Here is a 60,948-nt window from a genome sequence, read left to right as displayed (position 1 = left end):
TGGAAAGCAGGAAGTGAACAAATGTAAGAGTTAGTGATTGTAAAAGTACCAGATGGAGGGGTAGGATTTAATAAGCTTTGCGTCTTCCTACTCCTTTTGGACATGTGGAACTGGGAACTGATTATGGGATGCACTCAATTGGAATCTGATGCATGTTCAAATGAAATAAAACCATTACCATTACCATTACCAGCGTCATCCAATGGTAATTGATATGTATTTATTCATCCTGAAAAGGAAACCATTATTTACATTCCTCTTTGATATTTTATATACATAAAGAACTGTCAGGAAACTCCTTTTATGTATACTTTGGCCATCATAGCACACTGAACAAAAAAGGTGAAGGGTATCTCACCAGCAAGCAGACTGTGCTATTTTTATCCCTCACTTACATGAAAGCACGTCCAAAAAAAGCTATGTACAAACAGAAGTCAGTATACACAAAAAATGTATAATACAACAAAAAAATCCTTCAGCATAGTAAACACCACCAGAGTGGAGTGCCCCCCCCCTTCCTGATCCCTTTGCCATGTTTCAGATAAAACAAGGACATCACAGCAACAGTAAGTCGTGTGATGGTCTGGGGCCGTTTTTTCAGATTCAGGAACGATTCAGGAATGACAATGATCCAAAACGCCAGCAAGTCAAGCTGCGAATGGCTGAAGAAAAACCAAATGAAGACTTTGTTGTGACCTAGTCAAAGTCCTGAGCTGAATCCTACTGATGCTGGCATGACCTTTGTGCTGGAAAAGCCTCCAATGACTTTTCATGTATCATTAGATCTTTTCTCCCATGATGCCTTTCATTAAAAAAAATGACTAATATTTGTTGATCTGAAACATCTCAGGGTGGCAAACGTGCAAAAATCAGGACAGAGGGGGGGGGGGTTAACCACTTTTCCCCACTGGTGTATTTGGTTGGGGATTTGTGTCTTACAAGGAAGTGCTAGCGTGTAACAAAAGGATGCACATCACACCAGGCATGCAGGGGAACTTCCTGTCGCTCCCTCGTGAATGCCAAATATCAACTTAAGTGTACATACGTCCTCGCCACGACCGCACGGTGGAAAGATGGCTTGCGACGGCAACCCACGGAACAACACAAATAAATCCAGAGAACAGAGAGAACACAGAGAACCATGTGACCATGACCACGTGATGAGGATGCTGCTGGAGTGGCCAATGCCGACGTGACAAACCAAAGGCGATGCACTGATAGCACTAATCCAAAGTAAAAGGTTAGTAGTATATTGTCCTCGTAGTGTATGAACATGACATCAAAGTCCAAATATACATTTTGAAGAGATAGAAAATGTGCAATGTTGCCTTCAATTCAGCAACAGGATGATTATGTGTCATGGATGTATTTACAAACGTTGCACCAGTGGCTTTTTGGATTGTTACTTCATCCATGTAAAAATGGTACTTTAAGCATTTCCAAAGGTCTGTTGGACATGTATTAGGTAGTAGGTAGTAGTACAGATGCGTTATGACAACACCGGAGATGCCCGCTACTGGCAGTGGCAAAAAACAAAACGCAGCCAGAACACCTCCCTGATGCGACCCCGACTAACACACGCAGGCATTGAAAGCTCACACATGTAAAACAATACTTTGTTTTATATTTTGATAGTTGTTTAGAACCCGCAAAGCATGCTGGGTAAGTGTGAGCTTCCCAGCATGGTTCTAAACAAATATGAAATGGTGTTCTTTTCCCATACCTGCACAGCGAGTGTGCTGCCTTTCCTTGAATGTTAGTTTTGGTTGCACTGTGAGCGAGGCAAGCATCGGGTTGATAAGGATAAGGTCCTTTTTGGTCTGTGGTGTGTGTGTTTAAAAAACGAAAAACTCCTCAAGCAGGTTGAAATGTGCATCCAACTTAGCTTCTTGTGTGCAACAAGTGAGACGCTTTTCCCAATAACCTGCAACATTATGGGGGTGATTACGGGGTGGAACTGGAGGGTCCCCGGTGGGTACATCATCCCAGCAGCAGCCCCGACAGGGCGTTCAAGTCCCTCATGTACGGGTTCTCGCTGAGGATGCGGTCAATTTGCTGCTTCTGGTCGGGGAAGATGTCACACAGCTGCCTCCGCAGCGCCGACGTCTCCCCCGGCGAACGCTGGGGGGGTGGCGAGGGGGAGGGGGACGCGGTACGGCGGCCCGGGTGGGGCCACTGCACGGCGGGCTGGGGCATCAGGGAAGGCGGCGGCTGGGGAGCCGCTGCGGGGGTCCACGGGGCGGAGTGCAGGGCCTGCACGTACAGCGGCTGCTGCTGCTGCGAGGACGGACGCAGGTCTGGCGGTCTCAGTGGGGGAGGGGCGAAGGGAAGTTGTCTAAAAGGAAACGGTGAGGGATCATGATTAATTATCAATTGACTTTAAAGGCCATCCTCATGTCAAAGATTTATTATATTATGACTTGATTTAAAAAAAAAAGACCGTTCATTCATTTTCATCTTATCTCCAGCTTACATTGAAAGGCATACTTCCTGCGTCAGATGTGACTCCACATTGAAACATTTACAATAGAAAAAAGCTCGTGGGTATGGAGACGGTCCTACCAGGAACTGCTGCTTAATGGCCACGTTTACTCAGCCGTCACGGTCCAGCTCTGGATGAATTCCTGGGGTTGGTGAAATATGATCCTATATTCTACCTACTTGTGATGAAGGCTGTTTGCTGGAACACTGGACTGTGTAACGGCACGCCACGGCTAATGTGCTCCAAAGCAGCAAGCTAGTGCTCACGGCGGTTATTGCATGGCTAATTCCAGCGAGGCACGTGCCAGTAAAACATATATCAATATTAGTGGATGTTATTGTTGTGAAAATATGTCTTTCACAATAGACGCTGGCTCTGCTTGTGTGCGTCTGTTGCCGGTGTCACCCTTCTAGACCTGATTTGCTTGCACTCACTCGTCTTTCTGGCCTATCAGTTTCAGTCAGTAAATACACAATGTGTATATAAATAGTATTTTTGGACTATAAGTTGCTCTGGAATATAAGTCGCACAAGGCCAAAAATGCATAATTAGGTAGAATAAAACATCCATAAGTCACACTGGAGTTTAAGTTGCATTTTATGTGGGTATTTATTATTATATTATTATTATTATTATGTGGGTATATATTTATGTATTTATTTGACCAACTACTTGACCAAAACAGACATTACGTCATCTTTGAAGGAGAGTTCTAACATTAATAAAAGAATAGAACAGGCTGAATCGGTGTAAGATATGCTAACACAATGCTTATTCGTTCATTCATTTTCTACCGCTGATCCTCACCAGGGTCGCGGGGGTGCTGGAGCCTATCCCAGCTGTCTTTGGGCGAGAGGCGGGGTACACCCTGGACTGGTGGCCAGCCAATCACAGGGCACATATAGACAAACAACCATTCACACTCACATTCATACCTATGGACAATTTGGAGTGGCTAATTAACCTAGCATGTTTTTGGAATGTGGGAGGAAACCGGAGTACCCGGAGAAAACCCACGCATGCACGGGGAGAACATGCAAACTCCACACAGAGATGGCCGAGGGTGGAATTGAACCCTGGTCTCCGAGCTGTGAGGTCTGCGCGCTAACCACTCGACCACCGTGCCGCCCCCAATGCTTATTCAGCTACACCAAAAATAAACATGAAGAGAAAAGGTGTCCAGTGTTCAAGTACAGTAACTTATGCCAGTCCCTAACGAGTTCCTCACTTACTCCAAACCTTCTCTCTGCTGCTCGATTACCGTTTGCAGCTGCAAATTTCATTACTGGCAGCTTGTAGTCTGCAGAATATGATTTTCTTTTGGGGGGCATTTGTGTTCTGTCGTTGTCTTTGCTGTTTAAATATTGAATTAAGGAGTAGGAGATATCGCTGCAAAAGTCTAGGCAAAAAGTGCGACTTATAGTCGGGAAAATACGGTGATTCATTCACGATGATGGGGATTCATTCCAGGGCTCCTTTTTGTGGTGTCTGTGTCACATACTGACTATTCTGTACCTGTTTCTACGAAGGAAGAGGTCCAGATGAGGTCCGTTTCTGCCCAAAGGATCATCAGGGATCATGAAGTGGTCCTCCACAAACGTGAACTGAAGTAACCTGTCAGCAAAGGACAAGCGACTTGGCAAACAGGCCAGAGACGGCACCAGGCCGACACGTGTGCATCCCGTGTCCATTACAACATGTGTCGGGCGACGTTATGCGAATGACTCATCAATCAATCACCTCTCCAGAATGATCTTGCGCCAGGTCTCAGAAGAGTTGACAAAGTCTCTCAGATTGTCGTTGGTTACGATGATGCCCTCCGTTTTTTCCGCTAAATGAAGCAGGAATCTAAGAGAAACGGCAAGGATTAAACATGTAGGATTTGCTTTCTTCAACTTTGAACCCTGCGGCTTATACAGCTGCTTTATGACCACGTCCTCATCATCTGCTGTACATTAGAACTACTAATCGTTTATACGGGGCCATTTGGGAGTCACAAGCTGTAAGGAAACATTACTCACCGTGTCATCTTAAACTCATCACACAGCAACTGAACACTAAAAAGGTATACCTAAGAAATATACAAGATAAGTACCAATGTGGGTCTAAAACAGAGGTAGGGAACCTATGGCTCGGGAGCCAGGTAGGGCTCTTTTGATGACTGTATCTGGCTCTCAAGCATTTCTTACCACAATAAAAAATTATTTTTGCTAACGTTTTAAAGTAAACCATCACTGAAATGACTGTTAAAAATAATATTCAAAATTAACAACTTTCTTATGCATTTTAATTCGTCCATCTATTTTCTACTGCAATACGGCCGACCATATCCATCTTTCTTGATGATATTTTCCAGGTCAAACACCAAAACTGGATTATTACTGGGTAATGCGGTAGTCTACCTCGGTCATTGAGATGTCAACATGTAAATATAAACTTTACTCCTTTAGTCAAATAGTCACCTAGCTAAAGCTGCAGAACCAAGCCTTCTGGCAAAGATGGCCAAAAGAATGAAATACATGTACGGAGTATGGTGCAAAACCATGCAGCAGCAGAAGTTGTATTAATGGCAACAAGTATTAGATTTATTATTGGACACTGCGCTGCTCACGAAAGTGTGCTGGCCACACCCCCTTGGCGTGGGGTAGTGTGCCTCCTGGTCTACGTAATTAGAGCCCATTATATCTAAAACTGTTGGTCTTACATAAAAATGCACACATTTTATTGCATTCAATGTTTAAAAAAATGTATATGGCTCTCACAGATACACATTTTAAAATATCTGGCCTTCATGGCTCTCTTAGCCAAAAAGGTTCCCGACCCCTGGTCTAAAATGTAACTTCATCCTATAATGCATTTCGTTAATGGCCAATGGCTCCCTCTGGTGGCGAGGCAGCCGTAATTATTCCAAATGACAGTAATTTAATTTCTACTATGCTACACTCTTCTGCACTCTGTGTATGCCAGTGGCCCCGTCTCCACCCACAGTTCATGCTGTTGTTTTATGGAAGAAACAGAGTGAACTCTCTTGTTTGGAGGGGAGAGACAAGGAAAAGGAATGACACATGCCAGCATATTAAGGCCAGCAAAAGTTCATTTCATGTATTGTTTTCATTGTCTCAGGCCTGGAACCCGAGACATTTTTCTTCTAAACAAGAACTCTTTGAGATCTTTAGACATCGTTCCGCGGCGCAGTGTCGAACACGTGTCCATGTTGGCCAGTCGGCTATTGATTGGCAGACACAGGCGTGGAAGGCATTGTGTTTGTGTGTCATAGGTGAGCACCTGTCATCGTGTGACGCTATCCTTTGGCCACACACCTCTCTGGAGGGGGTGAAGGAGAGCAACCGCAGGTCTTCTAGCTGATTTAAAAAATGTTGTTCTGCAGGAAAAGCCATGAAAGGAAACGATTGAAGAGACTACACGATGCAGCTAATGCACACACATTGCTGTACGTACCCGTCGTCAACGGGTCTCTCTTCTGGCGCCACTGAGGAACAAATACAGTGATCTCCCTGTGGCCCCGCCTCCAAAATGTCTCCACTGCAAGGGCTATTCCTCGACAGGAGAAGAACCGATGCAGGCCGTGACTGAAGAGAAAGATGATGAGAACAAGGAAGAAGATTGGAAATAGCTTCATAGTCCGATTGAAAAAAAAAAATCTAAAATAACTGATGATACATTAATTTATTGTGAATGCGTGTTCTGAACTCACGCCATCGCCACATTGCTGCCATCTATGATGATGTGGCGCAGCTCCGGCCGTCCTGGTTCGTTGGGGAGCTTTAGAGTGTACGGCGTTGTTAATGACTGGTGGAAACGAGCCAAGCCGGTCACCGGGGGGGCCTGGGGATTGGTTGCGGGAGGGTTCCTGGCCGCACTGCCATGGAAGCCCACGTGGCCGATGGTCTGATAGGGCGAAGGCCGGCTTGTCGTTAGAGCCGCCTGAAGAGACAGAGGGACATCCAATCAGCGTGCATGCGCTTTCCACCAAAACAAGCACCACCTACATTTGGAGTGGACGACACAGACGTGGTGCTGGCTGTCAGCCACTGGGGGGCGCTGCGCAGGGCTGTCACACTCTCAACTTTCATTGATCCGCCCAAAGTCCGAGTCCCGCTTCTTGACACGTGATCCCTCTGGGAAATGCTGCCCCCTCCCCGTGCCAAGTAGTCTGTTCTGGATCCGGTCTGGGTGTCAGCGTGTGCCACTGTCACCTTGGATGTCCGAGCATCCGCCGTTTTGACATTGATGATCGGGACGTCCTCATCATCATCAATGGTTATGACCTCATAGTTCCCGGCTCCTCCTTGGGCACTGGAGCTCCTTTTGATGGTGATGGCCTGTGAAACAATGCAATGCAAATATTAAGAGACAGCACAGTGTTTCCTATCTGTTAGGTGCCACCTACTGTACCTCCCACATGGTACTGTGTTTCTTACTCGCTAACCAAATACACGCAGTCACCAAGGCGGACCTATTCGAGATGCCGACATGCAGGGCACTCCACAAGCATTAGGCGAGGAGCGAGCGTGGAGCCCAGCCTTTTGGACTTGCGATAGAGCTAGGAAGAGAGAGCCATGTTGTTTGGGGACACCTCGCCTTCCCGGCCAACGTAAACCTGTTGTACCCAAAATGCGAGCACAGGGCCAATTGTGGACTGTTTTTTTCTCTCGTCTGTCACTTTGAGCAGCAAAAATGAGGAAACAGTTGTCCCTCACCACAATGCTGTTTGAATATGAATTTCTCAAAATGCATTCATAAATGAAGTTTGCGGTTGACTACAGCCCATTAGCACATTGAAGCAAGCTTTACTTTTTGCCTAAATCAGCCATTTTCAAAATGAACTCAAATCCAAACATAAGGCATTAAAAGGTTTCAATTTGAATTGTGATTTATCAAGGGGCCCTTGGAATGTTCTAAGGGTGGCCCTTGTAGTTAATCCAGGTGATCGGTATTGGCTGGTTGCACTCATGTATGATTGGAATCTGAATCTAAGTACGGAAAGATTCCATTTATACAGAAGGACAACTACTTTGGTGAAATTCACAACCAATTAAGTGTGATAAAGGAGGTGTTACTCTAATGATCAGGCTGAAATGTTGATTAATAAATGAACAGAGATTTGTCTTTAAATATAAAAATATACTTAATAAATGAACAGAGATTTGTCTTTAAATATAAAAATATACACAAGGCCAGAGAGAAGACTCAAAGCTGATCATTTAGTGTCCACAGCTCTTGGTTTTGTTCCAGTTACACGACCATCCAGCCCATATGCAGGAAGCATAAGCCACATTCCCTTTTGGAACTTCCACCATGGCTAACCAGCCTTGGAGGAGACATGGAGACATGGCTTAAAGGATGTTACCTGTTGGGTGCTGGTCTCACTTCCACTGCACTGCCTCCGGTGGCCCAGGCCATTGCTTCTTGCTCCATACTGGTTCGGCTTAATGTTCTCTTTGGACCTCCCTGGCTCCCGTTCCTTCTCGACAGAGCGAGAGGATAGCGTGGAGGAAGCCGATGGAAGGTCTGAGGAGTGCACATTGTTCGCTTTACTGTCTTTTGTTCCTCTTTTTATTCCTCCCTCGCAATTCTTTGTTTCTGCGACAATTTTCTCTAGTATGAGGAAGGTGTCTTCCGTCTGTCCCGTCTCCTTGATGACTCGCTCCACGACGTCCTGCTGGTAACCCATGGTTCTAAAGAAAACACGCCGTCAATATGAAATCAAACAACAAACGTGTTGTGATGCTCACCTGAAGAAATTGACTAAGCAGCGCAGGTTGGTTTCCGGGCTGACCACCTCATTGTCGTCCGTGATAGCCTCACTGGGCTCCAGTATGATGGGGCCAGCAACTGTGTTTGCTTTAGCTGAAGAAGAGGAATACAACGTCGATGAAGCAGACGGGGTTTTGGATCGGCAGCTGCCGGCGTGGCCATCTCTGTCCCTGTGTCGCTCCCTGTCCCTTGACCTCTCTGGGGACTCGTCCCTGCGCTCCAGAGAGTACTGTCTCTTTGTGTCCCGAGGTTCGCTTTCAGAAAAGCGGCGCTTGTGTGAGGGCCTGCTGCCATTCAGGAGGACTAGCTCAGGACCCAAACCGATGCCTCCTCCTGCTGCTGTTGTTGTTGCCGATGCCGCTTTTCCGGCACCCTCCCCAAAAGCCTTTGTCCCTCTGTCCTCAAAGCTGGTGTCTAGGATGCGAATGGACAGCTCCGTCACAGGGGTGCTACTCTGTGAACGGTCTTGGTCGATCTCCACAACGCAAGGATGCAGGTTCTGGTTGAGCTGAGCCTGAGAGACACAACACAATCAGGCCAAGATGGAATGTTCCAGAACGTGGCAGGCAAGAACAGGCAGCCGAAACAAAAACAATCGTGTAAAAAAAACACACCAGAGAGGGTGTACTTGTGCTGGTCGGACTGTGAGCCAATCCCAGTAGCTCTTCTTTCAGGGCACTGGGCAGCAGAAGAAGCTCCATGGTGTATTTATCATCCCTTTCCTCCACAAAGGACTTGAATGCTCGTTTCACCGCTTGCTCTCGGTCACTGAGTAAACTTCGTTTCTCCTGTAAGACAAAATGGCAGATATTTGGAAATGAACAGTTAAAAAAGTGTTTCAGCCCTAATTGTGGCATACCCCGAATAACATGTCTCCGGTTCTTCTTGCTTTCTATTATCAAATGTTCATGTTTGAGAAATGTTACTGTGGAGGAGCGATTACAACGGAGCTGGCTGCACTGTGTGTTTTAAAAAATAGACCTTTTCCAGACGAACAACCCTGCTAAACGCACCTGGAAAAGTGCAACAAATTGCTGAACTCGGCTCTGCGCCATGACGACGGGCTCAGCGCGGCCCAACAACCGCAGGCGCCCCGGCTCAGGAACCAAAACCTCAGCGCTGGTGTCCCGTACAAGTCTGTCTAGGAAGAGGCCCCGGGCTCCAGCAAAGATACAGTGCATGTCCACTGGGTACCGCTCGTCTTTCTTCAGTTCGGGGTCACAAAGTCCCCGGACATACTCCTATACAAAATGAAGGAAGAAAAAAAACAGTCCATTTCAGCCGTTTAAATGACCCTGCAGTTAGAAATCATACACGACTGGAACATTCCAGTCCAGGGAGGAGCCCACCTCTCACTAAAAGAAATAAACCTAAGAGAACGAGGGTGCAAGTAATTGAAACGGCCGTAAAAATCTCTATTTTGACACTTGTCTCAGTCACGGTGCAACCAAATATAACATAACTTATGGCCCACTCAACGTAACTGCACAACACCATCTATGGGGGTATTAAAATACTTTGTGGGTTACACATTTGAATAAAATAGTTTTGCATTTGTATAATGGTGTGTAAACGTCTATTGTGATACCTGCATAGTTTGTGTGGTACCGTTACATTGTGTGTTGTTGTGTTATTTTGGTCGCACCGCGAGCGAGGCAGGCATTTGGGGTGGATAAGCTCTTGTAGTGTAAATATCAAGCTGATTCACTGCATATGAAAGAACACCTCCAATAGAAAGTAAACGTTGCCTCCAACTACTTTCTGTACAACTCCGGCTTTACCGATGCCGGGCAAACAAGGTGGCTTTTATACCAATAAACCGCCTATTTCTGGAGGTAAGAACAAAATGGCTGGTGTTCATACACATAATTGTCACACAATTTTTTCAAGCTATAACTGAATAAACTTGACACGCCACTCTCTCTCTCACACACACACACACACACACACACACACACTCACACACACACAAATTCAGGGAATCTCCTGGCGCTGGAAGTTGAATGAATCAGCTGCCAGTTAGTCCGGTGACTTCCTTACAGGTTTCTTGTGTCACATGTCTGAATTGTAAGGTTCGTTGAATCGATGCACCAACAAATACTGATGTCGTACCGAGGATTTGAAATGACTCAACAATGACTCAGCGGGACAGAAAGACAGGTTTCGGTGTAGAAAGAGAAGCTGATGTCACGTATTTGGGCATGTGTCAAAGTGAAACCATCACTAACATTAGTAGATACGTGTTTGAAGGAACGAGTTTCCGGTGGAATTCCAGCAGACAGACACACGCCATTATTATTATTATTTGAGTTCACTTTATGTTTGAAGCCAAACACTTGATAACATATGTTCAATGGAGACCATAGTAAAATGCAGACAAGAACGAAGAGCAGATAAGCATTACGATTGTCACGACTGGGATGTGCACAACAACATTAACGGAGTTCAGGCAGCACTATGCTGTCACATTTGTACCCTCAGAAACAAAGTACACAGTGAACATAGTACAGTCATCCCTTGTAATGTTAAGGTTCCATTATCGCTCCCTCGCTATTTAACATTTTTTTCTGAAATTAATCGATACACGATCACTGTTTCATGGTAGCCTATGGTCTATTAGTAGTCCAAACATATTGGAATACAAGTACAATACAGTGTAGTGGTATTCGGGTCACTCTGAGACAGTAATGACACAAAACATTGACACATTACAATAACAAGACATCCAAAGTGAGTGAAGGAGAGCTATTGTAGGTATTTCCTTCCTGCAGCTGCAGACTCTATGAATAAACTGCTCCAAAAATCCTGTACAATAACTGTGCAATAAACCATGCAATAACTGTGACATACTGTAAAGCTGTGACTTGGTCAACATGTAATGTATATACGGTAGTTGTTTTTAGCCTACATGCTGTCTTTGTGGGAATAATAAAGGCATATCTTATCTTTTATAAAGTCATGATATCATCTCGCTGGCTTGTTAGCTCACTAGCTAGTGGTGTCCCTGCAGCATTAGTGTTGCGCAATGTGTTAATGTGTAAACAATTGATAACATTGTAATGGTGACTATAAGTGTGTTATTTGTACAGGGTTCTAATGATGTTTAAAATGTATTTAAAGAGCAAAGATACATTTAGCATTTTTATGTAGTGTAACTCATAAACACCTCTTTTTCCTTCTCATAAAGAGGAACACATTTTTACAAAATGACATTTTTGCCAAACACAGACCTCCAACAAGTAACGGCTTACAACATCAATAAAAATAGAAAATGTATCAACAACCAATGTATAAACCTAATCAACCATTCTTTTGGGATTTCAAAACCTCTCTTTCTGATATTGTTTTCGTTCAGATTTTTTTGAAAGGAAGTCCAGAATGTGTTTTTTTCTGCAGTCTTCTTTCTGTCCTGGGCTTGTGGTGTTGCAGAGGGTTGTGGCAATGTGCGGACTCAACATCTGCTGGAATGACACATGATGGAGTACAACTATTAACTCATTGTACTTACAATAGTACGAGTAATGATGCTGTAATGGTAAAAAAAAATAGATGGGAATTCCAAAAGTTTGATAAACTTTGATCATCTGTAGTGCTGTCCACATATGGCCATGTTGTTTTTTTGTTTCTTTAGGGTTTTTCCTCATTAACATGTACATGGATTAACATTTAACTCACTGACTGTCGATACTGTACGGTGAATACAAGTATACATGTACAAAATACATGTGATTAGACAGCAAATATAAAACGCTAGCGTCACAGTGCAATCCATTTCAGTGATGTAGCTCCCAATAGCTGCACGAGCTACCTCATAAATACAACGTACAATTAACACGCTAATGTAGTCCCTACCTAATCATTCATAAAATAAAAAAAACAGATTGCAGTGTCTTTCAATATCGGCGTTCAACCAGCAATTGAAACATTAGAATAATTATGATTGGTTACTTACATCTTTCATTCTCCGCTCTGCCGTCTTGTCAGTGGGAGTGGTCCAGCTGAGAAAATGTCTACTACCCTTAATTTCAAGTGTGGTTCCTGACCAGACTTGGTTTCAAGGACTACAACCCCTTAGTCTTTAACCCTCGATTTAAAGGGATAGTTTGGATTTGTTTGACATGCAGTTGTATGGCTGCAACACCCACATTGTCATCTGCTGTGGAACACATACGTGAACAAGATGGCCGCGACGCTCGCGGCAGATGCATCTTCACATAGGCAACAGTGCGCATTAATACGAATATTCTTCAGGAAAGTAACCCCAGCCACTAACTGGAACTACTTTTCTCATTACTGAAAATCCAACCAGAAGTGGGCTCACAGGACCAAGTGTGGGGTACGTCACTATTGATGGACTACACCGCTGATAGAAATGTCATACAACTTCCTGCGAAAAAATACAAACTATCCCTTTAACAAGAATTGGGACACCACTTGAGTCTCGTGAATGTGCAAAGCCAAGGGGTGAAGGGGTAAGGTAAGTGGTAAGGTGTGGAATTGGGATTCGGCCTTACCGTTCTATAAAGAAAGGTTAGTTCAGCCCAAATGTTCGAGCATGTTATGATGGTTTTGACATTCCTAAAAATTCAGCATGAGTTTGTGTGTCACGAGGAGCAGCTAGCTCCTTGGTGAGCAGGATATGGTGAGCTTTGCTTCTTCCTACTCCTTTTTGGACTTGTGTACATGTGGTCCATTCAATACAGGAATACTATTACTTTACTGCGCTTCGAACTTTGGGTGTATGGAGAGTTATTTATGCTGTTATGTGCATTGTTTTAAGCTACAAAATATAAAAACACAATTTAAAAACAGCGTACGGGTGAGGGGGGTTCATGGGGGCCCTGACATTGGTGCTACGCCCCTGTGCTGTTGTTTGGCACTGGCTGCTCGTCAGGGAAACTACACATCACAAGTTCAATATTCCACATGCTCGCTGCAGTTGTACACGTCCACTCAGAAACACCTGTTCGTGCCTCACGACTGGCGGTTTACACCTCGGTCACGGTGGCACGTCCAAGTACTTGGAGCCGCAGAGCTCTGAAATGTACCTCACCTTTGCTTTGGAAACGTCGTCAGGATTTCCTCGGAGCTGTAGCCATATCTGGCGCGCAGCTGTGCTGCCGTGTGCTTGTCCCGTGTGGTCCAACAGCCCGATAATAGTGAACGTCACTTTGAAAACACGCTCCACTCGAGGCCGGGCGAATTTCAGCTCGTCTTCTTTATTCTCCAGGACGGTAAACTCATCGACGGTCTGCGTGTCTTGTTGCTGCCTCGCGGCCGACGAGGGGAGCCTGTTGTTCGGCTGCTCCACGCACGCGAGCTCGGTGACTCGCTTCATACCGAGAAGGGGCCGCGTTGTTGACATTAGCGTCTCTCGGTGTTAGCGTCGCCTCGGCCGAGCAGGTCTCAATATTCCAAGCCGCCGGCGATGTTAGGACCCTTTGGTATCTTCATGGCCTCTTTAGTAAGCAACACGGGGCGGTAGAGCGAGGTTTATAACGTCTGATATAAAGAACACCACAGCCAGGTTAGCTAAGAAGTCGGAAGCAGCCGATGACGTATGCGGAAAGTCCCACTTATGACGTCATCAACGGCCGACAAGCCAGTGTGTACTCCACTGTTTATCTGCTAAAGACTTGTGGCTTTGCGCAAGCAAACTGCACTCTGACCTTTATTCTTACGACATAGAAAAACCTTAAGCGTCTATCTGGTGTAGACGAAGACGGATGTTTTTATTCCACTGTACATGTTTGAAAGCCCCCACTTCCTGAGGCAGTTAGAAGCCAACAATAGCTGTTAATTAGGTCAATTTAATATATTTGTGCAGGCGTCGCTGAATGAATTGTGCTGTAAAACTACTCATATCTACTTGCACAAAACATGGAAATATGGTGGGTCATTTGTGCTTAAATACAATTTTTTGTTCTTATTATTCTAATACTATTTTAAAATGCATTTATCTACAAAATAAGTTCAAAAAATATTGCACTTTTTTTGAATGCAAGTAGCCACACACAAACAAAATATTAAGTATGTTATGTGTGCTAAAACAAAGATATTGTCATTCTTCCATTAATTTGAAATGCCAGTGTCTTCTTTAACAAAATTGATAACCCCGAGTCTACAAAGGAAATGTTTGAAACATTTAATTTTGATGATAGCACTCATCTACATTCCCAGGAAAATTTCTCATGGAAAATTAACATTTCACGTTTAAATATTATTCACCAAATCAAGTTCAATTGAGACCTAGTGATTTCTTTTAAAGGCTATTCAAAACCATATTATTTTTTATTTGTTCTCAGTGAGTCATTTATTTTCAAAATATTAAATATTTTCATGTGTTAAATATTTCCTTTCAAAATAAGACAACAAAAAGCTGCAATTCCTCTTGATTTCAAGGTTGTAGCAGCCGCAGCCTCTAGATGGCGCTGTAAGCTTCAGCATGTCAGCACTGCACTCGGATGACAGGAATACCTGCCTCAAGATATCAGTATATATATTTGACACTGTTTCACTTCAGACACACACGGAATAGGTTTTGTTGTTACAATTCCGTTGAATTATCTAAAAGAGAGACAAAGACTAACTGATCTTAACTGACTTTTATCAACATAGATCAGTATTTTATAAAATGCTAAAATGCCTAAACACACATGTGGAGCAGCCGCTGTTTTAAGGTGATGTTTTCAGGATGTAAAACCATAAGGAAACAGCGACTGTGCCGTGGGTCCGAGGGGAAACGTGCCTGCGGGGGAGAACATTTATGAGCACTTAAAGCAGGAATACGCTGATTCTCTTTACGAGTCCACTAGATAGCCATCACCCTGGTTGCTCCACTGTAATATACGTAAGTGTATATTATAGTATCATGTAAGTGTCTTAGAAGAGGCGCATCTTTGTGTTGAACAAACATATTCAACACACCAACAGACACAAACAGTACAGGGTAGAACCATCAAGATGGAACTCAAACAGACCTCTGATTTGTTTGGGTTTGAATATTTAAAAATATATCAACAATAAAAAAAAAAGACAAAATAGAGAGAGAGAGAGTGGAACTTGCCACTGGTAACGCCTAGCAATAATGTACACCAAATGACTGTAGTTAATGAAGAAGGAATCTACCTAACCATTAATTAGTTCTTCATGACTTCCTCAGGAAGTAAATGTACTGTACGTGCCTTAGTTCCTCAGTACAACTACTCTACTCCTTCCTCGGTTAACCTTCCCCAGATCCCGTTTGTGGAGTCTTCAACTCTCACCTCCGGCAGAGCTTGGCCTGCGTCCCGTGGGAGGACCGGGATATTGAGTCCGAATGGGCCATGTTCTGGGCCTCCATTGCTGAGGCAGCCTATCGAAGCTGCGGCTGCAAGGTGGTCAGTGCCAGTGGGGGCGGCAGGCCCCGAACCCGATGGTGGACACCAGAGGTCAGGCCTGCCGTCAAGCTGAAGAAGGAGTTCTATCGATCATGCATGGCTTGTGGGACTCCTGAAGCAGCTGACAGGTACCATCAGACCAGGCGGCACGCGGCTTTGGGGGTGGTCAAGGCAAAAACCTGGGTGTGGGAGGAATTGGGTGAAATCCGGTCCACACCGTTTATAGTGGATTCAGGGGCCTGCTGATCTGGACTGAGGATGTAGTAGGATGGTGAAAGGAATACTTTGAGGTCCTTCTCAATCGCACTGAAATACTTTCCATACAGGAAGCAGAGTCAGAGTAGTTTTTAGATAGATAGATAGATGATAGATAGAGAGATAGATAGATAGATAGATAGATAGATAGATAGATAGATAGATAGATGATAGATAGAGAGATAGATAGATAGATAATTGATAGATAGAGAGATAGATAGATAGATAGATAGATAGATAGATTTATTGTTATTGCACAATAACACAGCAGTGAAATTGCCAATGAAATGTCGTTGCCTGGCTCCCGTATAATAATAAATAATAAATAATAAATAATAAATAATAAATAATAAATAATAAATAATAAATAATAAATAATAAATAATAAATAATAAATAATAAATAATAAATAATAAATAATAAAAAAATAAATAAAAAATAAAAAATAAAAAATAAAAAATAAAAAATAAAAAATAAAAAATAAAAAATAAAAAATAAATAATAAATAAAATAAAAAATAAAAAATAAAAAATAAAAAATAAAAAATAAAAAATAAATAATAAATAATAAATAATAAAAAAATAAATAAAAAATAAATAAAAAATGAATAATAAATAATAAATAATAAATAATAAATAATAAATAATAAATAAAAAAAAATAAAAATAAAAAATAAAAAATAAAAAATAAAAAATAAATAATAAATAATAAATAATAAATAATAAATAATAAATAATAAATAATAAATAATAAATAATAAATAATAAATAATAAATAATAAATAACATCAATGATCAAAATCACAACAAGATTTTTCCAATTTCATCATAAAGGAATGCAATAATAACAATTACATGAAAAACACATTTCCGTAATTACGGGATTTACGTCCCACAGCCCAATTGGCTTTTTTTTTAAAGCTTGATCGTTGAACCAATTCTCATTCTATTAAAAATCGTCTGTTTTTGCAAAAGCATAAGTATGCTAACAATAAAAAGACATGATATATGTAACATGGTACGTGTATATGTATACATAGATATAATAAATGCAACATTACTCATATGTAAACATATATCATTGTGTCTTCCTATATTATGACCAGAACAGGATGCCGGACGCGTTCCCAAGGGAAATCACGCTCCCGCCAGAAACCAAGCCAACAGTACGGCGACCGGTCCAAGGTGTGCCCCGCCTCTCCCCCAAGGCTCCAGTGAGACCAAGCGGCGTAGAAAATGAATGCTAACAGCTAACTACCAGTTGTGATTATGATGACGTTCTGCCTTCACTCTTCACTGCTGTCTGCTTCCACTGATTCGTTTACGTTATTCAACTCCTGGATTACACGGGAGGAACATAGAAGGTAACATGCGCAAATACACACGCTAATACGCCACCACACCCGCCTACTTAACAAAAGTATTTATGTACACATCAGCCAAAGCCTCCCACCCCTCTTTTCTCCATCTCTTCCCTCATCCCTCCTTCTCTTGCAGGTCAAGGCAGATAGTGAAGAGATAAATATCAGCGGCAATAAAAGGCCTGCATCATGAATAATGAAACAGCAGTAATCTCCTACCAATGATTTATACATCTACAGCCTCACGTGGCTGCAGACGCACAACGCCAGCGTGGGGGGGGGGGGGGTCACGCAGTCAACACTCTTAAATTGAGACGAATGGCGAGGCAGAGTGCACAAGTGGCCGCGGACACACACACACACACACACACACACTTATATACACACAAACAAGACACCATCCCACGCGTGACAAAAAGGAACCCGAGAAGGTGGACGCTGAAAATATGGAAGACGTGTACAGACGCGCATCCACTTTACACGCGCGCCGGCTCGGAGATTGGAGACATGTCAGTTAAGGGAGGCAGGAATTTACCCGCTTTTATTTTGTCAAGAGTCGAACTCACTTTGGCTGATGGAGAGAAGGAAGAGGTGGAGATAAATATAGCTGACCGGGGCACATTTCCTCCTGCTGCTTCGTGTTCTATCCGTGACTTGAGACGAGAGGTCACATTAGCTGTCCAAAAAGAGTGTCGGGCGTCCCTGGGAGCTAAAGCTGCAATGCATTCACACTTTTTGCTCTTTCTATGGAATCGATCACAATTCATCACAGTTAAATCAGAGGAACGGAGAATTAAAATGAAGATCCTATTTCTCTTAGACGTAGCTGAGCTTAGCGACAATATGACATGTGGATGAGGTTGCAGTGGAGTCCTCCGCTCGTCTCATTCCCTTACTTTGAAATTTCAGATCAACATTTGCAAAACAAGTGTTCAATCGGGACACAATCCAGGTTTAAGCTCCAAAGCAGCTGCTAACCTCTAATCCATCACTGACAAACACGAAGCTAGTGCTTCCGTAGCCAAACTAACTTTGGTGTCTTACGGCACCTATATGGTGCATTCAAGGGCTACAGAGTTTCACAGCACCCCCATACTGTCATAAAACACGGCAGCCCCTCCCCCTCAAAGGTTGGCTATCTGTAAAGAAAATGCAGAATTCTGTCACCTCCAGCAGACCAGGTACCAGACCAGGTCAAGAGATCCGGATACCCTTGGGACGGTCAAGGTCGTTCGGTCTAGCTCATGCCCCTGTTAGGGGACAGGAATGTTTGCCTCAACATATTTTCCAATCGAGCAAAAATGCCACAAAATGTTGTGAGAAAGACTACCAAGCATGCCTTGCGGCAGGGAATATATGTGTGCTTTTTGCACGCAGATATGCAGGTTACTTAATAAATGGCAGCTACAGTTTAAATGTTAAAGTTTTAGAGTTTGGAAATGACTGGGAAGCCGAATTAAGGTGCTTGGCGGGCCACAGTTTGCCCACCCCTGTTCTAAGTCGGGAAACGAGATGCTTTGATACGTGCCGCTGCATTGTTTACTTGATCCCTGCTTAGTCACTGGCACACCATTGGCACGCAGAATTGCGCACCACTGTGGCGGCAAAATGCGTGCCAGCGTAAATGAGGCTTGTTAATAGGCCCCAAGACAGCACGATTTATTCATTCATATATTTTTGAAAAACCGCCACAGGGTCAAGAGATGAAATTGGAGTCACGATGTGTTCAGGTACGACTGTAGTGGGTAGTTTTGCTTTTTGCAACTTGCAGTAGACAACAGCTTGTGTGACATTTAAGTGACTTGAAACTTGGACGTTGTGTATATGTCACATGTTTCATGCTAAATTCACTGTAGTCCTTGTTGACATTTATTCTTGGCCACAAATCACGATGGACGGTATCTGAGGGTCCTTGTCTGAGAAGACAAGGACACATGATATAATCCTCTTTAATGGCACGGAAAGGAAATGACTATGTTTCATTAAACCGGAAAAATATATGGCTTTCAAGGGTCCCTGACATGATGCATCATGTTATATATTGTATGGAATTATGTTTTTTTAAAGCATACGGTAAATGAGTAAAAATACATTTATTGACATGGCTATGCTCTATTTTCTCTCTGATATATATGACATAATGACAAGTCAATGTACGACTTTATTCTCGTAATACAACACATTTTTTCTGGGAAATTTATTGTTGTAAATTTACGACTTTATTCTCAATATAGTACGGCTTTTTCTCTGAAATTTATGACTTTATTCTCGTAAATGTACAGCTTTATTCTTGTCATGTTATTACTTTATTCTTGTATATTTACAACTTTATTCTAACTTCATCAGCTAAATGTACAATTTTATTCTCATAAATGTAGGACTTTCGTCTCGTAATATTACGACTTTATTCTTCTTCGAAATTTCCGACTTTATTCTTGTGAATTCATGACTTTAGTGTAGTGATATTGTCACTTTTTTCTCTTAAATTTACAAATGTAGTCTCGTAATATTATGACTTTATTCTGGTAAATTTATGACTTTTGTCTGGTTTGCTTCCTTCCTGTCGCTGGACCAAAATAGAGAGCGATGCTCTTTTCCCTCTGATACATACGACACGTACATTTACGACTTTATTCTTGGAATATTATAAATATTTTTGTCATAAATTTACAAGACTAAGGTTGGAAATGTATATCTTTATTGGTGTGATAGTACCATACCATTTATTCCCATGAATTACAACTTTAGTGTCGTAATATTACAACTTTATTCTAAAAGTATGACTTTATTCTCACAAATTTACTACTCTAGTCTTGTAATATTTCCACAAACAAAAAATTGTACCCCAAAAATGTGACTTTATTCTGAATATCTCAGATGTTTTTTTCCCTCAATGTGGCTCTTTAAGATGTGTAGAACATTACAGTTGGCCTTTAGTTTGCTTGCTTTTTATTCCCTGCTTCATTCCTTCCACCACTTGGCCTCCAACCCTTCATCTCCCATCTTCATGCCCACATGCAGCCACCATCTGCAATATGCAATATTAACATGCAACAATCTGCTTTTATGTCTGGATTGCTCCTCTCCTGAGTCACGTTTCCTTCTGTTCTTCTCCGTCCAGCAGGCATCTGTAGCTTTCTTCTCTTGTGCTCTCGCTGTGTGTGTGTGTGTGTGTGTGTGTGTGTGTGTGGTGTGTGTGTGTGTGTGTGTGTTTTGTCACCTGTCCTCCCCTTCATCTGAACATACAGTAAACGTCCTTTCCATCCTCTTGATTTTCAATCTCCAGCAAAGCACTCCTTTTTGGCTCTTCCCCCTCCGTCTTCTTCATGTTTTTTTTTTTTTTTTTTCCCTCTCTCCCACTGCGCGATCCGCTGCAGACATGCCTGTTTGGTGCTACAACCTATTTAGGGTCCTGCTGCCCGAGCTGCAAGGTAATTGGAACTGAAGTCACGGTCAGCACAGACAACATGGCAGACGGAGCAAGGAACAAGAATACTGAAAAGAAAACAGAGTCAGGGGAGAAGATGACACATCCAAGTCCTTATTATTATTATTATTATTATTATTATTATTATTATTATTATTATTATTATTATTATTATTCATCTACTGATTTCTACTGATACTGGCATGGAGTGGAGCTGGAGTGCATGATGGGTAAATGAGCCTCGTCTACTGTTCCTAAACCTCATAACGTGTCCTCATAAACCTTCCCAGGAGTGTTAACCCTAACCCTAACCAAAATGACCCAAGATCACAGCCACGATCATGGAAGAGGTCAAACATGTTTTAGTCAATGACAACAAAAAATGTCATTTTTGAATGAAACTTTTGCTTCTGAGAGAAACAAAATCCAACCCTACATGTGTGAAAAAGTGTTTGGCCCCACCCCATGCCCCACCCCCACCCCCATGCCCTGTTAAAACATAACTAGACTGCGATTAATTGAGCAATTTCTATAAAGCTTGGGACTCCAGCCAACCACAGTGAGAGTCATTGTCCACAAATGGCCAAAACACGTAAAAGTGGTGAACCTTCCCAAGATTAGCTGGCCAACCAAAAATGACCCCAACAGCGCAATGATGACTCATCCAAGGGGTCGCAAAAGACCCCACAACAACATCCAAACAACTGCAGGCCTCACCTGCCTCAGTTAAGGTCAGTGTTCATGCCTCCACCATAAGAAAGACACCGTGCAAACACGGCCTGCACGGCAGAGTTCCAAGACCAAAACCACTGCTGAACAACAACAACAACATGAAGGCTTGTCTCCATTTTGCCACAAAACATCTTAACGACCCCCAAGATCCTTTTGGGAAAATACTCGGACAAAAGTTGGAACTTTTTGGAAGGTGTGTGTGTCCCATTCCATCTGGCGCATTTCATAGCAACATAAAATATGGTGGTGGTAGTGTGATGGTCTGGAGCTGTTTGGTTGCTTCAGGACCTGGAAGACTTGGCGTGGTAAATGGGACATGAACTTTGCTGAAGGAGAACGCTCGGCCATGTGTTGGTGACCTCAAGCTGAAGCATGAACTCTGCTGAAGGAGAACGCTCGGCCATGTGTTGGTGACCTCAAGCTGAAGCATGAACTCTGCTGAAGGAGAACGCTCGGCCATGTGTTGGTGACCTCACGCTGAAACTAACTGGGCTTGTGGACCAGAACGTGTCTGCCAACCAAAGAGCACCTTTGCAGTCTGGAGTCATTCAAGTAGTGGAATCCATCCAGCCCACAAAGAGCCCACTTTGTGACTTCACACGATGTGAAGACACGATTGGCTCTGTTGGTGTCACTAACATTAATATGAAATATACGTTGATGTAAAAATGCTTTTCCATTCAAGGGAGCTTTTGGAACCCCAGCAGGGTCTGATTCTAACGGATGGAAGAGTCCAACGGTGTCGGCCTGCAGCAGTAAGTCCATACGCTGGATGAGCTACAAATTGATGAAAAGACTTTTAGCTAAAAAGCAACGTGTCACAAGGTATTGTCTGGCCAATAAATATGCTTCTTGGAATATCCGTCACACAAACGTGAGTTGGAATGTTTTGACTACGCTAACGAGAAGCTACCGGGAAGAGACATTCATTACAATAAAACAAAGTAGGTGTAAATCTTCTTTACACGCAGCACTTTTTATATAAGTGGAGGGGAGCTGGCTAATGAGACGCAATAAAGAATGCGCCTGGAAGACGACAAAATAGTGAGCGTAATGGATGCTAAAGCCTGGCATGGAAACAAGGGGCTGGCGGGTAGACCACAATACCTAAAGAGTCCAAACCGAGGCTAGGATGGTATCAGGAACGTTACCTGCATGAGTACCGGGTAGGTGGATGAATTTAGTTTTCTAACGCTTATCCTCACCAGGGTCGCGGGGGGTGCTGGAGCCTATCCCAGCCGTCTTGGGGCGAGAGGCGGGGTCCACCCTGGACTGGTGGCCAGCCAATCCCAGGGCACATATAGACAAACAACCATTCACACTCACATTCATACCTATGAACCTATGATCCTACCTAATAAAAAATAAAAATTAAAAATTAAAAAATAAAAAATAAAAAATAAAAAATAAAAAATAAAAAATAAAAAATAAAAAATAAAAAATAAAAAATAAAAAATAAAAAATAAAAAATAAAACTTGGCCATCTCTGTGTGGAGTTTGCGTGTTCTCCCCATGCATGCGTGGGTTTGCTCCGGGTACTCCGGGTACTAGTGGGTTAGCACTTCCTGATATGTTAGCATGTGTTTCCACAAAGACATTTGCCGCTACTATTTCGGGCATGCAACGTACAGAGTAAAACGCAGTCAAATGCTCCGCTCGGTATGTCGAGGAAGCTTTGGTGGATTTGTGTGTTTGCATGTTCTGCCTGTGCGTGCATGGGTTTTCTAGTGAGCCTAGTGAGGATAAGCAGCATAGAAAATGGATGGATAGACAAACCAAGGTGGCAAAATTTTTGCAAAATTTTGGATGTTAACCAAGACATACACTAACCAAGGTGGCGAAATTTTTGCAAAATTGTTTGATGTCAACCAAAACATACACTATCCAAGGTGGCAAAATTTTTGCAAAAAATTTGGATGTTAACCAAAACATACACTATCCAAGGTGGCAAAATGTTTGCAAAAATTTTGGATGTTAACCAAAACATACACTAACCAAGGTGGCAAAATGTTTGCAAAGATTTTGGATTTCAACCAAAACATACACTATCCAGGGTGCCAACATTTTGGGAATTTAGTTTTCTAACGCTTATCCTCACCAGGGTCGCAGGGGGTGCTGGAGCCTATCCCAGCCGTCTTGGGGTGAGAGGCGGGGTCCACCCTGGACTGGTGGCCAGCCAATCCCAGGGCACATATAGACAAACAACCATTCACACTCACATTCATACCTATGGACAATTTGGAGTGGCTAATTAACCTAGCATGTTTTTGGAATGTGGGAGGAAATCGGAGTACCCGGAAAAGCCACGCATGCACGGGGAGAACATGCAAACTCCACAGAGTGGAATTGAACCCTGGTCTCTTAGCTGTGAGGTCGCTAACCACTTGACCGTGGGAAAAACGTATTTTCGCTACTATTTCATTGACCAGAAGTCCATGAATTTGCGGGGCGGAATCATAATCAACATAATCAACAAATGAGAAACACGATGCTAAAATGCTATCAGTATCGGAGTCAGTAGTACTACTGCTGTATTTCCTTGCTATTGTACTGATAGCAACATTTGCATCCACGATAAAGATAAAGAAGTACACATAGAGTGAAGCACAACGTGGCGATGGGACGACTACTCGTGTTTTAAAATCACGGAAAAAACACCAAAGTGGTAATAAGTCATTCCAGTCCCCCCAACCGCCCCCCCATCCAGCTCTCCTTTCATTTGTCTAATAGAAGACTTTTTCTTTTTCTCCAAGTCTCATCTTGCTGCCCTCCTTCCTCATCTCCTAGCTAATGTGTCCATCTTTCACCCCCTATTCAGCGCAGTAGGGAAGCGCTGCATTTGGAGCTCATTAAGTAAGGACCTACAACAGCGTGCACGTGTGTGTGCACGTGTGTGTGCACGTGTGTGTGTGTGTGTGTTCGATGTTGCAGCTGTCTGGTTTGTGTTTAAGAATTACTGAAAATTTATGACAGCATTCCAAAATACCTGCCTCGGGATATGCAGATGAATCCGGCGTTACAATCTGGTACCAAAATGGCCGTTTAAACTCTTTGTTATTCAACCTATTGTTTCTGTGTGGAATCATTTTGTATTGGGGGGTTGTGCAAAGGGCAAAAAGGAAAATCTACCGGAATACCAGAATGCTTTGGGGTGTCACGAGACCATGCCCCACAAATTGACACAAAATTGACACATAAGCCACTGCTATAATAAAATAAAAAATAAAATAAAATAAAAAAAAATAAAAAATAAAAAATAAAAATAAATAAAATAAAATAAAAAAAATAAATAAAAAAAATAAAAAAAAATAAAACTTGGCCATCTCTGTGTGGAGTTTGCATGTTCTCCCCGTGCATGCGTGGGTTTTCTCCGGGTACTCCGGGTACTACTAGGTTAGCACTTCCTGATATGTTAGCATGTGTTTCCACAAAGGCATTTGCCGCTACTATTTCGGGCATGCAACGTACAGAGTAAAACGCACTCAAATGCTCCACTCGGTATGTCGAGGAAGCTTTGGTGGATTTGTGTGTTTGTGTTCCGAGGCGTTTATAATATCTGCGGTGGAATTGGCAGCGTTGTCAACGTGGGTGTTTCCAACAAGATCTCTCCCTCGATGGTCTTGGGGTTGTGGTTGGAGAGACGTACATAACATGGTGGGAGCGTGTGCTCATCATTTCAAACATCGTGTTCCGTCACATGACAAGTGTTACCGGTAAACTCTCAGTGGGGTGTGACACTCAAACACTGCTGGTAAAATCATAGTCTTACGCTTTAACTTGAATGCAAACCAAGGCAGGGGTGGTTAGCATGTTGGCCACACAGTCAGGAGATCGGGAAGCTGGAAGGGAAGCTGGAATTGGAATTGTGGCTTTCCGTGTGGCGTTTGCATGTTCTGCCTGTGCGTGCATGGGTTTTCTAGTGAGCCTAGTGAGGATATGCAGCATAGAAAATGGATGGATAGACAAACCAAGGTGGCAAAATTTTTGCAAAAATTTTGTATGTTAACCAAGACATACACTAACCAAGGTGGCGAAATTTTTCCAAATTTTTTTGATGTCAACCAAAACATACACTATCCAAGGTGGCAAATTTTTTCAAAAAATTTGGATGTTAACCAAAACATACACTAACCAAGGTGGCAACATGTTTGCAAAAATTTAGGATGTCAACCAAAACATACACTATCCAAGGTGGCAAAATTATTGCAAAAAATTTGGATGTTAACCAAAACATACACTAACCAAGGTGGCAACATTTTTGCAAAAATTTTGGATGTCAACCAAAACATACACTATCCAAGGTGGCCAAATTTTTTATCAAAAAATTTGGATGTTAACCAACACATACACTAACCAAGGTGGCAACATTTTTGCAAGATTTTTTGATGTCAACCAAAACATACACTATCCCAGGTGGCAAAATTTTTTCAAAAAATTTGGATGTTAACCAAAACATACACTAACCAAGGTGGCAACATTTTTGCAAAAAAAATTGGATGTCAACCAAAACATACACTATCCAAGGTGGCAAAATTTTTGCAAAAAATTTGGATGTTAACCAAGACATACACTAACCAAGGTGGCAAAGTTTTTGCAAGATTTCTTGATGTCAACCAAAACATACACTAACCAAGGTGGCAAAATTATTGCAAAAAATGTGGATGTTAACCAAAACATACACTAACCAAGGTGGCAACATTTTTGCAAAAATTTTGGATGTCAACCAAAACATACACTATCCCAGGTGGCAAAATTTTTGCAAAAAATTTGGATGTTAACCAAAACATACACTAACCAAGGTGGCAACATTTTTGCAAAAATTTTGGATGTCAACCAAAACATACACTATCCAAGGTGGCAAAATTTTTGCAAAAATTTTGGATGTTAACCAAAACATACACTAACCAAGGTGGCAACATTTTTGCAAAGATTTTGGATTTCAACCAAAACATACACTATCCAAGGTGCCAACATTTTGCCAAAATTTTGGATGTTAACCAAAACATACACTAACCAGTGCAGATGTTAACCGAGGTACCACTTATTTAATACAAATAAATGAGCATATATGACAACAAAATACAGTGATTCCAAGCCACTTTGCGCTGAAATCTGCAGTTTCTGTCACGCTGTCACTTTTTCATGGAAGTCATGGAACTATAGACGGTAAGAGACAAGTATCGGCTTCAAGGGGAAGCGTATGTTTGCTCGATGGAGGCCTGGCCTGCTTTGTTTAAACTCTGCCTCTCGCTATTTCTGGATCAGCCTTCCCTTCTTTGATGTGCACCAGTTTCCCTTCTTTCTTTTGGCTCTCCTTATTGCTTTGTTTAACCATTTTCTCACCCGCATCCTCTCCTCACAAACCATCCGTCTTCAGAATCCTCCTTTTTTTGTCATCCCTTACATCTCCTTCCACCTTCACCTGCTTCATCCTCAAGTTGAATAGTCCCAAAACCGCCTTCCTCCTGGACCTGACGCCTCCCAGCCTCCCCGCCTCCCCGCCTCCCTGCCTGGTGTACGGTGGGAGAGCAGGTGCCGGAGCTGTGAGGTGCTTTAATTGTGTTTTTTCGATAGATGAAAGAGGAGTTGGACCTACTGCGGTGTTTATACGTGCATGTGTGTGTGTACTTTGAAGAGGCGGCGGCACCAAATAATTGGAGAGACGCACCTGGACACTGGTCACCTCTAAACCCTGCCCCTCTGCCCTTCAGCCGGATCCATTCACTGGGTGCGTGTTGGAAGTGGACTGCCTACACAGGCGGGGGTTTTGTTGGTCTTGGTGTGACATTCAAGTGTACGCTATAAAAGATTCATAAATGGCAACAACCTGACTGGTGACAAAGCTACGGCCGAGCACAGACTAATATTCAAACTTGGCTTTTCACAAAGAACATTTTTACTACCTCAGGTAGTCTGCTGTACTACATCGCAGCACGTACTCAGTGGTCATCTGGCACAGTGCGAGCTAGTTTGCAATATTGTTTACAAAATACAAAAACACAAAACTGCCTGGACAAAGAACCATTAGAACATCACACAGGTAAAGAAAAAGTGGAACTAGCTCAAATCCCACAACAACTATACCTGCAAAAGAAAATGTCGGTTGGCCGGATGATTTTCGTTTTGGTGTCCCGGCCAACCCCCTGAGGCTTCCTGTTGACGCCATCTCCTGTAAGGTCGCTGGCGACTCGCCACTTGTCCTTGCACTACCCACCCTTAGGGGCGGGTACTGTCATGCCCCGTCTTTATTTCCCTGTATATGCCTTAGTTCTGCTTTGCATGCCTTTGGTTACATTCCATTCCTTATGATTCACCACAACGACATATGACCATCAGACACAGGAAGGACGAGAAAGCTGATTGGTGGAAACAGGGGTCAGGATAAGACACACATCGATTCTCACCTGTATTATCACATTTCTGTGGAAATATTGCCTACTTTGGAAGAAAGGGAAAAAACGTAGTAAAATGTATGAATTTGCAGGACCATGAATGCTCAACTTAATAGTGACAAAACAGATATTATCATCATGGGTCCCAAAAACATCCCAACACCCACCCATAACTTCTATCTTCAATTTGACAGCGCCACCCTCACTCCATCCCCGCTCATCCGCAACCTTGGTATCCTCCTGGACCCCACCCTTTCATTTGGACCCCACCCTTTCATTTGAACCCCACATCAAACAGTTGACCCGGACTGCATTCTTCCATCTTAAGAACATAGCCCGACTCCGTCCATCACTTCCATTCTCTGCCGCTGAATCCCTGATCCATGCATTCATCCCAACCAGGATGGACTACTGCAACAGTATTCCCTACGGTACACCTTCCAAAACCCTCAACAAACTACAATATATTCACAACCTCACCTCCACCCGCTCCCGTCAACACATTACCCCCGTCCTCCAAAACCTCCACGATCTGACCCCCCCATATCTCCCAGACCTGCTCCATCCACACAATCCCTCCTCAGACTCCAACCTCCTGGTACTCCCCTGGAAGACCAAGCTCCCAACCTGGGGAGACAGAGCCTTCTCCATCGCTGGCCATCACTACCACCATTGGGGGGGAACCGGTGGAGGTGGTTGAGGAGTATAGGTACCTAGGCACGATATTTGATGGCCTTCTGAGGTTTTCATCTAATACAGAGGAGATCCTCAAGAAGTGCAATCAGAGACTGTACATGTTGAGGAAGCTGAGCTCCTTTGGAGTGAACAAAAACATTTTGCTGACCTTCTATTATGCTTTCATTGAGAACTTTTTGGCCTTTTCATTCATTTCATGGTTTTATTCACTACATCTACAGGATCGGACTCGTTTAACCAGTATTTCAAATGTTTGTTCCAAAATCATTGGCCATCCTGTGAGACCTCTTCCTACACACTGCGATCAACAAATAACCCGGACTGCATACAGGATTCTACAGGACCTTTCCCACGCGCTACACCCCGTGTTTGAGTGGCTTCCATCGGGTCGGAGACTAAGATGCCCACGATGTAGAACACAAAGGAGGAGGGCTACCTTTGTCTCTACAGCAGTCCGGCTTCTGAACTTGGACCCCTCCCTATCCAGATTTCGCACAACCTCCCTTTAGCTTGTTATACTTTTTAAATTATTTAATTACTATTTATTCTCTTAGGTACATGTGTGTTCAGTTGTGTCTGCTCTTTTACTTGTCCTTGTCTGCTTTCTACATTTTTATTCCATATGCTGCTCTCTGTGTCCTTTAAATTGGCCCTCAGGGATAAATAAAGTGTTTTTGAACTTGAACTTGAACTGCCCCCCACCCTCTGGAACTCTTTGCCCCATTCACTCCGTGCTTGCCCTGACCTTCCCGGTTTCAAAAAACAACTCAAAACCCGCCTCTTTAAATCTGGTTTTAATGTCTAACTTTTTATATCTGACTGCTGTGCCCCGCCCCTCCCCGCTTTTACTCATGTTTTAACTGTGTATTAACCAATCAATGTTGGATTTTAACGTATCTTTTACTCTGTTTACTTGCTTTTATTCAACTCCATTTGTCTGTAAAGTGTCTTTGAGTATTTTGAAAAGCGCTATACAAATAAAATGTATTATTATTATTATTATTATTATTAATCTGTAATTAACAGTACAGCTGTGTACCAGTACTACAAACGCCATTACTTTTCTGCTCATTCTGTTGAGGTCGATGATGTTCCGTGTAAAAATCCATGCCAAATAAAGTAGGAATGAAATCAAATGTGATTTCTTCACCCGTCTTCCTCACCGGGTGCCGCTAATGCATCAGCTAATCCTTTCATGACCTGCTAACACTTGTGCTATCTCATTCTCGCCCGCTCAATCGAGACGAGACTCTGTGGGGGGGCGGGGGTTTGGTTGGGGGCTTGGTTGTACAACACCGTCATTACAGTACTACGCTCTTTTCATCTTCATCTTCATCCCAGCCTGCCTGTGATCCTTGATCCTCCGCTTCCTGCCCCGAGCTTTAACCTTATTACCCTGAACGCCCCGAGGACGTGTAATGAAACACTTCCCTCATTCAGTGGGTCAATTTGCTCCATTTTTCCACGTATGAAGTCCAAATTCCTCCTCATCCCTTCGGCAAACGTGGATGTCGGTGTTCCGGAAAGAATCAACTTTCCATCCGTGTGCTGATCCTGGAAAGAAATTCCTGTCTTGCACTTACCTTATTGATTTCAGCTTACACTTGTCAGAACCCCCCCCCCCCACGCCACGCCACGCCACGCACACACATTGATGCTCCGCTCGGCTGCTTCTGATGCAACGTAATCATGCGCTTCCAATTACAGAAGACGCATGGAATCAGAGGCCCCTCGCTGTCATGTGATTCAATCCGAGTGGCAAACATTCCAACGAGATCAAACGCGGCATCATCAAGTGTCACACGGAAAAGACGCTTCTCCTGGCAGTGATGAGCAATTTGTTCCTCAGGAACCTTGGATGACATTCACCCTCGTTGTCACGTGACGACCCGCGCCCATCTGTCAATGGAGTTTCTCCAAAAGCTGTCACTTCATCGTTTATTTATGGACGTTCTTCCTGAAATCTCCTACAGGGAAGTCTGGCTCCAAAAGCAAAGGATCAAATCGAACGGCATTGGGTGGCGTTGGCTGATTTTGATGCTCGTTTGAGAAGGTGAACATGCTTTTTAAAACAGGAATACGTGTGGTCTCCTTTCACCAGGTTTCCACCAGGTTTCCACCAGGTTTCCACCGGGTTTCCACCGGGTTTCCACCGGGTTCCCACCGGGTTTCCACCGGGTTTCCACCGGGTTTGCACCGGGTTTCCACCGGGTTTCCACCGGGTTTCCACCGGGTTTGCACCGGGTTTGCACCGGGTTTCCACCGGGTTTCCACCGGGTTTTCACCGGGTTTCCACCGGGTTTCCACCGGGTTTTCACCGGGTTTCCACCGGGTTTTCCACCGGTTTTCCACCGGTTTTCCACCGGGTTTCCACCGGGTTTTCACCGGGTTTCCACCGGGTTTTCCACCGGTTTTCCACCGGTTTTCCACCGGGTTTCCACCGGGTTTCCACCGGGTTTCCACCGGGTTTCCACCGGGTTTGCACCGGGTTTAAACCGGGTTTGCACCGGGTTTCCACCGGGTTTCCACCGGGTTTTCCACCAGGTTTCCACCAGGTTTCCACCAGGTTTTCCACCAGGCTTCCACCAGGTTTCCACCAGGTTTCCACCAGGTTTCCACCAGGTTTGCACCAGGTTTGCACCAGGTTTGCACCAGGTTTCCACCAGGTTTCCACCAGGTTTGCACCAGGTTTGCACCAGGTTTCCACCAGGTTTCCACCAGGTTTCCACCAGGTTTCCACCAGGTTTGCACCAGGTTTGCACCGGGTTCCCACCGGGTTCCCACCGGGTTTCCACCGGGTTTCCACCGGGTTTCCACCAGGTTTTCCACCAGGTTTTCCACCAGGTTTTCCACCAGGTTCCCACCAGGTTTCCACCAGGTTTCCACCAGGTGTCCAAACTTTTTCCATCAAGGGCCCCGTGAAAAATGCCAGGATAATAATAATAATAATAATACATTTTATTTGTATAGCGCTTTTCAAGATACTCAAAGACACTTTACAAAAGAATGAAGTTGAATAGAGCAAGTAAACAGAATAAAAGACACACCAAAATACAACATTCATTCATTGGTTAGTACACAGTTAAAAAAGCGGGGGCGGGGCACAGCAGTCAGATATAGAAGGTTAGACATTAAAACCAGATTTAAAGAGGTGGGTTTTGAGTTGTTTTTTGAAGGTGGGAAGGTCAGGGCAAGCACGGAGTGAGTGGGGCAAGGAGTTCCAGAGGGTGGGGGCAGCGATGGAGAAGGCTCTGTCTCCCCAGGTTCGGAGCTTGGTCTTACAGGGGAGTGCCAGGAGGTTGGAGTCTGAGGAGCGAAGGGGACGCGGGGGATTATGTGGATGGAGGAGGTCTGTGAGATATGGGGGGGTCAGATCGTGGAGGGCTTTGTAGGTGATGAGAAGAATTTTGAAGTGAATGCGTTGGGGGACGGGAAGCCAGTGGAGGTTTTGGAGGACAGGGGTAATGTGTTCACGGGAGCGGGTGGAGGTGAGGAGGCGGGCAGCGGAGTTCTGAATATATTGTAGTTTGTTGAGGGTTTTGGAAGGTGTACCGTAGAGGATGCTGTTGCAGTAGTCGATTCTGGAGGTGATGAATGCATGGATTAGGGATTCAGCAGCAGAGAATGTGAGTGATGGACGGAGTCGGGCTATGTTCTTAAGATGAAAGAATGCAGTCCGGGTTAACTGTTTGATGTGGGGTTCAAATGAAAGGGTGGGGTCTAGGAGGATACCAAGGTTGCGGATGAGCGGGGATGGAGTGAGGGTGGCGCTGTCAAATTGAAGATAGAAGTTATGGGTGGGTGTTGGGATGTTTTTGGGACCGATGATGTTAATATCTGTTTTGTCACTATTAAGTTTGAGAACATTTTGTTCCATCCAAGTTTTGATATCAGCTAAGCAGTTGAGGGTGGAGTAGATGTTGGAGGTGATGGAGGTGGTAGAAATGTATAGTTGAATATCATCAGCGTAGCTGTGGAAGTTGAGGCCATGTCGACGGATGATATTGCCAAGTGGAAGGATGTAGAGGATGAAGAGAAGAGGACCAAGCACCGAACCTTGGGGAACACCTTGAGGTAAAGGGGCTATGGAGGAGGAGCAGCTATTTATGTGCACAAACTGTTGACGGTTGGTGAGGTATGATTGGATCCAGGACAGAGCAGAATCGGTGATATTGAGGCTGGTTTTGAGGCGGGACAGGAGGATAGAGTGGCTAATGGTGTCAAAGGCTGCGGTGAGGTCTAGGAGGATGAGGATGGTAAGATGGCCGGAATCGGAGGAGAGAAGAAGATCATTGGTGATTTTAAGAAGAGCTGTTTCAGTGCTGTGTTTGGGACGGAAACCGGACTGGAAGGATTCAAACAGGCTGTTGGAGTTGAGGTGAGATTGAAGTTGAGCAGCTATGACACGTTCAAGGATTTTGGACAGAAAGGGGAGGTTGGATATGGGACGGAAATTGGAGAGGTTATTGGGATCGAGACCAGACTTTTTGAGTGTGGGGGTGATTGCCGCCAGCTTGAGAGACTGTGGGACGGATCCAGTGATAAGGGAGGAGTTAATGATACTTGTGATCAGCGGGGAGATGATGTGGAGGCAGGGTTTGATGAATGAAGAAGGGATAGGATCCAGGGAGCATGTTGGAGTCTTCATACCGGTTAGTATTTCAGTGAGTTGCACGGGTGAGATAGGTGTGAATTTGGAGAGTCGTTGGGTGGAGCCAGATAGTGGAGGGTCAGGAGGAAGCGAGTGAGTCGAGGGGGGGTTTAGGGAGCTGTATATTTTGGTAATTTTGGACTGGAAGTAGGTTAAGAAGTTGTTGCATTTGGTGGTGGTGAAGGATGAGGAGGAGTTGTCATTTGGCTTTAGCAGTGTGTTGATGGTTGAAAAGAGGGATTTAGGATTGTTAGAACCAGATGTAATCAGATTGGAGTAGTATCGTGAGCGGGCAGTGTTTAAGGCATCTTTATATTGCTGTAGAAAGTCTGTGTAAGCTTGAAGATGAACAGTTAGGCCAGATTTCTTGTACAGTCTCTCAAGCTGGCGTTTACGGGACTTCATATTATGGAGCTGAGGGGTGTACCAGGGGGCAGTGTGGGAGAAGGAGACCAATTTGGTTTTTTTAGGGGCCAGTTCATCAAGACAGGAGGAAAGGGTATTGTTGTAGTAGGAGACAAGTTCAGAGGGGTCCTCAGACAGCGGGTGAGGGGAGATAGCAAATGCAAGGGCCACTATGATATATAGGGCCAAGATGTATATTTAAATAAAACTTGCGTCTCAGCTTTGTCATATAGGTGAAAAAGACTTTTTATGAGTTTTATTTTCCAAATATTTAACATTTCTTATTTCAATAGTCCTTGGGAATTTTCTTCTCGGAATATTTACACTTTATTCTCATATTATAACTTTTGTCCAACCTCATTTACCAAAAATTACAACTGTTTTGTTTCTCATATTATTGCAATAAAAATAAAACTGTTTTTCTTTAGAATATTACAAGTTTATTCTTGTGAAAGTGCAACTTTTTCTCTTATTATTTAGACTTTATTCTTGTAAAATGATTTCTTCCCCCATTTTTGCTGTTTTGTTTGAGCTCACTTATTGCTCATTTTCTTTTTGTAATTATTTATGACTTTATTCCTGTAATATTTTCACTTGATGTTTGCAACATTCAAACTTTTTCCGCAACCCAAAACTTTCCAATAATTGCAACTTTGATGCTAAAATGAGTAAATGAATTTTCCTCATAATATTATTATGTTATTCTCATCAAAATGAGCTTTTATATTACTTCTGGTTAAATGAGTTCTCTTGTTAAAGTGAATGAAGTGGATATTCTTATCCGTCACTTTGTAGGTGTTAGTTTGGATGTACAATTTGCTACGTACATTGAAGTATGCTGGGAAATACACTGAAAACAAAACAAGTCATTTTGACCTTAAACTACCTGATGTCTCTGAACGCAACCCCCCATTGGTAATAATAAGACGGTTAAGGTGTTATTCTAACATTCTGTGCCAATGAAATGATTACACAAATAGATATTAAATATGTATAATACTGTCTTTTATCTTTCAGTTCCTTAAATACAGTAAACATGGCCAGATTTTTTTAATTGTTTTAAAAAAATTGTGATTAATCCGATAAAATTAATTAATGCACATAATGACAAGCCACGCTTGTTTGTTTTGATGGCAGACGGAAGCACAGTGTAGCATCCCGAGGTGCATTCACAGACACCATGCATGTTTCACTACAGGAGCGTGAGGTGCATTCACAGACACCATGTATGTTTCATTACAGGAGCACGAGGTGCATTCACAGACACCATGTATGTTTCATTACAGGAGCACGAGGTGCATTCACAGACACCATGCATGTTTCACTACAGGAGCATGAGGTGCATTCAAAGACATATTGGCAAACTGCAATCTCAGATACTTTTTGTACTGCGTCAACAGCTAGATGTGTGATTTGGAATGATGGGAATTCCAACTCCGGAATGTTCAAACTAAGCAAGCGTGCCAGCATAATTCAACCTTATTCCATCCTGATCCTGAAGGTCAACGCGAGAAGAAAGGACAATCATCATCTTAATGAGCGCCAGAGCGCCGCCACGGCTAACCAAAGCAGAGGGGAAGGGGGCGTTCAAAAGTACAAATGAGCTTTTAATGCAGCACGGACCCCCAAGAGGAAGACAATGATGGAGAGGAAATTGCTCTGATCAAACACATGATCTTTGCAACGTGTCGACGTGGCCATCGTGCTCGGTGACGCCTCCTCACTTGATGGCTGCCTGCTTCGTCTTTGTCTTGTGTGGGAACAACAAAGACTGATGGAGTCCGGCTCGGGGTCAGAGTGCTACTTTGGTGTGGTAGTTCCAGGGATGGATTTATTGTCTGAGGTTGGAATTGATCACCCAACAAGGGAGTTAAAAAACAAACAAACATATATATATACGGTATGTATGTTTATATACATATAAACATATGTATATGTATACGGTATGTATGTTTATATACATATAAACATACATACCGTATTTTCTGGACTATAAGTTGCTCTGGAATATAAGTCGCTCAAGGCCAAAAATGCATAATCAGGTATAAAAAAACATACATAAGTCGCATTTTTTGTGGGTAATTTATTTTCCAAACTACTTGACCAAAACAGACATTACGCCATCTTGGAAGGCAAGTTCTAACATTAATAAAAGAATAGAGAACAGGCTGAATAGGTGTAAGATATGCGAACACAATGCTTATTCAGATACACAAAAAATAAACATGAACAGAAAAGGTGTCCAGTGTTTATGGAACATAAACACTTTTTTCATTTATAAGTCGCTCTGGAGTATAAGTGGCAGGAACAGCCAACCTATGAAAAAAAGTGCGACTTATAGTCCAGAAAATACGGTATATACCGTATTTTCTGGACTATAAGTCGCTCCGGAGTATAAGCCGCACAAGGCCAAAAATGCATAATTAGGTATAAAAAACATACATAAGTCGCACTGGAGTATAAATCGCATTTTTTGTGGGTAATTTATTTTCCAAACTACTTGACCAAAACAGACATTACGCCATCTTGGAAGGCAAATTCTAACATGAATAAAAGAATAGAGAACAGGCTGAATAGGTGTAAGATATGCTAACACAATGCTTATTCAGATACACAAAAAATAAACATGAACAGAAAAGGTGTCCAGTGTTTATGGAACATAAACACTTTTTTCATTTATAAGTCGCTCTGGAGTATAAGTGGCAGGAACAGCCAACCTATGAAAATACAGTATATATGTATGTACAGAATGTATATTAGTGCGGAAAAGGTTTTAAAGCCATTTCTAAATCTCTGGGACTCCAGCCAACCACGACGAGAGCCATTATCCACAAATGGTGAAAACATGGAACAGTAATGAACCTCGCCAGGAGTTGCCGGCCGACCAAAATGACCCCAAGAGTGCAACCGACGACTCATCCAAGAGGTCACAAAAGACCCCACAACAACATCCAAAGAAGTGCAGCCTTCACTCGCCTCAGTTAAGGTCGGTGTTCATGACTCCACCATAGGAAAGACACTGGGTAAAAACGGCCTGCATGGCAGATTTCCCAGACCAAAACCACTGCTGAACTTGTGTCAGTTTTTTTTTAGCAAACATCTTGATGAACATCTCCATGTACGTGTCCACAGCTTCACAACCAGCTACCATGTTCAGGGTGTTCCTGCTCTGGGTTTTTTCCATTCTCCAGCCAGGAGGTTTTGGCCAGACTTTGGCAGGACTCTAAGACCAAGGGACTACCAGGTCCTACAAGGAAGGATATTTGGTATTTCTAAGTCGCAACATCACACCTACCTTGCCAAGTTTGGGGATCAAAGTACTGCTCTTTCTGTTCTCCAGTGAAGGAATATACTAGTCACATATTTGCCTGCTAGGATTCGAACACCTGGGATAAAGCATCCCACTGCTTGTCTTATAGTAAATAAAAATAGTTAACCCAGAGCCCATCTCGTCAGGCTAAAAGTCAACACGAGCAAAGTTGGTATTTATGAGCGGGAAACCAGGACAGGATGCGTTGCCATGGGAACCCGAGCCAAATGGGAGACCGAAGGTGCCAAGGCGACTATATCTGGTGGTGGAAGCTGAGGGGGGTAGACATTTTTTTTTTTTAGCTCAGTCATGAAGTCATCGCCAGGATGTTCTCCCTTGGCTTCAATCCGGTAAAACACAGATAAAATCTCGATAAAATCGATAACGGACAGAAACGATCTCGAAACTGGTGACCCAAAAGCGGGATTTTTTCAAACAATCTTATAATTTAGATGCTGTCTCTTTAAGGCGTGCTCTTGTCTAGCAAATATTGGCAGCTGGGTGTCAGACAGAGGCCGCATTCATTCTCCAGTCCAGGTCCTTCCTCATCCACTCGAGGTGCATTCAAAGACACCCGCAAAATACAACCTTCTTTGGTTTGTTTCTCATAATATTACAAAGTTTGAAAATAAGTTCTAAAATAAAATGTTGTTTTTCTTTAGAATATTAAAAAAATAATTCCTGTAAAATTGCAATTTTTTTCTCATTTTTTTCTCTTCATATTTTGACTTTATTCTCAGAAAGGAGCTTCAATGGCGTGCGATTTTTGAGCCTTGTTAGCCATGTCTTTTTAGCTGTTTGTATATCTTTAGAACACACGGAATAGAGGACAACATTCAGTATGGATGAGGGGCCAAAGAAGAAAAAATGTCCATAGGTATGAATGTGAGTGTGAATGGTTGTTTGTCTATATGTGGCCTGTGATTGGCTGGCCACCAGTCCAGGGTGGACCCTGTACAAAACGGAGGGATGGATGGGACCTATGATGCTTATCCACTTGTCCCCCCATAAATGTTGTCTTCTCGTGTTAAACGATTCATCAATGTTAACAATGACAACAAAAAACCACACAAAGACCCATGAAAATGAACATAAAGGAGCATTGAAAACTACGATCTTAGTATCGGTCCGATACTCCTTGGTATCAATACTATTGATATTTGGTCCTTCCTCATCCACTCAAGGTGCATTCATAGACACCCGCAACACGCAAACTGGTCCTGCGACCCACTTTTGGTTCCCGATCCACCAGTTGAGAAGCCCTGGTCTACAAGTCAGGAATCAAGAGAACTGCTCGGATGCCCGAGGCGAACTCCAAAACACAACAACGGTGCAAGAGCAAGACCAGAGGAACATCTCGTTACGTGGGAGTTGGTTTTAAAAAGGAGACTAGATTAGTTTGGGGCGGTACTGTTCTACAAGATAGCCCGCTTGCAAAAACTGTCCCTGGATTGGACCATACCACTAAGCTACGACTGACATGAACGCACACAACAAACAGTGCATGATGGATTCCCACAAAAATAAAAGTACCTGATAAATACACAATGGACTTTAAATGGCATCTAAACTGACAATTTGGCCCAAAATGAGCCAGACTGGATGAAATATTGCATGTGTTGATGATTATCTTTGCACCTGGCTAAGTCCATCATTCACGGGGGGGGGGGGGGGCATAATGACTGTTCCCCTGTCCACACCCCACTAAACCGTGGTTATAAATGAAGCATGGGAACATAAAAGAGCCATAGTGAGACCATCCATCAGGACACGTACGATCCAAACGATGTGAAAGGAAGCATTTTTATTCTGAAATGTTTTTTTGACCTTCGCCCCTAATAAGCCGCGTGAAACAACGACTCTTCATCATGACGTGCAAATCACAACGTCAGCCAAGGAGATTCAAAAATGCTAAATGTTTATTCCGACAAAGTCATTTGATTGAGGATTTATGGATAATATCGTCAAATGATAGCTTCTCTTGCAAGCCGATGAACCGTAACCTCCAGTGGGCAGAACCAGGGCAGGGATGCCAGCTCACCCTGGCTGGCAAGGCTGAATGGGGGACGGGGAGAGGGGCGGACACCGGCATGATCACAGCTTCCGCCTGATCGATGACCTCCTGTCTGACACTGGGCAAATTCTTGCTCATCCATCTGACTGCGACTTCCAACGCCCCTTCCCAGTCCCGGGTCCATTGGTCAGGCAGTTCTCCCGGAGGTTCCTCCAAGTGTCTCTCGTAATGTTCTTGTAACACCTGTAAGGTGGTACACCCACAGTTTTTCACATTCCCATAAATGCCATCTTCCGTCCTTTCTGTCGGAAAAGCTGGTTTGATCATCTCCCCCAGCCATTCCACTATTCTCATGATTGGGGGGGGGGGGCGTCGTTCCGTCCCGTTGGTGTTACATTCTGCAAGTGGTGGACGATTTTCATGATTTTGTATAATTTTCTGACCAATCGTCCAAATCTCTGATACATAGGTGGGGCCTGATCTTGGAAGACCCCCCTGCGTCGTTGTCCTTGTTGACGTCTGTCAATTAGGGTTAGGGTTAGGGTTAGGTATAAGGGTGAAGGAGGTTTTGGTAGCTCGTACCAAAACCAAAAAACTCGAGTACGGTGCGTCCTATCATGTTTTTCCCGAGGCCAACCCCCCCCAAAAAGTGTGCACGGCCTTTCTTTTGGGACCAGGGTTAGGGTTAGGGTTAGGGTTAACCCTAACCCTAACTTGGGTATGTTTTTTTCCAGGGACATCATGTACATTTTTGTCACGGCTCGGTTGGGCCAGGATCCCAGACGCGGAGGCAGGAGGCAGGAGGCAGGAGGCAGGAGGCAGGTGAGTACGGTCAAACAGTTTATTGAGTCCAAAACGATAACAAAAGGCGATGGTGTAGAAAAGGGTACACCATGGAAAAAGAACATACAGAGCAGGGCTGGTGGAGGCTCGAGCCGCTGAACGCATAAACTGGAACAACTGGGTTTGGTAGCATCGGGTGGCGAAGGAGAATAATCCAGCGATGGCCAGCAGTTAGAGGTGAGCTTAAATACAGGACAGGGATGATCAGCTTCAGGTGCGTTCAACAGCTCCGCCTCCAGCCAGGTGCAACAGATCTGGAGTAACAAAAGGACAGGAGGGAGACAGAGGCACAAACAAGGGCAACCGGGCGTGACACATTTTACTTTTGACATCAACTGATTGGCCTAAGACGAAAACTTAGACTTAGCCAATCCTCATTGCTTATGTGCTCTAAACAGCCGCCCACTCAAGTTAGTGACACTGTTATTTGAAATGCCGTTATTCCCATCAATGAAAAATGGGGCGCTACCAGTGTTTAAGAAACTTGTGTCGATCCGCTGATTGTGGTGGGAAGTGGCTAGCTTAACGGCTCGGTTAAAATGCATTTCTTTTGCTGGTTGGGAACCAGAGACTCCAACCACTTCTGCCTGATGTTTGCCTCGTAAGGAATTGTAAACAATCGTAGCTTTCCCTTCCGAGTTGACATTCCGGAAGCAGAGCATGAGAGAGGGCTACAATACGCCCATATAAGGAAGCCTGGCACTCTGTGATGTCACCGTGAGCTAGTGTTAGAAAAAACTCTCTGAAACCGAGCGTTTGGAGTCGTCCCAAACTTCTTTCAACGTTCAAACGAGAATACAACATTTTAACTACATTTACAGGTCAGAAATGGGAAAAACGTATAATAGGTCCCCTTTGAAAGGAATTGATCAAGATGGGGGTAGAAAGTGTTCTAAGAAGGAATGAGTACTCTACACGAAGTAAATACAGTAAAAGGGAACGTCTGACTGTCAGAAGAATATATTTGTATGTTTGTGGCTTTGCCTCTCATCTAAATGGACAAAGTGTACTCGAGATGAGTTTAGTTGGGTAAACGTCTCGGGTACGGTCCATCCACTGGAAATCCTGGAGGTGGCTGACGAGGGGACAAGATGTTGTCATGCATTCTTCTCATCTGCTTTTAATAAAAGCCCATCGGTCCTTGGAGATTCACAGCTCAGCTCATCTTCTCTTCCTCCTTTTTCGGTCCTCTTACTCAACTTTCACACATTCAGTCAACGAGTCTAACCCAAGTCTATTATTTCACCTTAAATCACAGCCAATAGTTTCTCTAGTCTGCCTGCCCTGCACTCAAGGTTGGGCTTCAAGCTTAGCAATCTTTTTTTTTTATTTAGTTTTATTGTTTTGGTTTTATTTTCCAAATAGTTGAACTTTCCTCTGAAATAATCTTTGTAAACTGAGTTTTTATAATATTTGGATTTTATTCTCATAGCATTATAACTTTATGCCCAAGCTTATCTTTCAAAAATTACAACTTCAATCTTGTTTGGTTTGTTTCTCATAATATGACAAAGTTAGAAAATAAGTTCTAAAATAAAATGCATGTTTTTCTTTAGAATATTACAAAATAATTCCTTGTAAAATTGCAACTTTTTTCTCATTTTTTCTCTTCATATTTTGACTTTATTCCTGTAAAATTACAGCCATTTCCCCCGTATTTTTGCAGTTTTTTAAACATTTTCTAATTGTTTGAACTCACCTCCTGAACTCACAACCAAATTTTCTTCTTGTAATTATTTTTCTACTTTTTCCTATAATATTTTGATTGACTAATGTAACATTCAAACTTTTTCTGCAACCTAATTTCCCCAAAAATTGCAACTTTGATACTGTTCTCGTTCTATTACTGCGCTCAGAAAGGAGCTTCAATGGCGTGCGATTTTTGCGCCTTGTTGGCCGTGTCTTTTTAGCTGTTTGTATATCTTTAGAACACACAGAATAGAGGAAAACATTCAGTATGGATGAGGGGCCGAAGAAGAAAAAAGTGCCGTTGTCCCAATACTTTTGCCCATATTACCGAGAGTCCTCAGGATGCTTATCTCATAATTTGCATTCCGGAGATAAACATCTGCACATCTTCCCAACTCTGGTCCTCTGCCTCCGTCACTCACGTCCTCTCTTGTGTTATGGAAACTTTATTGGATAGCGGCGGGACCCTTGAGGGAAACATTTGAAATGCCGCTGCAATTCTACTTGTAATAATGGACACACTCAGACGCAGACACGTTTTATGCCACAGGCTGGCATTGACACAAAGGAATTAAGTGGAAGTTACTCCGCCCGGCGACTCATCTCTGTCTCCCGAAGCCTGGGGTAGTTAGCACGGATCTGCTCCGACGTTGGGAATGCTGCATGTCCTGCGTGGGACCGTCTGCCCTTACGGATAGCAAGCCTGCAATAATATTGTACAGTGTCCAGGCTGGTCAAAAACCCTCCCGGCAACGTGATCTACAAGTGAGGGACAGTCGGCCCAAAGTAGGGGTGTCCAAAAATGGAAATGGATGGATTTGGATGGATGCAATGATCACTTTGATATACTCTATATGATGTTATATATCTTTCTTCTTAAATAATCTTTGTCAATTTCCTTTTCTGATTATTTGGACTTTATCCTCATAATATTAAAACAACTGGAACCCAACCTCATTTTCCAAAAATTACAACTTTATCTTGATTTGTTTGTTTTGTCATAATATTACAACTTTCAAAAATAATATAAAAAATAAAATGACTGTTTTTCTTCAGAATGTTACAACTTTATTCTCATAAAATTGCAACCGAATTATTTATTTAATTGAATTTATAATTATTAAATAGTTTAATAATTTAAATAATTATTAAATTAGGGGCGGCACGGTGGTCTAGGGGTTAGCGTGCAGACCTCACAGCTAGGAGACCAGGGTTCAATCCCACCCTCGGCCATCTCTGTGTGGAGTTTGCATGTTCTCCCCGTGCATGCGTGGGTTTTCTCCGGGTACTCCGGTTTCCTCCCACATTCCAAAAACATGCTAGGTTAATTAGCCACTCCAAATTGTCCATAGGTATGAATGTGAGTGTGAATGGTTGTTTGTCTATATGTGCCCTGTGATTGGCTGGCCACCAGTCCAGGGTGTACCCCGCCTTACGCCCGAAGACAGCTGGGATAGGCTCCAGCACCCCCCGCGACCCTCGTGAGGAAAAGCGGTAGAAAATGAATGAATGAATGAATGAATTATTAAATTATTATTTTAATTATTTCTTTTAATATTTGGACTTTATTCTTGTAAAATGACAGCCATTTTCCTTTTCGTTTCACTGTATTTTGTACATTTTCAAATTGTTTCAACTCACTTCTTGTCAATTTTCTTGTTGTAATTATTTTTGACTTTTTTCTTATAATATTTTCACTTGATTTTTGTCCCATTCAAACTTTTCCCGCAACCTAATAAAAGCCCCGACTATTAAACAAAAGACCCAAAGATGTCAAGGATCAGAACAGGAAGACCACACAGGATTGCATTAGAGACTGAAATGGAGCTGGACGATAACAAAAGACAACAATTGAACAAAGTCATTGCAATCTCAAAAACTGGATTGATTTGGAGTCAAAAGGACCAAAGGTACCTTCTTTTTTTGTGGTAGACTTCCATGAAATTTGTAAACTGCCGTAGCGCCAAAGTTCCTTCTGTCGCCCATCCTCACGTGTCCAACGGAAGCCACAAATAAAAGTGGAAGCAACGTCCAGTTTGGTGACGTCAGCCAGTCTGAGGGATGTGGACATCAGCTGGTTCCTCGGTCTTGACAGCATCTTGACTGGAAATGTCAAGGTCCAATCTTCAGTCTTTTGTTTCTTCGACCTCATCAAAAAGAACAAAGTCAAGGCTGACTGAAAGAACGGGGGCAGAAGGACCGGAGAAAAACCACCAGCTATATGTGGGCCACATGAGAACCGAGAGGAAGAAGCCAAACTGATAAAGATGGAAGACGAGTCCACAGACGGAGTGGAGGAACTTGGTGGAGAACCATGACAAGGAACGGCTACAAGAGTTTGGATGAAAGAGAGTCAGTATTCCAAGTATTCCAAAGTATTCCATGATGTCATTATTTTGCCAATGGCAGCTCATGTCAGCTCTTTAATCAGATTAAATCAATGGATCAACAAACACACCCAAAGACTTTAGGGACTCTAAGGGGTCACTTTGCTTTCTGGACCTTCCAGTGTGTCCTAATAAGGCAGAAGTCATTCATTCATTCATTTTCTACCAATTACCCTCAGGAGGGTCCCGGGGGGTCCTGGAGCCTATCCCAGCTGTCTTTGGGCGAGAGGCGGGGTCCACCCTGGACTGGTGGCCAGCCAATCCCAGGGCACATATAGACAAACAACCATTCACACTCACATTCATACCTATGGACAATTTGGAGTGGCTAATTAACCTAGCATGTTTTTTGGAATGTGGGAGGAAACCGGAGTACCAGGAGAAAACCCACGCATGCACGGGGAGAACATGCAAACTGGAATTGAACTCGGGTCTCCTAGCTGTGAGGCCTGCGTGCTAACCACTAGGTCACCGTGCAGAAACTCCCCCATCTTTCATCAGTAAAAAAAAGTTTATTCCTACCTTCTTTTGTTCTTTAGTAATCATCAGTAGAACATAGTTAAGTTTCAGGGAAATATCAGTTCCCCACAAAAAGAGTGAAAAAAACATTCATTCATTTTCTACTGCTTATCCTCACGAGAGTCGCGAGGGTGCTGGAGCCTATCCCAGCTGTCTTGGGGCGAGAGGCGGGGTGCACCCTGGACTGGTGGCCAGCCAATCCCAGGGCACATATAGACAAACAACCATTCACACTCACATTCATACCTATGGACCATTTGGAGTGGCTAATTAACCTAGCATGTTTTTGGAATGTGGGAGGAAACCGGAGTACCCGGAGAAAACCCACGCATGCACGGGGAGAACATGCAAACTGGAATCGAACTCGGGTCTGTGCGGCCTGCGTGCTAACCACTAGGTCACCGTGCAGAACCCCCCCCCCCCATCTTTCATCAGTAAAAAAAAGTTTGTTCCTACCTTCTTTTGTTCTTTAGTAATCAGCAGTAGAACATAGTTAAGTTTCAGGGAAATATCAGTTCCCCACTAAAAAAGTGCAAAAACCATTCATTCATTAATTTTCTACCGCTTATCCTCACAAGAGTCGCGGGGGTGCTGGGGCCTATCCCTGCTGTCTTGGGGCGAGAGGCGGGGTACACCCTGGACTGGTGGCCAGCCAATCCCAGGGCACATATAGACAAACAACCATTCACACTCACATTCATACCTATGGACAATTTGGAGTGGCTAATTAACCTAGCATGTTTTTGGAACGGAGAAAACCCACGCATGCAAACTCCACACAGAGATGGCCGAGGGTGGAATTGAACTTGGGTTTCCTCGCTGTGAGGCCTGCGTGCTAACCACCATTAGTCATTTTGAAGATAAATACATAAAACACGCTGAAGTAGTTCCGCATTATTTGTAGTGTTCCATTCATTGGTAGCCAATGAAAGCATAAGAGTTCCAGCTGTTAAACGATCTAATATATGAATATCTATGATATGAATAACATCTGTCTCCAAGATATGAATCAGTTTGATGCTGCAATACGGGATGTTAATATTTTCCTGATGTCGCTGTTGGTAAACGTGAGTTTGACTGATGGCTCGTGTTGGTGTTTATCCCGATGAGGCCTGTAATTGCCTTCTGTTCCATTGTAGTCAAGATGTCAGCCAATATGGCTGCCAGACGCTGCGGACGTTTCATCCGATGTTAGCTTATTGCTGGTTTTGATGGCTGTTATGGTCTGCATGCATTCACGCCATCTCCATACCTTCCATTGTGGAACGGATGCAACTGCTTCATTGCTTTTATTTCCTCACAGTCGTGCTGGAAGTACCATTCTAACGTCTAACGTCGTTAGGGCATTGACTTTCTGCTCCGGTTTTGGATCACCATTTGCAATAAAAGGTTCTGTAATTACTACATTATTTTAATCTCCGGTAGGAAACTTAGCTCAAATTTGGTCTGAAATGCTGATACTATATGGCAATACATAAAAAGTGAGATTAGAGATTAAGATTGGTTAGCATGCAGGCCACACACTTAGGTTACCCGGGTTCAATTCCCAGCTCCGGCATCTTTGTGTGGAGTTTGCATGTTCTCCCCGTGCATGCTTGGGTTTTTTTCCGGGTACTCGGGTTTCTTTGGCGACTCCAAATTGTCCATAGGTATGAATGTGAGTGTGAATGGTTGTTTGTCTATATGTGCCCTGGGATTGGCTGGCCACCAGTCCAGGGTGTACCCTGCCTCAGCTGGGATAGGCTCCAGCACCCCCGCAACCCTCGTGAGGATAAGCAGTAGAAAATGAATGAATGTTTTTTTCACTCTTTTTGTGGGGAACTGATATTTCCCTGAAACTTAACTATGTTCTACTGCTGATTACTACAGAACAAAAGAAGGTAGGAACAAACTTTTTTTTTACTGCTGATGAAAGATGGGGGGGGGGGGGGTTCTGCATGGTGACCAAGTGGTTAGCGCGCAGGCCTCGCATCTAGAGGACCCGAGTTCGATTCCAGTTTGCATGTTCTCCCCGTGCATGCGTGGGTTTTCTCCGGGTACTCCGGTTTCCTCCCACATTCCAAAAACATGCTAGGTTAATTAGCCACTCCAAATTGTCCATAGGTATGAATGTGAGTGTGAATGGTTGTTTGTCTATATGTGCCCTGTGATTGGCTGGCCACCAGTCCAGGGTGTACCCTGTACAAAATGGATGGATGGATGGGACCTATGATGCTTATCCACCTATACATGTTAGACAATTCATCAATGTTAACAATGACAACAAAAAACCACACAAAGACCCATGAAAATGAACATAAAAGAGCATTGAAAACTATGATCTTAGTATCGGTCCGATACTACTTGGTATCAATATTATTGATATTTGTGTGCAGTTAGAACCCAGACACCCAAATATAAAGTTGGTCCATACATTGGTGGTGTCATTGAAACTGTTTCAGAAAGAAAAATTGCTAATCCGAGTGTTTTTTTCCTAGTTTGGTGTACTTGCATACTGAAGAAGCAGGACTGTAGATAAATGTTCTCCGCTCGGCTCGCTTCCCTCATACATCTACGTTAAACCACAGCAGCCATCATTGCGCAAGACAAGGCCGATCCCAGGCTGGGTGCATGTGTGCCCCACATTATGGTTTATTAGAATAGATGGGACAGGTGGGCTTTCTTGGTTGTCATGAAAGCTGCGGCGGGCGAAGACGTCAGCCGGCAAGGACAACAAGCAAGCAGGACGATATTTCCTGTTCAGGTACACGCTGCCTTTCTGCTGTTTTTGTTTCATATGTCTGTCTCGGCGTCGACTTATTTAACCTTACTTGAAATGCTTCCTTTCTTCTGAGATCTCACCGACTTGGCATCAAAGCTCAGCAAAATGCAAGTGTTTATTTATAGAGTTTACATATCAGACGGGGATGGCTTTTGTGTTTGCGCCTCTGCTGTTCTTCCTTTTGAGTTGTTTTCCAAGCCCACGGAATACTGACAGCTGGATGCAGTGTGACCGAACAGGAAGTGTACTTCTCATCACTTTTCAATCGCAGCACTGTAATCATTCATGGAGCACAGTATGTATTGTTTTGGACACAAGTATAAAGGTAGTATAGTACATATTATACTGTATCTACTAGTGACTACAGCATTGATTCTGTGGTATAGAGTTGAGTATAGATTACTCTCATAAAGTATCCGATTGTGGAAAAGTAGTAAACTGCACAGGCATGTGGCTCCAAACCCAAACAAACATGTCCGCCATTTGTGAGCGTGAAGTTTGCATCGTGTAACGTACGCCACGAAAAATATCTTGAATTTAATACGGCATTTGAAGAACAAATATTGGACGGAGTATGGTGAGTTTTCAACGCTCGCAGATACGTTTTCGGTCAAAATTAAGGGGATTTAATGGTTCCTTTTTCAGATAGATCACATAGCCAATAGCAAGGATTCATGTTATTTAAAAATGACCTCTTTTCTGTCAATCAGGAGCCCTTTGAATTGTCCTAACCCACCTATTTGACACCTCTGGTCAATATCTGAAAAATGTACAGTTAAACATGTCACAGTATCGGCTGATTTCCCTCATGGATGATTGGTGTTGTTGGAATAATCCATCCATCCATTCATCCATCCATCCGTCGGGCAAGAGGCGGGGTCCACCCTGGACTGGTCGCCAGCCAATCACAGGGCACATATATGTAGACAAACAACCATTCACACTCACATTCCGACTCTGACGTTGGAAAGCCATCGGACTTCAGCATCAGTTTGGCGGATAGTCCGGCTTGGTTCCCGCCAAGCCTACAGCTTCTACCCGGGCCTGGCTCGCTGTGATGTCACAGAGCTCTTCAAATCCACCCCAAACTTCTCTCAGGTGTCACTTCCGAATGCGCAGACCTCATTATCTGAAACCTGGGCATGTTTAACACGACAATAGAACTTTTATAGGTCAGAAAAGTGGAAAAAGATGGAAAAAATGTTCCAATTGCATTCAGTTTATTTTCTCCAACGGAATAATGTAACCATTTCATTCCCAAAGAATAGGATTCCCAATCCGAATGAACATATAATCGGATTCACAGGGGTGGAATATTCCTTTCCCCAATCGGATTGAGGTATCTGGTATTTTGGATGCAAACCAAATTTCAAGACTGAACACAAAGGAAAAACTGGAATACGGAGTTATTCCAACAAGTGGAAGAAAAACTCGGGGAAGTTGATATCACGAAATGTTGATGTTTACGTTTTACTGGGCATGCCCCATTGACTATTCTGTTGGATTATAGCGGCGCATGTGTACGGGAGATTGGAATATTCCATTCCATGTGTACCATTGTTTTCGGAAAAGTCATCAGGAAAGATTCCATTCGGAAAGAGAAAAACGTGGCTAGTGTAAAATGTCAATTCTTTGAATTTTTCAACCGGTCTTACATTTGGATCAGGTGTACACATTTACTGAAAGCACTAGTCCATTATCCATAAGAGCTGCTAAATGCTCCAAGACCCGGAATTTATGTCCCGGCAACTCCGGCTGAGTGTTTGCGTGTCTTCTTGCTTCTAAATCCCGTTTTTATGCCAGACATTGTTAACAACACGGCCACAATTTAGCCCCTCCACTCCTAATGGCTCCGTGTCACCCTTGGTGTATTCCCCGCACTCCTCCCTCTCTCCTCCTAAATCTCCATCTTCTCCTCGCCACTCAAAGGTCCATTATGCCTCCCGCCTACCGCTTTGTGTTTATCCGCCCCGCTCTCATGTTCCCTGCCTCTGCCACGGACTCCTCGCTATCTCTTCATTATTCCGCTCAATTCAGATCTGCTGTTCTTTCTCCACTGCTGATTTTCCTGATCATCTCTTCTCCACACGCCGTGTGTGTCCAGCCACGCCGCCGCTTTTCTATTTGTCTCCGTGCAGCTGCCGTGTGTGGATCTCTGGAATTCTTAACCATCCCATGCAGGCACTTCATCACCTTTGACAGTGAGAAACTTGGGTTTTTTAAATTCAAGTATGTTTTATGCAAATTTGAGCCTGAAAAATGAACGTTCACCGACAATGCAGAAAGAAAACTTCTAGTTATTTTGTTGTGGATCTGTTGGGTGATTAATGCCTGAAGAAAGATTTCAGATGAATTAAAATAAAAAATGGATTGAGGATTGAGTCCTATGCTAGGACTACGTTATGCTAGCCATAGCATTTCAGTATGTGGAATCAAACTATGGAATGGATTGAGTAAGGAAATCAAACAATGCACAACGATGAGCCAATTGAAGAAACAATACAAGCAGTTGATGTTTGCTAAATCCAAGGATGAAGAGTCTTGAACCAGTCATGATGTGCTATATATATCACTATATTGACACGCACTATGGTACCCATTATGGCATTGGATGCTCATATCACCTTGTCAAATAAAACTAAAAAAATTAAAATTCAAAAAACAAAAAAAATTTTTTTTTTGTTATATTAGGAAAGAAGGAAGTGAACAAATGTAACAGTTAGTGATTGTAAAAGTACCAGATGGAGGGGTAGGATTTAATAAGCTTTGCTTCTTCCTACTCCTTTTGGACATGTGGAACTGGGAACTGATTATGGGATGCATTCAATTGGAATCTGATGCATGTTCAAATGAAATAAACCATTAGCATTAGCATTACCATTAGCATTACCATTAGCAGTAGCATTAGCATTAGAATTAGCATTAGCATTAGCATTAGCATTAGAATTAGCATTAGCATTAGCATTAGCATTAGCATTACCAAAACCAAAGACAAAACTATCCATGAATTAGAAGGTGAACTCATGTTCAGAAGGTCTCGGGGGTGCTGGAGCCTATCCCAGCTGTCATCGGGGGAGAGGCGGGGTACACCCTGGAGTGGACATTCACCGAAAATGAGGCTATTTGTGACTCTACTAAGAAGGGGGTAATGGTTGTTTTAGAGTAGTGACATCACAGAATGACTCTTCATACTTAACGAGCTAATCAGTGCTGAGCTAGCTTATTCTAAGAATGCTGCATTCAGGTGCATCACATCACCCCCCATCCGGCACAAGTGGCTGCTGCATTCACGGACACGTGCACGTGCAGCCCAAAGCACGTGATATTTCCAAAGCCAAGCACTTGAACCAACCAAGTGAAGGTGGAATTGACTCCATTCCAGGGGAAGGATGTCAACATCAGAGTGGAATAAAACATACGTGGGATGATGACTTAGGAAAATCACAGCAGGATATTTTCCTGGTGCTGGAAAAAGCGTGTTTATCACGTGCTAAAATATTTGTCAGTGACAACACAACTTAACTCGAAATGCAGTTTTTAAATGAAACTTTTTAGGATTAAGGGAGGGAAAAAAACCCCAAATGTACATAGCGCCGTGGAACAAAGTGTTAAAACATAATTGGGCTGAAATTAATGGGGATTTATCACTCTGGAAAGGTTATGAAGCCATTTCTAAGACTTTGGGACTCCAGCAAACCACAATGAGAGCCATTATCCACAAATGACAAAAACAATTTATTTCATTAAAATTTGTAATCAGGGCTGCACAGTGGTCGAGTGGTTAGTGCGCAGACCTCACAGCGAGGAGACCCGAGTTCAATTCCATCTCTGTGTGGAGTTTGCATGTTCTCCCCGTGCATGCGTGGGTTTTCTCCGGGTACTCCGGTTTCCTCCCACATTCCAAAAACATGCTAGGTTAATTGGTGACTCCAAATTGTCCATAGGTATGAATGTGAGTGTGAATGGTTGTTTGTCTATATGTGCCCTGTGATTGGCTGGCCACCAGTCCAGGGTGGACCCCGCCTCTCGCCTGAAGAAAGCTGGGATAGGTTCCCGCGTGAGGATAAGCGGTAGAAAAAGAATTTATTTAAATTTGTAATCAGCGCTAGATGAAATATTTAATATGAATAAATAGCTTTTTGTGTATTCCACATGAAATCCCTTTCATCCCGTCTCTTCTCACCACGCAGCGTTTTTTGGGCCGTCCCATGTGAGGAGGGTCAGTCAAACGAGTGGATTATCTCAGTGGGTTAGCTGTCATCTTCCCGCTATGCGCTTCGGGACGCGGCGGTGCTGACAGGCCAAATATCCAAAAGGTCAGGGATGGAGGCTACCCGAGTCAGAGACGATCCTGCCTCCTCTTGACACAAAGACGGACTTGCAGATTTCTGATTGCATCTTGGAACAATGGCCTAGCATCGATGGTCCTTTTGGAAATGGAAAGAAAAAGATGGCGCTCCTATTAATATAGAATGACCAGCAAGGCAGTCGTCGGGGGGGGGGGGGGGGGGGGGGGAGTGGATAATAGCCAATTTAAATCTACACCTTGACATTTTGGATTCTGCTCGGTTATTTTCTATCTTTTGACGCTTGTTATGCTGTGAGTGGGGGAGAAGTTTCAAGCCCCTTTAAAAAAGGCTTGTAAACTCAGGAGAATGGCTCATTTAAAACCAAGGGGCCACACTTAGCAATACTGTTTGAAAGCTTTAAATAATAATAATAATAATAAAAATAATAATAATAATAATAAAGAATAATAATAATAATAATAATAATAATAATAATAATAATAATAAATAATAATAATAATAATAATAATAATAATAATAATAATAATAATAATAATAATAATAATAATAATAATAATAACAATAACAATAACAACAACAACAATAATAATAATAGTAATAATAATAATAATAATAATAATAATAATAATAATAATAATAATAATAATAATAATAATAATAATAATAATAATAATAATAATAATACATTTTTATTGAAAATGTTGATCCAAAATTGGAGGTTGAGTGGTTTGTGGATGTGGACTGTACACCTTCCCTCTGAATAAGTGGGATAAAGATCAGAAATTATCTTCCACAGGCTGACCAGTCGCGTCCAGAGAGGGCTTGCAGGGAGGGGTTCGCTGGTATCACGACACGGGAGCATCCACGTTTCACAGACGGCAAACTCCAAAACGAAAGCAACAAAATATGTGGAGTGTGAGAGTACCAAAAACTTGTACATGTTGGCAGATCTGTCCTCCATGCCTCTCAAGTTATAGTTATGGTAATGGTAATGGTAATGGTAATGGTAATGGTAATGGTAATGGTAATGGCAATGGTAATGGCAATGGTAATGGCAATGGTAATGGTAATGGTAATGGTTTTATTTCATTTGAACATGCATCAGATTACAATTGAATGCATCCCATAATCAGTTCCCAGTTCCACATGTCCAAAAGGAGTAGGAAGAAGCAAAGCTTATTAAATCCTACCCCTCCATCTGGTACTTTTACAATCACTAACTGTTCCAGAAATGTATTTTCCTTCACCCTTTCAATGTCCACACCGTCTATTTGTATTTGCTGGTGTGTGTCCTTTCATGATTTTAGTTTTATTTAGGTTCAAGGACAATCTATTATCATCAAAGCATCTTTTTAGTGTGACCATTTCTTCTCTGACCTTTCTAATGGTTTCGTTTGTACTCCCTCCAGAACAAAAAGCAGTGGTATCATCCATAAATAATACCAGCTTTAAGTCTTTTGTAACTTTGAAGATATCATTGATGTACAAGTTGAACAGTTTTGGCCCCAGTATTGACCCCTGGGGAACTCCGCACATAATATATGTATATATATACTAATTTTGCTTTGTTCAATACTGAAATATTTCTGGCTACCTTATGTTGTATATTTGTAATATGCGGTTTCCAGCTCATATTTTCATCTATTATTGGAGACGCTATAGCGCTACAACCACATGGATGTTTCTCACACGGACAGCATCTCACATCTGTACTTCTCCATCGTGTCCAAAATGCTTTGAATGTGTGCTGGGCATGTGTTGCATGCTGCTTTATGTTTATGCAAGCCAGCATTTCAGCTTTTTGTTTGGGATACTGTTGAGGGGAGTGAAAGAAGGAGTGAAGCATATTTACTCTATTCAAACATTCGGAGGGAATGAAAGGGAAAAATTCAATTTGTCCGTGTCAGACTCGCCTGAAGGACAAACTCTTTTCATTGGCGTTTGAGGGTGTACACACACACACACACACACACACACACACACACACACACACCAACCTTCAGCTCTTGCAATGCCATTGAATGAACACACACACACACACACACACACACACCGTGTTGCAGACACAGTGATGAATGCGACTCGTCTCTCTGTGGCAAATCTGCATGCCGCGCCTAAACTAATAACGCAGGCGGCAAACTTTATTTAACTGCAATAACTATTGGAATTTGGTTTAGCGAAAAGTGCTTCTTCGGGATATGAAAGCGTAGCACTTTCACGAGGAGCTATCCACTTCACGCTGGTACGTCGGATCCTCAAATGTCTAACCTAATAACGCAGTTTGACATTGCGGTCTTCATTCAGCGAGGAGGGATTATACTCCCTGCAAACGTTACATCTTTTTTCCTCAACTCCTATTCCGCTCACTGGTTTCACATCCCAAGCTGACATTTTTATTCAGTTGTTCGCTTCCTGCCCAATCTTGAAGTGTTCTTTTCAGTTTTTTTGATAAGTGAATTTTTAAATGGAATATTTACGTGTTTACAGATAGAAAACCCATTTAGAGCCCTCTAGACATGAAATAGCACCCCTACAGCCCCTATTAGCCACGTTTACATGACCAGTTTTTCTCTTACTGAATGGAATCTTTCCAAATGACCGTTCCGAAAACAATGGTATACAAGGAAAGGAATATTCCAATTCTCTTGTCTACATGCGCCGCTATAATCCAACAGAATAGACAATGGGGCATGCCCAGTAAAACGTAAACATCAACATCACGTGACACCGGCTTCCCCATGTTTTCTTTCCCCTTGTTGGAATAACTCCTCCGTATTGCCAGTTTTTCCGTTCGTCCAGTCTTGAAATTTAGTTTGGATCCAAAACAAACTTTGCTTAGTCCAGTGCCGATTGCTGGCCTCCATTTTTAAAAGTGAAGAACGTCTGGATCTGCGTGTTACGTCATGTGAAAAGATCACATTCAATCTTGCTAATATTTTATAATAATATAATATAATATATTTTCTTTTTGAATCAAACTGGACTGAATAAAGTATAGAAGTGTTTCGACGGTAATGCACACGAAATCTGCTTGCCAACCGCCAATAAACAACAGAAGAAGAAAAACACGAGGAAGAAGAACGCATCCTGACAACTTTCCGTTTGATTGGGTACAAGATACCTCAATCGGATTGGGGAAAGGAATATTCCGCGCCTGGGAATCCCATTATGTATTGATTCGGATTGGCACTTTTCTTTGGGAATAAGGCGTGTACAAAGGTTACATTCTTACAGTTTGAGCAAATAAACCAATGCAATTGGAATATTTGGGTCCATGGATATGTGGCTATTGACAGCATACTTCCCGCCATGGTTATGGTTATGATTATTGACTCATCAAACCTTGTGACCAGGGTAGAATACTACTTTAACGCTTCAGTACCAGCTGTTTTAGATGGTTTTGATTGATCACAGAATATTGTGTTCTATGGGTATGTCAACATAGAACCTACCAAAAGAAGACTCCCGTCTTTGTTTCTACCTTTTTCCGTTCTTTCGTAATCATCAGTGGAATGTAGGTACGTTTCAAGAAAATAATTTCCCGACTGAAAAATAATGTATTTACAAACACATTTTAGCAGGAGGTTGCCCACAGCCACAGCGGCTCATGTCAATGGTTTCTGACATTGGTGATAATTAGAGGTCAACTGAAGAAAAACATGAGTTGGATTTATTTTATGGGACACTCCTTTGTTTGTTTTTTAATAATAATAATAATAATAATAATAAATTTTATTTCAAAGCGCCTTTCAGGACACCCAAGGTCGCTGTACAGAAGATATAAAAACACAAATATAAAACACAAGATAAAAGACAACAAACAATGAATAGGAACATAGAATAAATCAAATGTAGTTTTGTGGTTACCTTAAATGGAGTCGTACAGTCGGAATATCTTTGGATTGCCTTTGGCAAAAGTACAATGGGTCAGAAGCAAACAAGAGGGGGTAGAACGTATTGGGGATGGAAATGGAAAAATTGATTCGTCGGTCCACAGAAGAGGGGCGGAACGTCTTGCCTGCTGAGACGGGGCCACTAAAGAGAAACAATGCCCACGGAATAAATGCATAATTCATTGTCAGGAATTAGCGTTGCTGCTCACAAAGTCAAAATCAAGCGTTGCAAGTTGCAAGTGTCGTCCTGACTAAGAAATGATTGTCGTAAATTGACTTTAAGGTTTAAGATGGGATGTCAAGCAAGTGTCTTGTGACTAACATATGCAATAGAAATATTTTACAGCCATACGTTAAATGCTTGTGATTTGGCCTGGACGGTAAATCCACCATCCCGAAGTCAACAAGCGGCATTCAATGACCTTTTATGGCTGCCATCAAAACGCCTTAGAAACGGAGTATAAATTATTAAACACAAGCTGTTTACTCACCTGACAAAAAACACTTTTGAGTGGAACATTCCATCTCAATCTTGTTACCAGTTGAATCAGAAATAATGTGGAATGTGGTCCTTGATTACCGGCCGGCCGAGGCAGAGCCGCAGATGTGAGTGGCACTTTATCACCAACCCGTGTACTTTCAGATCACCGTAGATCTTTTAAGATAGTCGCAAGTGTAGTTCTAGTGGAGTAGGTGCCTTGCCAAAGGGCATGTTGGTTGAACAAATGATCAGTTTAGCTTTGTAGCAAACACGAACAATACTTGACATAGTTTGAGGGTATCTACAAAACAAGGAGTCAAACCGGACTCGTGCTTACTAAGCTCTCCTGTTGATGTTCTTGTCTTGAAGGATGTTTTTTCCCGTCTTTGTTAAACATAAAATACTCTCAGGAGAAATACACAAGTGGCCAAAAATGAACAAGTCATTGAACTACCCATTAAAAAGGTGTATTTTGATACTCAAACCAACAGAAGGTCATCAAACCAAATGCCTCCCTCACTCACGGTGCAACCAAAAATAACAATAACAAGTTCCAACTGTGAAAAACCAAGGAACAGGTATGAAAATAAACACGTACATATTAATATACCAATTTGAGGGACGTATGCATCGAAATCCTGCGGTATAAAATAAAGACGACAATCCACGATGACTTCTTCTCAAATAAGAGCACTTCAGATACCCCAAAAGGACCACACCAACAATTGCCCACCCGTTTCCAGACACATTTGACATATTTCGATTAGCCTGCTTAATGCTATTCACTATACATTAAGGCCTGCTAGCATTAGCCATTTCGCCTATGCTCAAATTGTCTACCACGCATTTCATAACAAAACACTTTGCGGTCAGATGTTGACTCTAGCGACTCTTGATACCACCATCGCTGCTAGCGCCCCTAGTGGACCTTGCGGTATTACACCCAAACACCAACAATGGAAATTTTGATTATTTTAGACACAAACATATTTATGCATTTCAAACAGTTTTTTAACCATGTTAACTTATTGTATCTTTTTATGTACCTTCCACAAGGTATGCTGGGTAACTTCCTGTTGAAAGGAAGTGTGCGAGTGAGCTGCCCAGACGAGTAGTTCAGGACACAACTGATCATCACCTGGTGATGAGTTGGGTTGACTCGAGTCTAACGGTGGAGGAGGACACCAGCCAGACCTAGCAGGCCCAAACGTACGGTGAGGGTCTGCTGGGACCTTCTGGCTGAACATCCCATCGGGAGTTTTAAGTCCCATCTATGGGACACCATGTTCCGAGGGGGTGTTCTTAGGTGCTCCTAAGACACAGCCTGTTGGTGGACATCAACTGTGAGGGATTAAGTCAAGATGAAGAAGGAGTCCAGTCTGATCTTTTTGGTCCTTGGGACTCTGGAGGTGGCTACCAGCAGGTACCAGCAGGTACCAGCAGGTACCAGCAGGCCAGGCTGGTAGAGTTTGTGGGAGTCATGCAGTCTTTTGGACAGTTTTGAAACTATTTTGGACCACCATTTTTTTTTTGTTTCCAACTTTGTGAGAACAGCAACTGCACAACGCAAAGTCCACGAGGGAATGGTTGAACTTGAGAGCCCTGACCTCAACTCTCTGAGATTTCATGCTGATGCCTCCTCTGCGCTGACGTCCTTCTCCTGACCACAGGGTGCCTGCCCTCCCGTATCTACACAAACCTTCATTTGATTGAGAAGAAATCCTACTGAATTAGTCCCAGGGTGACATCTACTGTATCTCAGTCGTTGGATGGTTGGTGTAACTTTTCAACAAAAAGCAGTTAATAACGTCCGTCTGTTGGAAAGAAATGGCCATCAAACCCTAGATACAACATTTGACTTATTTGGTAATGGTAATGGTAATGGTAATGGTAATGGTATTGGTAATGGTAATGGTAACGATAATGGTAATGGTAATGGTAATGGTATTGGTAATGGTAATGGTAATGGTATTGGTAATGGTAATGGTAACGATAATGGTAATGGTAATGGTAATGGTATTGGTAATGGTAATGGTAATGGTAATGGTATTGGTAATGGTAATGGTTTTATTTCATTTGAACAACAATTGAGTGCATCCCATAATCAGTTCCCAGTTCCAATGTCGATGACATTTTTAGCTAATTGGTTGTTTTTAGTCGTAGCAAAACGTTTGAAATGAAAACAGATCCGCCTCAAATACTGATGGCTAACCTCCATACAAGAAAAGGAACATGTTCCATTACAAATGTTGCCACCAATGAAATATTTACCGTACTGTATAGTGCTACTCTCCAAGCTGTAAGCCTGTTAAGACGTCCTCCATATGGACCTTTTACGCGGCTGTAGAGCATCCTTACTCCGGCCTGGATGACATATACTTGACATGGCACATGTTCCTTCAGAAGGCTGACTCCTATTCCAAGTCGAGTGGAACATCGCCAAGGTTTTATGTCAAGTGAACTAAACCATCTGTACCAGTCTTCCGTGGTCCCACGTCAGATTGATTCGCTGCTGCTTTTGATGAGCCTAACGTCTCAGCGTGGAAGTTTTATTTTTAATGTTCACACTTTCTTTCGACAGCGTCTGAATGGGGAACAAAAATATAAGAATATCGTGTCGCTCATGAGTATGATGGGATTAAAGGTGCTGTCCCGTTTTGGGTCCAAACTATACACAACCACTTGCTAGCATGAATAAAATTGTGGTTTAAAAAAACAGACTGAACAAGTACAAGTCGATATTTGTCACAATTTGAAGTTAAACTTTGTCAAATGATGTTCAACCCAAATAAAATGACAATGCAAACCCAACAATGCGTGTCACAGACTGCGTCTTTTCACTAAACGTAAGCTGGACTTGACTTAAGCACCCGGATGGATGATTTTATTTGTGATTTTATAGCCTTAAAAGTAAGATCAGTACGCATCCAATGTAGAACCTGATGGGACATACCACTGTGGCTTCATTCGTACTGGCAACACGCGTATGTTGGAAGACCAATGTACGTTAACCTTGCAATGAAAGTACTGACCGTGCGTTCCAGGCAGGTATTGGCAGGCAGGTGTCCCTGTACCCCCTCTCGGAGGCTGAGATCGTTAGATCAAAATTTACTCATGGTCCCTCGTAGTCGTTTTAGGACCCGAGGAGACCTATCTATTCAGGTTGTTGCGCCGAGGCTCTGGAATGACCTTCCACCCTCCCTATGTTCGCTTGACTCTGTCGATGCATTTAAGAGTAACCTTAAAACGCACTTGTTTTTGCAGGCATACCCAGCTCAGTAGATTTAGGGTACTATGACCATCATATATTTATGTCTATTTTATTGTATACTGTTTTTATGTACTGTTTTATGTCTATTTTTATTGTACATTGTTTTTATTGTATTTTTTTATGTGTATTTTAACTCTGTGTTTTGCCTTTTGTGAAGCACTTCTGTCTGAGAAAGTTGCTATATAAATAAAACTTACTTACTACTTACTTACTTGTATGGTATTGTATTGTCGCGGTACACTTCTAAGCCCTTCTTTCGTACCATTCCACGACCCTTTTACATTTGACACAAATGTATTATCATTTATTCTGCTTATATCACAAGTAAGTTTTACACAATGTCTAGTTCCGATTACGTCTGCAAGCGCATATGTCCACGTGAGTCAGCCAATCCGAGGGATTCAACTCAAACTGGTCCCACTGTATTCCTTTGATTGACAGTGTGCAAAATGAACCATCCCTATCAAAATAAGAAGCCTTCATAGGGACTTTAAATTTATTATAGTTAAAGGAACACAGGACGTTTTCAAAACAAGAGCTTTACACTTTGCATGGCTGTGCATTTCGCCCCCCCCCATATAGTTTATAGCACCTGGTATCCCAAGACGGTCTTCCATCCGAGCACGAACTCACTGCAACGTAACTAGAATCCCTTACCTTGCTACTCCAAACTTCTGACAAGCTTCATTTCCTGTCATCTCTCTCCTCTCCAATAAACGCTGCTTTGCTTTCATGTCTCTGCAGCACATTAGTGGACTCTTTGCATGCAATTAAGATTTCCAAATGAGGCAACGGCAAGCAAGGTGGGCGGGAACACGGCACGGCAGGACATTGCAGATGGCACTTGGAATCCAACACATACTGTATGTTGATATCACGCATCATCTACATATAGAAAGATTAGTCAGGCTTGCAATATTCTGATTAGGATTGTTAACGACCTACTGGCTGCTCTGCTAATTATAGACTGGCTTCTCAGCAGGATTCAATTAGGAATCCAGAGATGGAGGTGAAGAGAACAGAACAATCGATGAGCGTTGCGGGATGGACACTGGACTTCTGGCTCTAAATGACAGAACCGGGAAAAATAAGAAGCCTGATTTGATGTTTTGAAGCTCAGGACTCAGGACTCAGGACTCGTCAAGGGTCTCATTTAGTGAAAGTCTGTCTGAAACAGAGCCTTTGGTGACAAGGCCCCCAGTGTTTGTTTTTGTTTCCCCAAACAGCCGCAGGTCCTTCATTTCCACGGCGTGTCTGTCTCTTGTCATCTTTTTAGACATTTTTCCCTCCGTCGCTGTCACCGGTCTCACTTTTAGCTATCTTCAGCTCAGACTGAGCTTCATCCCGAGTCCACCAATATATCAGGTTATTGTTCGTTATATTCTTATGACTAGAATCCAAGCCCATGTCGACATATACGTATGTTTGACTGTTTTGGTTGACATTCAAAGGGTTGGTTACCATGAAACATCCGACTGCTAATGTCAATAAAAACAAGCAAAAAAGATGGGAGGGGCAACAGGAAAGGAATTGGCACGTAGCTTCCATGTTTTGGCATAAGAACAAAGGTTCGGTTTTCTTTCGTAGTAGACGTTGTCAGCCCCCTTCCTGGACAAAATGCACCCATTTCAGTTTTGCACAAATGGACAAAAACAATTGCGGTCTTTTAGACGATTTTGGCAACCTTTACTACGGAAAAGTCATCAACGTTGGAAAGTTTTATTCATTCATTTATTTTCTACAGCTTATCCTCACAAGGGTCGCGGGGGTGCTGGAGCCTATCCCAACTGTCTTTGGGCGAGAGGCGGTGTCCACCCTGGACACCCTTGGTCGCCAGCCAATCACAGGGCACATATACTAGACAAACAACCATTCACACTCACATTCATACTTATGGACAATTTGGAGTCGCC

The 60,948-nt window shown here is 42.8% G+C and overlaps 1 protein-coding gene across 2 annotated transcripts; it reads right to left on the bottom strand.

Moving 5' to 3' along the window:
- Positions 1 to 203: 203 nt before the first annotated feature.
- n4bp1 (nedd4 binding protein 1) lies at positions 204 to 13,846 on the bottom strand. 2 transcript variants are annotated; one of them, XM_058076283.1, is made up of 12 exons: positions 13,314 to 13,846; positions 9,274 to 9,501; positions 8,875 to 9,048; positions 8,239 to 8,774; positions 7,854 to 8,181; positions 6,493 to 6,825; positions 6,198 to 6,427; positions 5,942 to 6,072; positions 5,768 to 5,864; positions 4,223 to 4,330; positions 3,998 to 4,096; positions 204 to 2,335 (listed from the first exon to the last, which is right to left on the bottom strand). In XM_058076283.1, exons 1-12 carry the CDS (start codon positions 13,623 to 13,625, stop codon positions 1,981 to 1,983), a joined length of 2,931 nt encoding a protein of 976 aa, XP_057932266.1. In that variant the 5' UTR covers positions 13,626 to 13,846; the 3' UTR covers positions 204 to 1,980. The 2 variants fall into 2 exon arrangements, with proteins under 2 accessions (XP_057932266.1, XP_057932267.1); XM_058076284.1 differs by lacking the exon at positions 9,274 to 9,501.
- Between the last annotated feature and the right edge of the window lie 47,102 nt (positions 13,847 to 60,948).

The sequence above is a fragment of the Doryrhamphus excisus genome, chromosome 6 (assembly GCF_030265055.1).
Source record: "Doryrhamphus excisus isolate RoL2022-K1 chromosome 6, RoL_Dexc_1.0, whole genome shotgun sequence".
Lineage (NCBI taxonomy): Eukaryota > Metazoa > Chordata > Actinopteri > Syngnathiformes > Syngnathidae > Doryrhamphus > Doryrhamphus excisus.
The sequence above is the reverse complement of the archived record's forward strand: the minus strand, read 5'-3'. Positions and strand labels throughout refer to the sequence as shown.

Coding starts and splice junctions, on each gene's coding strand:
- n4bp1 (XM_058076283.1), bottom strand. CDS start 13,625: ATGTCAACAACGCGGCCCCTTCTCGGTATGAAGCGAGTCACCGAGCTC. Junction 8,775..8,874: donor GCACAAGTACACCCTCTCTG/GTGTGTTTTTTT, acceptor TGTGTCTCTCAG/GCTCAGCTCAACCAGAACCT. Junction 8,182..8,238: donor TGCTTAGTCAATTTCTTCAG/GTGAGCATCACA, acceptor TGTTTTCTTTAG/AACCATGGGTTACCAGCAGG.